This window comes from Ranitomeya imitator, chromosome 4 (genome assembly GCF_032444005.1).
Source record: "Ranitomeya imitator isolate aRanImi1 chromosome 4, aRanImi1.pri, whole genome shotgun sequence".
Classification (NCBI taxonomy): domain Eukaryota; kingdom Metazoa; phylum Chordata; class Amphibia; order Anura; family Dendrobatidae; genus Ranitomeya; species Ranitomeya imitator.
The window spans coordinates 631,611,177-631,683,265 of NC_091285.1; the positions used below are offsets into that span (position 1 = coordinate 631,611,177).

Consider the following 72,089-nt stretch of genomic DNA (forward strand, 5'->3'; position numbering starts at 1 on the left):
GTAAAACATCCAATCTTTATTGTGACATCAAGCCAACGGCAGGACAGATAGGGATAACGTGTGCTTCCAACAGACGACGGCCGTTTCGCGCTACCGCACTTCCACGGGTCTTGATGGTGAGAGAGGAAGGGAGGGCCCCTATAACAGGAACCATAATGAGGCTACCGCCCATCCTCTAACGTCATCAGCATGATAGAAATCCTACTTATCAAATAAAAAAGCTTTAAAACATTTCATAGAAAATGCATAAGAATATAACGAGCAAATACAACATCGCATAACATAGGCAGAGAGACCTCACAAAAACACGGACATATCTGTCCTTTCATTTAAACCTGTAGGTCCCGTAGCATCAGCACGCAGAATCCACCTGCCTTCCCTTCTAAGAAGGAGTCTATTATGGTCACACCCTTGCTCTGGCAGGGCAACCTTCTCTAAACCAGCAAACCGCAACAATGTCGCATTAACTTCATGGTATGCCCGCATGTGGTTAACAAGTCGAGGAACTCCCTTGCCAGACCCAATGGAATTAAAGTGTTCCGTAAACCTAGCAAAAAGGGGACGGATAGTTTTCCCAATGTAATAAAAGCCGCAAGGACAAAACAGCACATATACCACATGCGTGGTTCTACATGATATAAAATCCCAGACCTTATGCTGAATGGGGCCAATCTTAATCACCTTGTCTGTTATGTGGTAAGTGCAAAATTTGAAATTACCTTGTGGAATGCCTGCTTTTAGCCAATTTTCCGGCTCAATATTGACATTATTGCGTACCAACAAATCTTTGATGTTCGTTCCCTGGCGGCAGGCAAACAAAGGACCCCTACTGCTAAGTTCTAATAAGTCGGGATCCTTTTCCAGAATGTGCCAGCTTTTCCTGATAGCTGATCTGATGTAACTGTCCATAGGACCATATTTAAAACTAAATGTAAACCTTTTCTGCAAAGTCTCCTTATATTTGCTGTTGTTCCCCCTTGATTACCAACATTAAACAAACTCTTCTGCTCTAACTAGGGCATTATCCAATACAGGGCGAGGATATCCCCGATCTCTAAACCTATGGTAAAGCTCCTGAGATTGTCTATGAAATTCATCTTGACTACTATTGATCTTTTAACTCTTAAAAATTGACTAAAGGGGGGAGAATTTTTCGTGTGTTGTGGATGGGCGCTTTCATAATGCAACAAAGAATTTGTGGCCGACGGTCGAAACACTTCAGTCTGAATAGTCCCGTCCTGCAACCACAATCTAACATCTAAAAACTCTAGACTTAACCCTCCAAACACTGATGTGAAGTTCATATTCATCATATTAGACCACCCCAAATGCTCAACAAAGTTGGAATGTTTCCCGATCCCCTTCTCATACCATGAACACGTCATCCACAAACCTGATGTACAGTTTTATATGCTTCAAGAAAGGGAGGGTTACTGTCTGCATAAATGTATCTTTCTTTGAAAACTACCAAAAATAGGTTAGCTAAGGGCACAAGCGACAGGCGTGCCCATGGCGGTCCCTTCCGTTTGTAGGAACCATGAACAGCCAAATCTGAAAGCATTGTGTGTCAAAATGAACTGTAAACCATCACATATAAATCTTATGGTTCTACTGTCCGTATGTGTGTGAGCAAGAACTTTTATAACCAATTCAACGCCCAAACGCTGCGGGATGCGGCTATACAGGCTCTCTATGTCAATTGAAGTCAATGAAAAACTTTCCTGCCACATAAAATCTTTAAGGACTTGCAAAAATTTTTTTGTATCGCGTACATACGAAGGGATATCAGGAAGCAATGGATGTAATAACCAATCCAAGTAACGCGACTACGGTTCTGTAAGCGATCCAACCCCCGACACTATGGGGCGGCCAGGTGGCTCAACCAATGACTTGTGGACTTTAGGAACGTGATACCAATACGTTTTTTTCGGGAAATCTGGAAACAGTTTTTCCGCTTGTTTTTTAGATAAAACACCCGCTTCCACATAAGACCTCAATAACGAACGTAGTACATTTTTGTATTTAGTTGTAGGGTCTGACTTCAATTTCAGATAAGTTTCAGTTCTAGATAACGGCCTGTAAGCCTCCTTTGTCCGCTGAGCGGACCACAACATCAGACCAGCCCCTAATGTCCATTAAGGCACGTTTCTCAAACAATGTTAAGTTAGATGGTAATTTACGGTAAATCAAAGCTTCTACATCATTGATGACTTGTTTTTCAAAGACATCAATAAGGTTGCCCGGAGCAACTGGGGGCACATACGTTGATGCGTGATGATGTCCGGTTGTTGCTCAGCCTCACTGACCCCAAGGGGACTGAAAAAAGCCTTTAGCTCCTTCCGCTGTACCTTTTACAGGGGGAGTGAAATCAACGTATATGTGTCCCCAGTTCCTCCGCCGATGCTCATCAGCGCCCCGCTCCGACGTTTGCTCCTGTAGTGTGGCTCTCCGCCCATAACATCAGGCTGCGTGTTGAGTCCACTAAGTTTGCACCTCGCTACTTGGGTTCCTTCAAGGTCCTTGAACAGGTTAACCCTGTGGTCTACCGTTTGGCCCTTCCTCCACGCCTAGATATCACCGACACCTTTCAAGTGTCCCTCTTGAAGCCCGTATACATGTCCCGAATTTCAGAGTCATCTGTCGGGACATTGGGTTTGTCTACGGACGATTACGAGGTGAACGCTATTTTGAGGTGCAAGGTGGTACGTGGCAAGAAATTTTATTTGGTGGATTGGAAGGGTTATGGCCCAGAGGACAGGTCTTGGGAGCCTGCTGAGCACATTCGAGCTCCGCAGCTCATTGCGGCCTTCGTGTGTAGTGAGGTCCAAGGAGGGGGGGTAATGTTAGGGGTCGAGTTCCCGCCTCTGCATAGGGGGAATCTCGAGCCATCTCCGCTGCGGTCTACCATTCTTCTCCATCAGCAGTGGAGCCTGCTCAGCGGAGACATCGGTCCCAGCATCTGGCTCAGCCTGATACGGTGTGGATGATTACTGTTGCCTTTCCAGGTTCAGCCATTGTAACCAGTACTGGTCAGCGGCGAGCAGACGTCTCTAGGACTAAGTCCTGCTTTTCCCCTTTTGAGCATGCCCAGGGTAAGACCTCTCATTGGAGGTCGGGGGTCACATGCTCAGGTACTGCAGCAGTTCCCATTGGTCCTCTAGGAAGGTCCTGACGTTGCTCAGGTGCTGCAGTAGCTCCCATTGGTCCTCTAGGAAGGTCTTGAAGTTGCTGCAGCTATAAAAGGTTCGCAATGCCATGCGCTAGTATCAACTAACTTACGTGTTCTGCGCCAGTGTGGTCATTTGCATGTGGTTTCAGAGTTCGGCTGAAATAAGCCCCTAGAATACTGGCACCTCTGGTGAGGAGTTTTGTGTGAATGGATTCAGGGCCCAGCTGAAATAAGCCCCTAGAATACCGGCGAGGAGTTTTGCGTGTGCTATTCTGACTGCATGACCACTGTCCGCTCTATTTGGTAGCTGTGTTCCTCTGTGAGGTTAACAGGGCACAGCGTTCTCTTGTCTTTAGTGACTCTGTGCAGTAACAGAGTTCACTTATACCGCCATATAGTACTGTCAGTTACTAGCAGCGGGTTTTACTCCTGCACGGTGGACCCCGGGTTGCGAACGCACCGATTACTCTTTAAATATATATTCGGTGCGTTCCGCCAAACCCTAACAGAGGGGTGAGGAAAGGACGGATTCTGGAAATATTTTTGAGCTGTAGGCGACAGGACGTGGCGAGAGCTTGGATGTGCGGTTTGACGGACAGGGCAGAGTCAAGGGTTACTCCGAGGCAGCCGATTTTGGGGACAGGGGAAAGTGTGATTTCATTTATTTTGATATATTAGGTAGGGAAGATATGCAAGATGGAAGAAAGATAATTAGTTCTGATTTGTCCACATTGAACTTGAGGAAGCGAGAGAAGGAGGAGGATATGGCTGATAGAGATAGACACTCTAGGATTCTGGATAGCAGAGAGGTGACATCTGGGCCAGAGAAGTAGATCTGAGTGTCATCAGCATATAGATGGTACTGGAAGCCATAGGACCTTATGAGTTGTCCCCGGCCGAGTGTATACATAGAGAAGAATAAGGGCCCTAGGACAGAGCTTTGAGGGACACCAACAGAGAGGTGGTGAGATGAAGAGGTAGTATGGGAGTAGGAAACGCTAAATGTACTCATCTGGTTCTCCTCCCATATCTCTGTAGTAAGAGCGGTTCTGCGCTTATATCTCTGTAGTAAGCTTCGATCTGCTCCCATATCTCTGGAGTATTCTCCGTTCTGATCCATATCTCTAGTAATCTCGGTTCTGCTCCCATATCTTTGAAGTAAGCTTGGTTCTGCTCCCATATCTCAGTAGTAAGCTTGATTCTGCTCCCTTATCTCTGTAGTAAGCTCGGTTCTGCTCCCATATCACTGGAGTAAATCTGTTCTGCTCCCAAATCTCTGGAGTGAGCTCCGTTCTGCTCCCAAATCTCTGGAGTGAGCTCCGTTCTGCTCCCAAATCTCTGTAGTAAGCTCGATTCTGCTCCCATATCTCTGGAGTAAATCTGTTCTGCTCCCAAATCTCTGGAGTAAGCTCCGTTCTGCTCCCAAATCTTTGGAGTAAACTCTGTTCTGCTCCCAAATCTTTGGAGTAAGCTCTGTTCTGCTCCCATTTCTCTGGAGAAAGCTCTTTTCTGCTCCCATATTTCTGTGGTAAGCACTGTTCTGCTCCCATATTTCTGGAGTAAGCTCTGTTCTGCTCCCATATCTCTGGAGTAAGCTCCGTTCTGCTCCCCAAATCTCTGGAGTAAGTTCCGTTCTGCTCCCATATTTCTGAAATAAGCTCTGTTCTGTTCCCATTTCTCTGGAGTAAGCACTGGTCTGCTCCCATATTTCTGTGGTAAGCTCTGTTCTGCTCCCAAATCTTTGGAGTAAGCTCTGTTCTGCTCCCATATTTTTGTGGTAAGCACTGTTCTGCTCCCATATTTCTGGAGTAAGCTCTGTTCTGCTCCCATATCTCAGTAGTAAGCTTGATTCTGCTCCCTTATCTCTGTAGTAAGCTCGGTTCTGCTCCCATATCTCTGGAGTAAAACTGTTCTGCTCCCAAATCTCTGGAGTAAGCTCCGTTCTGCTCCCAAATCTTTGGAGTAAGCTCCGTTCTGCTCCCATTTCTCTGGAGAAAGCTCCGTTCTGCTCCCATATTTCTGTGGTAAGCACTGTTCTGCTCCCATATTGCTGGAGTGAGCTCTGTTCTGCTCCCATATCTCTGGAATGAGCTCCGTTCCGATCCCATATCTCTGGAGTGAGCTCCGTCCTGATCCCATATCTCTGGAGTGAGCTCTGTTCTGATCCCATATCTCTGGAATGATGTTGTGAATTCTGTGGCAGAGCTCCCTCCTGTTGTCACAAGTGGTACTTCGGCTGATTCTCTCTATGAGCTTCCGTTGGTGGAGGAGAGTGGTACTGCGGCTTCTGAGTTTCCTTCCTCAGGTGATGTGGTGAAGTCGTTAGGTGCTGCTCTATTTAACTCCACCTAGTGCTTTGATCCTCGCCTCCAGTCAATGTTCTAGTATTGGACTTGCTTCTTCCTGGATCGTTCCTGTGGCCTGCTGCTCTGCATAGCTAAGTTGCTCTTGTGTTATTTTTGTTTGCTGTTTTTTCTGTCCAGCTAGTTTATTTGGTTTTTCTTGCTTGCTGGAAGCTCTGGGACGCAGAGGGTGTACCTCCGTGCCGTTAGTCGGTACGGAGGGTCTTTTTGCCCCCTTTGCGTGGTTGTTTGTAGGGTTTTGTGTTGACCGCAAAGTTACCTTTCCTATCCTCGCTCTGTTCAGAAAGTCGGGCCTCGCTTTGCTAAATCTATTTCATCTCTACGTTTGTCTTTTCATCTTAACTCACAGTCATTATATGTGGGGGGCTGCCTTTTCCTTTGGGGTATTTCTCTGAGGCAAGGTAGGCTTATTTTCTATCTTCAGGCTAGCTAGTTTCTCAGGCTGTGCCGAGTTGCATAGGGAGCGTTAGGCGCAATCCACGGCTGCCTCTAGTGTGGTTGGAGAGGATTAGGGATTGCGGTCAGCAGAGTTCCCACGTCTCAGAGCTCGTTCTATGTTTTTGGGTTTTTGTCAGATCACTGTATGTGCTTTGACTTCTATTTCCATTGTGGTACTGAATTACCAGCCATAACAGAATGAGCTCCGTTCTGCTCCCAAATCTTTGGAGTAAGTTCTGTTCTGCTCCCATTTCTCTGGAGAAAGCTCTGTTCTGCTCCCATATTTCTGGAGTAAGCTCTGTTCTGCTCCCATATCTCTGGAGTGAGCTCCGCTCTGCTCCCAAATCTTTGGAGTAAGCTCCATTCTGCTCCCATTTCTCTGGAGTGAGCTCTGTTCTGCTCCCAAATCTTTGGAGTAAGCTCCGTTCTGCTCCCAGTTCTCTGGAGTAAGCTCCGTTCTGCTCCCATTTCTCTGGAGTAAGCTATGTTCTGCTCCCATTTCTCTGGAGTAAGTTCCGTTCTGCTCCCATATTTCTGTGGTAAGCACTGTTCTGCTCCCAAATCTCTGGAGTAAGCTCTGTTCTGCTCCCCAAATCTCTGGAGTGAGCTCCGTTCTGCTCCCAAATCTCTGTAGTAAGCTCGGTTCTGCTCCCATATCTCTGGAGTAAATCTGTTCTGCTCCCAAATCTCTGGAGTAAGCTCCGTTCTGCTCCCAAATCTTTGGAGTAAACTCTGTTCTGCTCCCAATTCTTTGGAGTAAGCTCTGTTCTGCTCCCATTTCTCTGGAGAAAGCTCTTTTCTGCTCCCATATTTCTGTGGTAAGCACTGTTCTGCTCCCATATTTCTGGAGTAAGCTCTGTTCTGCTCCCATATCTCTGGAGTAAGCTCCGTTCTGCTCCCCAAATCTCTGGAGTAAGTTCCGTTCTGCTCCCATATTTCTGAAATAAGCTCTGTTCTGTTCCCATTTCTCTGGAGTAAGCACTGGTCTGCTCCCATATTTCTGTGGTAAGCTCTGTTCTGCTCCCAAATCTTTGGAGTAAGCTCTGTTCTGCTCCCATATTTTTGTGGTAAGCACTGTTCTGCTCCCATATTTCTGGAGTAAGCTCTGTTCTGCTCCCATATCTCAGTAGTAAGCTTGATTCTGCTCCCTTATCTCTGTAGTAAGCTCGGTTCTGCTCCCATATCTCTGGAGTAAAGCTGTTCTGCTCCCAAATCTCTGGAGTAAGCTCCGTTCTGCTCCCAAATCTTTGGAGTAAGCTCCGTTCTGCTCCCATTTCTCTGGAGAAAGCTCCGTTCTGCTCCCATATTTCTGTGGTAAGCACTGTTCTGCTCCCATATTGCTGGAGTGAGCTCTGTTCTGCTCCCATATCTCTGGAATGAGCTCCGTTCCGATCCCATATCTCTGGAGTGAGCTCCGTCCTGATCCCATATCTCTGGAGTGAGCTCTGTTCTGATCCCATATCTCTGGAATGATGTTGTGAATTCTGTGGCAGAGCTCCCTCTTGTTGTCACAAGTGGTACTTCGGCTGATTCTCTCTATGAGCTTCCGTTGGTGGAGGAGAGTGGTACTGCGGCTTCTGAGTTTCCTTCCTCAGGTGATGTGGTGAAGTCGTTAGGTGCTGCTCTATTTAACTCCACCTAGTGCTTTGATCCTTGCCTCCAGTCAATGTTCTAGTATTGGACTTGCTTCTTCCTGGATCGTTCCTGTGGCCTGCTGCTCTGCATAGCTAAGTTGCTCTTGTGTTATTTTTGTTTGCTGTTTTTTCTGTCCAGCTAGTTTATTTGGTTTTTCTTGCTTGCTGGAAGCTCTGGGACGCAGAGGGTGTACCTCCGTGCCGTTAGTCGGTACGGAGGGTCTTTTTGCCCCCTTTGCCTGGTTGTTTGTAGGGTTTTGTGTTGACCGCAAAGTTACCTTTCCTATCCTCGCTCTGTTCAGAAAGTCGGGCCTCGCTTTGCTAAATCTATTTCATCTCTACATTTGTCTTTTCATCTTAACTCACAGTCATTATATGTGGGGGGCTGCCTTTTCCTTTGGGGTATTTCTCTGAGGCAAGGTAGGCTTATTTTCTATCTTCAGGCTAGCTAGTTTCTCAGGCTGTGCCGAGTTGCATAGGGAGCGTTAGGCGCAATCCACGGCTGCCTCTAGTGTGGTTGGAGAGGATTAGGGATTGCGGTCAGCAGAGTTCCCACGTCTCAGAGCTCGTTCTATGTTTTTGGGTTTTTGTCAGATCACTGTATGTGCTTTGACTTCTATTTCCATTGTGGTACTGAATTACCAGCCATAACAGAATGAGCTCCGTTCTGCTCCCAAATCTTTGGAGTAAGTTCTGTTCTGCTCCCATTTCTCTGGAGAAAGCTCTGTTCTGCTCCCATATTTCTGGAGTAAGCTCTGTTCTGCTCCCATATCTCTGGAGTGAGCTCCGCTCTGCTCCCAAATCTTTGGAGTAAGCTCCATTCTGCTCCCATTTCTCTGGAGTGAGCTCTGTTCTGCTCCCAAATCTTTGGAGTAAGCTCCGTTCTGCTCCCAGTTCTCTGGAGTAAGCTCCGTTCTGCTCCCATTTCTCTGGAGTAAGCTATGTTCTGCTCCCATTTCTCTGGAGTAAGTTCCGTTCTGCTCCCATATTTCTGTGGTAAGCACTGTTCTGCTCCCAAATCTCTGGAGTAAGCTCTGTTCTGCTCCCCAAATCTCTGGAGTAAGTTCCGTTCTGCTCCCATATTTCTGAAATAAGCTCTGTTCTGGTCCCGTTTCTCTGGAGTAAGCGCTGGTCTGCTCCCATATTTCTGTGGTAAGCTCTGTTCTGCTCCCATATCTTTGGCGTAAGCTCAGTTCTGCTCCTATGTGTGCAGCACCATAGCTTATAATGGGTACGTGTGGTATCTGTGAAAAAATATGGATATAACACATCCCTGAAATGCGGACACATGAGGGAGGCTCTAACCGGACCCGTCTGACTCTCAGCACTTCCTATCCTCATCCGTTTTTGGATGTAAAATGGGAGACATCAGTGTTTCCTTTTATCCGTGAAGGGTCCATGGATAAACAGAGGCAGACAGTTACCGGCTTCAGGTTTGAAAAATGGATGAGGGGAAAAACGAATGTAAGATAAAAGCGTCCGCTTACACAGAGGTAAGAATGGACACAGCTGCATGAATGTGGCATCAGGCCCATAGACCTGTACGGGGGCAGCTCAGGCTCGGCCATGCTCCATACTGATCTCACTGTACATGTGCCGAACAGACAGCAGTACAAATCCTGGTGAGCATGCAAACATGGCTACCGAAAGCAGCGGTGCCGAAATAAACTGATTACACAGCAATGAGAATGATTCCCAGGGAACCGGTCACATTGTACCTGGAGTCCGATCTGTGGACATCACGGTACAGATAACCTGAGTGGATGATATATAGATTTATGGGGAAAGATGCAAGATGACTTGTATGCTAATGCTATTCATTGAAATCCCTGGTGTTTGTAGAACAGTCCACTGGGTGGGTCTACTAGTGATTGACAGCTATCTCTGCATGCACAGCCATACAGGAGAGGCGTCCTGCCTGCAGATCCATTTCCAACATGTCAGATCCCCTTTGTAGCACTGCTCAGCTACACTATGTTATGCAGGTCAAGTCTGTTTTCTATCCATCTTTATTGTGTTTTGTTTTTTTAAATAAATGTACAAATTATATTCCTAGATGAACCTACGGTAGAATTTAAGTGTATGTGATACTTCTGGAAGTAGAGTGTGAGAATAAAAAATGACAAGTCCATGACATCTTTCATTTTGCATTACTATATGACTTAAGGAGAGCCATCATCTCTCCTGCCGTGTCTCTCCTAGTAAATGTGTGTACACCCCAGGGTCAAGATCAAAGGCCCAAGCGCCATGGGACAGACCCCTCCCCCACCACTTAAAGGGTACCTGTCACTTCCAGAAACTCCATTTACCCGCATATATAGGCTAATTTGCAGGTAAATAGCATTTAATTCCTATACAACTGATTTACTGGAGCAGTGGCTGCAGGGAGAAATGAAGATTGAAGTTATATTCTCCCTGCAGCTGCCGGCTTCCGGTCATCAGGGTGGTGCAGGGCTCCTAATGACTAACATCAATTTCTAGAAAGCTGTAGAAATAGAATTTAAATGGAAAAGGTGGAGCGGATACGGTGGGAGAACTGCTGAGCTCTGTGACTAAGCGGCGAGGAGGAGCCGTTTGTGTACTGCAGAGGGGCACACTACAGGACTAGGAGGTGACATGACATATGCCATCTAGGTCACCACACACTGCCTACAATAAAAGGGATCATGTCATAAGATTCCCGAATCATGGGCAGCATGAAGCAGAGCTTGTCTGTGCGATTGCATGCAGGTGTATTTTACTCGAAAACACTACCGTTTTGTAGAGAAAGCATCGAAGATCCGGCCGAGGACAAAAGTCCTGACGAGTCCGGTGCTGCCCCCGGTATTCCATAAACAATAATAAAGATTATTTCTGATCACTTGCCCGTCACCTCCATCCTCACCACCTTCCCCAGGTATTAGTATGGCACCCGCACGATCAGAAACCTACTCCAGCAATAAACCTGAGGAGGTTCTGATAGAATTTACACCACTTTTCTGGACAACATTACGGTGAACTTGGGTTGCGGTTGGCCACAATCTCACACTAAACCACACTTTCAAAAAAAAAAAAAAATTAAGATTAAAATTAAAAAAATAGTCCATTCTTTACTTCTTTCCAAATCAGCTTTACTTTGGATTTTTAATTAAAAAAATACTGCAATAAAAACTTGGTCAATTTCTTACAAATACTGGGTTATAAACATTTCTATGGTTGCCTTCCATATCCAACTATGTAAAAAAATATGCAAAGTGAGGCAATAATTTACTAATAGGGTAGCTCTTTTTTTTTTTTTTTAATGTGCACTTCAGAGCGGTATTTTGAAGCCCCCACTAATTGGTCAAAACCTAGCACAGACCCCTGATGGATAATTTTTTTAATGATAGTTACCTTCTGAAGGTGTTTTCCACCCATTTTGCAAAAGTGGCCAGAAGGAAGGGATGTTGTAATCAGGGCTGTGGAGTCGGAGTTAGTTTTGGTTGGAGTCGTTAGAAATGTACCGACTCCAGCTTTAAAAAAAAATGTATTAATATTTCATAATTGAACTTTCATATGAATGTTATAAATGTTACTCAAATTTATATGTTCTATCAAGCTATGAACAACAGAGATAAGCAGTTCTGCTGGAGATAGAGACATTTCTTAAGGTACCGTCACACTAAGCGACGCTGCAGCGATACCGACAACGATGTCGATCGCTGCAGCGTCACTGTTTGGTCGCTGGAGAGCTGTCACACAGACAGCTCTCCAGCGACCAACGATCCTGAAGTCCCCGGGTAACCATCGGGTTACTAAGCGCAGGGCCGCGCTTAGTAACCCGATGTTTACCCTGGTTACAGTTGTAAATGTAAAAAAACAAACAGTACATACTTACATTCCCGGTGTCTGGTCATGTCCCTCGCCTTCAGCTTCCAGCACTGACTGAGCGCCGGCCGTAAAGTACAGCGGTGACGTCACCGCTGTGCTGTGCTTTACAGCTGGCCGGCGCTCACCAGTCAGTGCGGGAAGCTAAAGGCGAAGGACCTGACCAGACACCGGGAATGTGAGTATGTAGTGTTTGTTTTTTTACATTTACAACGGTAACCAGGGTAAACATCGGGTTACTAAGCGCGGCCCTGCGCTTAGTAACCTGATGTTTACCCTGGTTACCAGTGAAGACATCGCTGGATCGGCGTCACACACGCCGATTCAGCGATGTCAGCGGAAGATCCAGCGACAAAATAAAGTGCTGGACTTTCCCCAGCGACCAACGATCTCCCAGCAGGGGCCTGATCGTTGGTCGCTGTCACGCATAACGATTTCGTTAACGATATCGTTGCTACGTCACAAAAAGCAATGATATCGTTAACGATATCGTTCAGTGTGACAGTACCTTTACTTCTTGTGTGTCACTGGTCTCCACTGCCCTTATCTAATCTTATACTTGGTTAACCTCATGCTGCCCCAACCCCCCTACTTACAATGTATGAAACTGAAAATGTGTTGCAAATTCTTAGTAGAAAAGCTCCTCCTCTAGACTAGATGTTTGGTGTGCGTCTTCCAAGCATCTCACAGCTGCTACTCAGAAGAGGAAGACTGTAAGAAGTATTATCCTTTCAACAAACTTTGCATCAGTTAACTGTGAGTAGATGAGGAATAACAGTATTACTGACCACTATATCAGTTGTACGACCTGGCAATAATTTTGTACAATTGTTTTTAGGAAAAACAATTGTCATTTGGATTGTGAATGCAGAATTAAAAACCTGAGAATGTCAAAGAAGCGTCACATTAAATCAGCTGAATTTGAACATTTCACCATCACTCAAGATCGAAAACATTATGTCTGTCAGTGTATGACAAATGATCCAGACGAAAACAAATTCTGTGAAGCCAAGATCAGTGCATATTCAGGCAAAGATAAAAATGCTCCTACCAGAGCTTCTAATCTAAAGAGACATTTACAGCGCTTTCATCCAGAAGTACTGAAAGAAGTGGATGAGAAAGACTGCATCCAAACCAATGAACCAGTGCCCAGCTCTTCCAGCCAAACAAAGGAGCAGAGAACTTTGCAGCCATCAGTTGCAAGATATTTTGTCAGTGACAAAGTTAATGTGACAATGACCGTAGATACATTTAAAAAACAGATCATAGAGCTTGTTGTAAAGGATAGTGTGCCTATTTCATTATTTTCACGACCAGCTTTTGTGTGTCTGAATGGGGAAATGGCCCGCAAGCTTGGTGTTTCTGGAGAGAGAGAGAGTATTAGAAAATTAGTAATCGAAGAAGCTTTTAAACAAAAGGAAGAACTTAAAAAACTCTCAAGGGATGCTTTCTGTTTCTTAAAATGGATGCCTGCACACGTCACAGAGTGAACTATTTTGCCATCAATGTCCGATTTGTTTGAGACAAAAATGAAATAGTTACCAAGACATTGGCAGTAAAAGACACCAAAGCTCATCACACCAGTGAGTTTCTCCAGGTCTTGGTGGAAAAGGTTCTGCAAGACTATGAACTTAAAAAAGAGCAAGTTCTTTCTGTCGTAACTGACAATGCTTCAAATATGATAAGTACTATTAAGCTAATGAATGAGAGTAATGATGGTGACAAGCAGCTAGAAGAACATTCTGGGTCCACAGACGCAGAAATGTTTGAAATAGAGGAACACAGTATTGTAACTGAGGGGCAAACTGAAGTTGCTTCAGATGAACAGCAACATGATAGTTTAGATGATCTTGTTGAAACTGTCAATACGTTCTTTCATTCATCACATGCGCTGTGTTGTGCATACGCTACAGCTGGCTATAAGAGACAGTCTGCAAGAAGAACATGCTGCTGCACTGATTGGCAAGATGAGAAAATTGGCTACTGTTGCCAAAACCCCTAAAGTTGACTCAATTTTGAAGAGACGTGCTGGAAAAGGGGCAATTATTGATCAAGCCACACGATGGGGCAGTACTTAATGATTCAGCGCTTGGTTGAACTGAAAACCTTTCTTGTAGACATGGCTAACCCTCAACTGACGCTAAATGAAAGTCAGTGGAATCAGGTGACTGAGCTGGAAAAATTGCTAGAGCACCCATTTACAGTGACTAAAAAATTACAAGCAGAGGACTTAACTCCAGGTATTTTCTTAAAGGAGTGGAAGAACCTGATGTTTCACCTGTCCCAAAGAGGAGGGTTAATTGCAAGTGGCATTGCTACATCAATGAAACGGAGAGAGGAGCGACTATTACAAAATAACATTCTTTTGGCAGCTGTTTATGTAGCCCCAATGCATCGGATTCTTCTAGATGATCAACAGCTAACTAAAGGAAAAGAAGCTCTGTATGAAATAGCAGTGAGGATGAAAGGGTTGCAGAACAGTGAGGAGGAACAAGAAGAATTTGGTCGTCCTGCCACATCTTCACTCTCATCAACTGATGAAGAATTTAATTTTGAAAAATATTTGGATCACAAGGACCGTGCAAAGCGTTCCCGCATAGAAGAGTCATCCCCATCAAAGAACACAGCCAGTACATTTCAGCAGAATTTTTCATGTGCACTAAAAGAAATTGAGAAATTTGACCATTCATCAAAAATAACAGTGCAACAAGCGATTCCTCTGTATCCTGAGATTGTCAGAGATGTTGCCCGAGTGGTTACCGCTTTGCCACCAACCCAAGTTAGTGTAGAGAGGTTGTTCTCTGCTCTCAAAATAATTAGATCAGATTTGAGGGCATCCATGAAGGAGGATCTGACAGAGGCAATACTTTTTCTGAGGTCAAATTTATAGATTTCTTATTAACTGCATAACAGCGTTTATTGCATATTTACTTACAAGAGTTTAGAAAAGTTTATAAAAGTTATTTGCTATATTCTAATAAATATAGTGGTCTGATTACTTATATGATGGTGAGAAACTGAATAAGCAACTGAATTTATTGTTACAAATTGGCCATTTATGAAGGAGTCGGAGTCGCAACTGGGGCTTACCGACTCCACAGCCCTGGTTGTAATCTAAAAAAAGGTTACCTCTCTGACCCCCAGCCACCGTAGCAGCCACTCCGGTGTCCCCCAGGACCAGAAATGATGAGATCTTGTCCATACAGTAAACACTTCTGCTCCCAACAAAGACCACCAAAGCAGCGGGGAGCGGGAAAGGTAAGGAACGCATCTTATTTTAGCCCCCTCCTACAATAGGACGTCAATAAACGTCCTGGGCAGGGGTCCGCAAGTGTGGAGGATGCTGAAAAGCCGAGCCCCCTTACGCACAATCTCCCATCAGCCTCCAGTATTGTGATTGCAGGCTATGACAGCCGGGGTCTCGTGGTACCCCGTGACCACAGGTTGAGCTCCATAGGAGACCATGATTTTCCCTACATACTGCAACACTGTAGTTGCAGGTTCAAATCCTCTAAGGGGACAAAAACAATTAGAAAATAAAATTCCAATCTCACTCTCCCCCCCGATAAAAATAAAATAAAACATATTTGGTATCACCACATCTCCAAAAGTCTAGTCAAAGTATAGAAAAACTTTTTTTGTGAGCTTTCCTCTGTAAAATTAAAAAAAAACAAAAAAAAAAAACACGCAATCAAAATCTTGTATGTACCCCCTATTGGTATAAAAAAAAATGTCAACTCACCTCACATAAAACAAGCCCTCACACAGATCCATCAATGGAAAAATAAAAATGTTACAGGTCTCGAAAAACAACGACACATAGCACAAACTATTTTCTCTCCAAAGCCCTAATTTTTTTCCCAGGACTTAAAGAGAACCTGTCACCAAGTTAAAAGTGTCCAGTTTCATATTTTATTCTCTTCAGAAGTGCTCAGTTTAGTTTTTTTTTTAATCTGCAATATAGTTCCAGAGATTTTGGCCTTTTTACTTCGTACATGGAGAGGGGGGAAAGCATTTAAGTTAACAGGGAGGGCAGATCAGATGTTGTAGCTAGGAAGGAATGAACAGCAAAAGCAGGCAGTTTACTGGGGAAGGAAGGGAAAGATTACTTTCTCCACCCATACATGGCTTATGTTAAGAGCAGAGAGGAGGGAGAATCACACACTTCTCACCAGTGGCTGTCAGTACAAAGGAGAAGAGATTCACTATTCATCTGTCGGCAGAGAAATCTCTCCAGGAAAGAAACTGTGCTGATACATTAAAGCTATGTAAAGACAGCAGTCTCCTGGACACATAGACCTCAGCAAGCATTACTGAGAGGGAAAGTCTGAAACCAGGAAATAAACTGCGGATCAGAAGGTCTGAATGAGCTTTTACATAAAAAGTGTTCCTTACAGGCAGCTATACAGCAGAATCTGCTACATGTAATATAGTAGCGTGTCAAAACACACTGTATATATTTCATCTGACAGCACAGTGTCTAGTATTGTCACGCACAGGATCCTGCCAGCAGATGGCACTAGACCTCTCAAAGTGCTGATTCTATTTGTGCAATTGTCTTTTTAATAAAAGGGGACAGTGTTCAGTCCTAAGAATCGAGGGCATGAAGCCCACAGCCATATGCATGAAGCTAGACAGACGTCACAGTGCACTGCCGCCATCACACCGGTGCCTCCTGCTGATCCTCCGTGGGGTCTTTGTTCATTAAGCTAATGACGTTGTGGTCCGCTTCCTCTGGCAGTGCCTCATTCCTCATGTACAAGTAGGCATCAGCATCTGCCTTGTCCAGGAGCTCTTCCAAGGAGGCCACCACAGGGTCATGTTCCTGTACCACCTCTGGGTACTGCGACGCTGACTGATAGATCCGCAGCGACCTCCTCACTGGAGTAAGACGCTTCCACTCCTGGCCACTTCCAGGAACCATCTTCTTGCTATTTAAGGAGAAGTAAAAGAATGAAAATCTAGACACACATCAGAAAGCTGGACAATGCGTTAGGTTAGGTCACACTAGAGAATTTTACGGACGTATGAGAGGCGCAAAAACTATGCATTGCACATGGACCAATGATTCTTTGTGCTCCTATCTGCTGTATATTTCGCAGCCGAATTTTATGGGGGTAGAAAATGGCAGCATGCTGCGTTTGTCAGCGTAATGCGCAAAAATCCACCAATGAAAGTCTATGGGTGCGAGAAAAATACGGATTACACACGGACCAGCAGTGTAACGAGAAATACGTAGCGGTGTTCTATAGAAAAGCCGGCAATTCAGTGCGGTGTACAGTAAAATCACACTGACAGGTTACAATAGATAAAATGTATGTATGTATGTATGTATGTATGGTACAGACCAAACGTTTGGACACACCTTCTCATTTAAAGATTTTTCTGTATTTTCATGACTATGAAAATTGTAAAATTCACACTGAAGGCATCAAAACTATGAATTAACACATGTGGAATTATATACTTAAAGGGAACCTGTCACCCCCCCCAGGTATTTGTAACTAAAAGAGCCATCTTGTGCAGCACTAATGCTGCATTTGGACAAGGTGGCTCTTTTAGTTATGCTCCTGGCATACGCTGAAATAAACACTTATAAAATGCGCCCCCCTCATACTGTGAAATCACCAGGGAGGTGGGTCTTTCCCCCCCCCCCCATCCTAATTAGACGCAGCACAGCCGTCATTCATACCCCTTGGCACCGGGCGCCGCCTCCTCAGCGTTGTTTGAATCTGTCCCGAAGCCTGCACTGTTATGGTATCCCTTGGGCATGCGCAGTAAGCGCTGCCCATCTTCTAACATCATTTGATGTCAGGCTGACTGCGCCTGTCCGGCCGCGCTGCCCGAGATCCCGCCCTGCAGTGTCTTCTGATTTATTCACACTGCGGGGCTGGGATTCATGGGCATGCGCAGTGCATAGCTTCACCTCACTCCGCCTTCTTCAGACTGTGCCAAGTCATCGCTGTGGCATGCGCTTAGGGATCAGCTGACGCCACACAGTCTGAAGGTGGAGGGAGATGAGTGAGAGGCGAAGATATGCACTGCGCATGCCCATGAATCCCAGGCCCGCAGTGTGAATAAATCAGAAGACCCGCCTCCCTGGCAATTTCACGGTGTGAGGGGGCACATTTTATAAGTGCTCATTTCATTGTGTGCAAGGAGCATAATTAAAAGAGCCACCTTGTCAGAATGCAGCATTAATGCTGCACAAGTTGGCTCTTTTAGTTACAAACGCCTTGACAAGTTCCCTTTAACAAAAAAGTGTTGAACAACTGAAATTATGTCTTATGTTCTAGGTTCTTCAAAGTAGCCACCTTTTGCTTTCATGACTGCTTTGCACACTCTTGGCATTCTCTTGATGAGCTTCAAGAGGTAGTCACCGGGAATGGTTTTCACTTCACAGGTGTGTCCTGTCAGGTTTAATAAGTGGGATTTCTTGCCTTATAAATGGGGTTGGGACCATCAGTTGTGTTGTACAGAAGTCTGGTGGATACACAGTTGATAGTCCTACTGAATAGACTGTTAGAATTTGTGTTATGGCAGGAAAAAAGCAGCTAAGTAAAGAAAAAACGAGTGGCCATCATTACTTTAAGAAATGAAGGTCAGTGAGTCCGAAAAATTGGGCAAACTTTGAAAGTGTCCCCAAGTGCAGTGGCAAAAACCATCAAGCGCTACAAAGAAACTGGCTTACATGAGGACTGCCCCAGGAAAGGAAGACCAAGAGTCACCTCTGCTTCTGAGGATGTTTATCCGAGTCACCAGCCTCAGAAATCGCAGGTTAACAGCAGCTCAGATTAGAGACCAGATCAATGCCACACAGAGTTCTAGCAGCAGACACATCTCTACAACAACTGTTAAGAGGAGACTTTGTGCAGCAGCCCTTCATGGTAAAATAGCTGCTAGGAAACCACTGCTAAGGACAGGCAACAAGCAGAAGAGACTTGTTTGGGCTAAAGAACACAAGGAATGGATATTAGACCAGTGGAAATCTGTGCTTTGGTCTGATGAGTCCAAATTTGAGATTTTTTTGTTCCAACCACCGTGTCTTTGTGCGACACAGAAAGGTGAACGGATGGACTCTACATGCCTGGTTACCACCGTGAAGCATGGAGGAGGAGGTGTGATGGTGTGGGGGAGCTTTGCTGGTGACACTGTTGGGGATTTATTCAAAATTGAAGGCATACTGAACCAGCATGGCTACCACAGCATCTTGCAGCGGCATGCTATTCCATCCGGTTTGCGTTTAGTTGGACCAGCATTTATTTTTCAACAGGACAATGACCCCAAACACAGCTCCAGGCTGTGTAAGGCCATTTGACCAAGAAGGAGAGTGATGGGGTGCTACGTCAGATGACCTGGCCTCCACAGTTACCAGACCTGAACCCAATCGAGATGGTTTGGGGTGAGCTGGACCGCAGAGTGAAGGCAACAGGGCCAACAAGTGCTAAGCATCTCTGGGAACTCCTTCAAGATTGATGGAAGACCATTCCCGGTGACTACCTCTTGAAGCTCATCAAGAGAATGCCAAGAGTGTGCAAAGCAGTCATCAAAGCAAAAGGTGGCTACTTTGAGGAACCTAGAATATAAGACATAACAAAAAAGTGTGAAAAAACTGAAATTAAGTATGTAATTCCACATGTGTTAATTCATAGTTTTGATGCCTTCAGTGTGAATGTACAATTTTCAGTCATGAAAATACAGAAAAATCAAATATGGCCAATCATATAATAATATGCCCTGGAAGTTGAACCCCTTTTGGTTAAAATTAATGGACTCTAATGATAGAACGGTTGACCAGCTGAATTGTTTTAATTCAACTCACCCGGAACCCCAAAATCTTGGCTTGTTCTGGGATACTCTAAAAGCCTATTTGAGGGGGTGTTTGTCCTCCACAATTTCCTACATTAAAAGGGTGACGGCGAGGGAAGATGATGAGATAGAGCAGCGGCTGAAAGACTCGGAGGCTGCCTATATATCTAGTCAAACTAGTGGTAACAGGGCTGAGTGGCTTGCTTCTCAGAGGTTATATGTTCAACATGCGGACACCAAGTCAAAACGCAAATTATTCTTTACCCGTCAATCCTACTTCGAGCTAGGGAACCAGGCTAGCACACTCCTTGCCTTCTTAGTACGCCAACATAATACCTCCAATACTATACTACAAATCCGCACACTCGATGGCACATTGGTGTCCTCCACGGATAAGATACTTCAGTGTTTTCATGATTACTATGAGACGCTGTATAAATCTGGTAGTGGTCTTGATGTCTTTGAGTGTCTGGATTATCTATCAGATATAGTGTTTCCTTTGTTGAGTCCAACCCAGCGGGCCTATATGGACGCTGAATTTACCATGGAGGAAGTAGAACATGCTATGGCGGATATGGCCACTGGGAGGGCCCCTGGGCCGGATGGGTTTCCTATTGAGTTTTACAAGAAATACTGTGATCAACTGGCACCACTCTTATTGAAGGTACTTCGGGAAATATGGGAGGGAGGACCTGTGCCCGAAACATTTTATGATGCAAATATTGTTATGCTCAGGAAAGAGGGGAAGGATCCTCTGGAATGTGGGTCATATCGTCCTATATCGTTGGTAAATGTGGATTATAAAATCTTTACTAAAATTCTGGCTACTAGACTGAACGCAATCATATTAGACCTTATACACCCTGACCAGACTGGCTTCATGCCTGGAAAAAGCACCTCCATCAATATTAGACGGGTTCAATCAGTGATTCAGTATAGCTCCCTAGAAACAGATAATAACTGGGCACTAGCATCGTTAGATACAGCCAAGGCTTTCGACTCTCTCGAATGGCCCTTTCTATCTGCATGTCTGAGGAAATACGGTTTTGGGGACAAATTTTTAAGAGGGATAGATATACTATATAGGAAGCCCAGGGCACGTATAGTTGTGAATAATACCATTTCTGAGCCCTTTTCCCTTTATAGGGGAACTCGCCAGGGATGTCCTTTATCCCCGGCCCTCTTCGCCTTGGCAATAGAGGCCTTGGCAATACGCATAAGAACCTCTGATGGTATTAAGGGAATAAATATTGCGGATCGAGTGGATACCATCGGTCTCTATGCTGACGATATGGTGATATTTATGGACAAAGTAGAGGAAACGTTACCACAGGTGATTGCGACTATAGATAAGTTCAGTAAATTTTCAGGGCTATATATAAACTGGGATAAATCTGCCTTGTTCCCTCTCTCACATACCCAGGCACCCTGCCTCGAAACTCTCTCGCCGCTCCCCATTGTATCCAGTTTCAAATATTTAGGTATTCACATGTCCAAATACAGCCAATTAGATCTACAACTTAATATCTACCCACTATTAGATTTGGTTAGAATTAAATTTTCAACCTGGAACAAACTCCCGCTCTCGGTTGCCGGCCGAATTAATCTAATTAAAATGATACTGCTCCCTAAGCTTAACTATTGCCTTCAACATAGTGCCGTGCCCATACCCAAACACTTCTTCGCAAGGTTAAACTCCCTGGTTACATCCTTTATATGGGGGAAAACTAGGCCCAAACTTAAATTGTCGACATTACAGAGGCCGAAGCAGGGGGGTGGGGCGGCTTTGCCAGATTTCTACTTATATTATCTCGCCGGCCAGGCCAAGGCGATAAATAAATGGATGCCTAATAATTCCCTGCCTAACTCGGAGAGTCATTTGCTCCATGGTGCCCGGGCTGATTGTCCACTGGGGTTTCTAGAACTAGAGAAAGTTAATGCCCCCTGTTTGTTACAGTTGCACCGGCTGGCACGATCAATATGGAGACAAATTAAAAAAGTTACTGGATTTGTAGATGTAGTGGCTGAAATGCCTCTATGGAATAATAGTTACTTTCCGGGACTGTTGAACCATCCATCCACTAATTTTTGGATCTCGCATGATGTTCTCTCGGTGAGAGATGTATATAACCAGGGGGTCTTTGCATCCTTTGTACAATTACAGAATACCCACAGTGTTCCGAGGTCTCAGTTCTTCCGTTATTTACAGCTAAGATCAGCCTTTCAATCACATATGCGGAGTATGGGTGGGGATCGAGCTATTTCATCCTTACCTTTGATAGGTATTCTCAACTCACAGGGCCCTCAAGGACTTATTTCCTCCTTATATACTTATTTGTTGTCCATGGGAGATGGGTCTACTATAAATTCCGTCAAAGGGAAGTGGGAGGGACTTCTTCCTGATGTATCGGGAGAAGAATGGGAGGATATTTTGGAGTCCCCAACTAAAGTCTCTCCCTCAATTAATAATAAAATGACTCAATTATATATTCTGCATCAGTCTTATTTGACCCCGGTACGGCTTTTTAAAATGGGCCGCTTCCACTCGTCGGATTGCTTGAGGTGCCATTCGGGTGATGCGGATTTCATCCACATGATTTGGAAATGCCCTGTTATTCGTCAGTATTGGAGTGAGGTGACGTCTTTTTTAACATCCTTATTACTGATCCCTGTCCCACTTGAACCACTGATCTGCTTATTTGGGGTGTGGGATGCGGAAGCTTGGGATCATTGCACCGGAATATTTCTACGAGAGTCACTTTTTATGGCACGAAAGGTGTTAGCATTACGATGGATGGGTGGTTCTTGCCCGTCTCTCAGAGCCTGGGTTGATCTGGTGAATTCGATTATCCCGTATGAGCGTACACTATATCAAAATAGAGGATGCCCAGGCAAGTTTGAAAAGATTTGGGGTAGATGGAACTCCTCTTATAATACTTTATAATCCTCATTAGCTTGGCTACTATGTGGAGGTTGGGCTCGTGGTTTGGGGGGCATCACTTACGGGGTGAAATCTGTATTAATTTTCCTTTGGCGGCGCATTATTGCTATTGTTAAGTTAATGTAGTTAAATGTTGTATATTAGGTGATTTGTAAGACGTCAGTGATTTAACATACACAGTTTGTCACTTTTGTAATACTTTTAGATATAATAATGCATGACCCCTATCTGTATTTCATACTGTTACTAATAATGACAAATGCAAACGTGTGTATTGTGCAGTTTATTCTGGAATTAATAAACGAATTTAAAAAAAAATACAGAAAAATCTTTAAATGAGAAGGTGTGTCCAAACTTTTGGTCTGTATAGTATGTATGTATGTATGTATGTATGTATGTATGTATGTATGTATGTATGTATGTATACATATACATACAGTAAACCATTTCATATCCCTTATTTTTTTTTTTACATATTCCTCACTAATAAGGTTAGTAGTGTGTGTGTGCAAAATTTAGGGGCTCTAGGTGTTAAAATAAAGGGTTAAATCACGGAAAAAAATGGCGTGGGCTCCCGCACATTTTTCTCCACCAGAGTGGTAAAGCTGTGGTCATAAGTTTGATGAATGGGTATTACCTGGAAAGAGATGTAATCTGGAGCTTTACCGCAGAGCCTTGGTCACATACGCTTGTTCCCATACAGGGGGTCTTCGCCTCTTCTGTATGGTTTGTAAATGGCGTTAATTGGAGGTCCTCATAATTTCTATTTTCCATCTCCTCTTCAGCTGGTAAAGGTCCAAATGTGACCACTATGGAAGACAAGTCATGGGCATTATATGACGCCCTCCACCCTGGCGTAGGACAACAAAAATATAGGAACATCAATCACCTTTCGTCTTCTTGTTCGTGTTCTTCATGATGTCAAACACAACTTCTCTCAGCTCATCGACTGGCTGTGAATAAGACAGAGGGGCAATAGATTACTGCACCTGTGCTTAAAGGGGTATTCTAATCGTGGGTACAAAGTATCTCTAGAGGACTGTGAGACCCCATTCGTGTCATCCGTCCCCACACAACTCCTCCTGGCTGTGTAGAGAAATGTCACTCAATGAAAGGGATTGATGTAGTCCGAAGCATCACAGCACAACACAAGTACTGTGCCCCTTCATTCTTAGGATCATCAAGGGTCCCAGAGGTCTGACCACATCCGATCATAAAGGGATGTCATATCTTAGCCTTTTACCATCACTTTATGAGATAAGAAAACTTCTTTAGCACAAGAAAGCCTGCTGATCACAATGAGGAACAGAGGAGCACACTTCAGTACGAGAAGCGAGGCCTATACAAGACCTTCATGTCTTTGATGGCATACCTACTGTCGATTTACCGTTCTCTTAACTAAGCTGGAATACGAGGTTTCTGAAAAAGTAGCTACACTTAAAAAGTAGTGATGAGGGAACATGCTGGGAAAACATGTTCCAGTCCCCGCGGCTGCCTGTCTCGTGGCTGTTCGACAGCCTGAACACATGCAGGGATTGTCTGTTAGGAGTTTAAAAAGTTATGGCTCTTTGAAGAAGAAGAGTAAAAAACAAAAATGCAAAGATGAAAAAAATAGCCCGGTCCTAATGGGTTCAGATCTTTAAATCTAGCGCTTTAATGCCGTGCAGTGTCCTATAGTGGCCGATACTCACCGTGGCCCCAAACTGCACCCCTTGTTTGTACACGTCAATCACGTCATAGACGCCTTCCCTCTCCAGCAGCCGGGCCTCACACACCCAGTACTTAGCAAACTTTTTGGCTTCAGGGACCTTGTCCAAGGCTGCGCGAATATCATCTCCTGGAATTCCCTTCAATGTAAGGAAGCATCAGTGACTATAGATCATATACAGCTTTATGGCCGCCCTGCACGAGAATATGAAACGGTAGGAAAGGCCAATTATGAGCACAGAAAGCGGCCAGACCCCATTATCTTCTATGAGATGATGCAGAAGGCCTTTTCTTAGCCCGAGCCCTGGCGGACCACCTCTACCTGCTCGATGAGTTGCAGACACTCGCTAAGAGTCTGGCTGATTTTCTGTGACAGCGCCAGCAGCTCCTCCTCTTCCTCGATGCCCTCCCATAGAGAACGGTTACAAGGGTCTTGCTTTTTCGCGGTGGGGGGTCTCTTCGGTGGCAGCACCATGGGCGGCCTCTTGTACGACTTCCCCTTAGACCTTTGCCACTCTTGTAACTTCTGCCTAATACAGAGAAGACAATAATGTTACAAGGAATCTGTACGATGTGGTGTGAAATCAGCTTCTCAATGTCTCGCATCTGCTTCCAATGGGGAGAGGGGAAAAGCTTTATTTGCCTTGAGAACAAACACATGGAGAGTTCCATTGCTGAACATTTAATACACAGGTTTGGCTGATGTTCATCTGAGGCTGGTTTCACATTTGCGTTTTTTGCCGCTGTGTTTTAGCGTAAAAAAACGCATGCGTTTTTTTCTATTTTTAACATTAAAAACGCATGCGTTTTTTTGCATGCGTTTTGACGACGATGTGTTTGGTCACCTGAAAAAAAGTTCTCGGTCCCCCGGCTTTAAAACAAAACAATCAGTGGTTTATTCACTCTCCCCAGGTCCCGCACTGACCCTCCATCACTGCTCCTGGTGTTCATTACTGGTGACAGGGCTGCTGCCAATTAGTGAGCTCAGCAGGTCGTTGAGATCGATTAGTGGCAGCAGCACTTTCAATGTGACATTTGCGCTGCAGACAACGGTAGACACTGAAAGCAGAGGCAAAGACTTGGAGCTGGACCCGAGGAGGGTGAGTAAATTACAGTTTGTTTTCTTTAAAACAAATTGCAGGAGGGGAAAGGGGTTTTCTGAAACCGGATAACCTACTTTGGTTACCTGCCAGTGAACTGCGTGTGGGAAGCTCAGCTCATCAGACGCTGCTGAGGGAGGAAAGAGAAAGAGGAGGGAGATGGGGGCAGGACACAGGAGGTGGCGCACAGACGCAAGAGATTGGGATGATGGACGGCTGGGAGGCGACTGCAACAGGGGGAGACGCCATACCTCTGGGACTCTATACAGGTATGGGGCGCAATTTATAAAAGTCAATATTTCAGTGTTACTAGGGACCAGAAACAGAAGAGCCACCTTCACAGAATGCAGCCTTAGTGCTGCTGAAGGGGACTCTTTTACTTAAAACACCCGGGGGGCAGGTTACAAGTTCCCTTTAAGGCAACGCTTTGCAGCAGAAAAATGCAACAAAACTTACATGAATTCTCATATGGATTTTGTTGCAGATTTCACCCTTTGCACCTCGATAATGGATTTGACACGGACAACATGATTTAGAGACCGGCTACATTTTTGCAAGTAATGTTTTACTCTGAAACACTCCAACGTTTCACAGAAAACGGGTCTTGTGTGCGGCCGGCAGGTATCTGCGCATGTCTGCTCAAGACCTAGTGCACGGCCACACATGCACTGACAGCAGCCCCCTACAATGTGGAAATGAGAGGTCCTGGATATCCCCTATAAGACATAATTATTATGTTTTATCCAGAAGTGACATAACTATTGCACAGGATTATGATGATGCCTAATATGTGTCTGTTCATTACTATTAAAGGGGTTGTACATTTTCAGGTGAATAGGATCACGGGCAGGTAGTGCTTTAAAATAACAAAGCAAGCATTACTTACTGAAGCCCCCCACCCCCGGACCACTTAAGAACCATCTCTCTACTGGTACTTGTTGTCAAAGCTACAGCATGTCCCGGCTGTAGCCAATGTCTAGCCCCTAGGGGGTATATGGCACGAGATCAATGATTGGCTGCAGCGGTCACATGGAGCATATGGGACGTCACCTCTTCTTTCAAACAAGAAGCTTCAGGGACGCAACAACTAAGACTCTTATCCACTAAAACACTGAGCAGCAGGGGCGAGTCTAGTCTACATGTGACCACCGCTGTGCTGTGAGAGCCGCTGCCTGATAGCAGTTCCCATGTTGGGTCACAGGAGAGGCTCCAAATTAACAGACCACCATATTTCCTAGTGGATCCCCATGTCAGGTCTACATGTGTTCTGACAATATAAGGACTGTCACATACTTGCGGTCTTCTGCAGTCATTCTGGGGGTCTGCGGTCTGCTGATGGCGTCAGGGGCTGTCAGGTTGGATGGCTTAGTGATGGTTTCCTTAGATATACCGGTCACACCTTGCTGCTTGATCTCTTTCACTCCTTCGTGTTTACTGTGCAGACCCGTGGATCCATCTACCATTTTGTTGCATCCGGTGGTCACGGTGCTTCTCCGATGTCCTACCTGCTTATTCAGAGGCTGAGTCCCTTGACCCTTGGATCCATCTACCGTCTTGTTGCATCCGGTGGTCACGGTGCTTCTTCGAGGTCCTACCTGCTTATTCAGAAGCTGAGTCCCTTGACCCCTGTATCCATCTACCGTCTTGTTGCATCCGGTAGTCACCATGCTTCTCCGATGTCCTGCCTGCTTATTCAGAGGCTGAGTCCCTTGACCGTTGGATCCATCTACCGTCTTGTTGCATCCGGTGGTAATCGTGCTTCTCCGAGGTCCTACCTGCTTATTCAGAGGCTGAGTCTCCTGAGTATTGGACAGTTTCTTTAAAGAGTAATCCACAATGGCTGGTCTTGTCTTAGGAGCAGACACCGGAGCCGTAGTCCTTTTCTTAGGAGCCATGGTCACTAGTTGGGTTGTGGTTGGCTTGGTAGAGTGAGTGGTTGCCTGCCGATTACCCTCCGGCCGCTCCTTGCTCACATTTGGTGGTTGTTTTGTGCCGTCTTTCCATGAAGACTTAATCAGGAAACTTCTTTCATTTGCACGTTGACTTTTAGCTCCAGACAGGCTTAATCTAGAAACTATGCGGATGTGGCCACCGCTGGCCACTGGCTTACCGGTCCTACAGCCATGAGGGAGGCTTTTTGCCCTGGCGGTGGCCTGCGTTATGGTTTTCGTTACAGCCTGTTGCTTGGCGGGAGCTATTCTCTGCTCGCCCCTCTTGGACGGGTGACCTGTGCCTAGCCCTGGTGCGTGCCCACCTCTCATGGCCGGAGAAGTCTTGTCCACCACACAGATTTCATGTTTCTCCCCATCTTGTGTTTTAGTCAATATCACGGTTAATGTGACCTCAGAGCCTTCTTCCTTCTTAGAGTGGGAGGTGGGGACGGATGACGGGTGTATCGTCTTGGCTGTCTGGTGCCGCTGGTTAGGTGTCTCCCTTGGCACATTGGTTTTCGGTGGTAGAGGTTTTCTGGATGAAGCTTTATTCACAGACCTGTTGGATGACTGCTCGGTGGGAATCTTTCCAGTACCCAATCTATAGGGATGGGATCCAGCGTTTAAGGGTTTGTTTTTATTCGATTCGAGAGCGAAATGTGACCTTTTCTTAGGAGCAGATTTCTCACCGATCTACAAATAACACAAATTATTGGCATCACACAGTAACAGTAGAACAATACTGTACATGGCAGAACGGACGGCTTTTACTTTATCCCCCCTGCAGAATTTCCATTTTCAGTCTTTATCTGCATAAAACAACTGATGACCAAGTGTAACATCCAGATACATTTACCGCCATTAATGCGGATTTTATTATCAATCTTTTATTGTACATCCTGATTAAACGCATTCACATAAGAGACAAAAGTTCTACTAAAGTAAGAACATTGTGGCCCTCTTAGGCTGCGTGTCCACGATCAGGATGGCCGGCGGTTTCGTCGGAGCAGCAAACCCGCTTTGCGGTAAGCTCCGCCCCCTTTCTGGGACGCGATGATGCCGGATGTGTTCATTGCACACATCCAGGATCATCACACCCCACCATAGGGCCCTGTGCTATATCTTGCGGCGACGCAGCGTCGCCGCAAGGGTATATGGACATGCTGCGATCTTAAAAGATGCGCCGCATGTCCGGAGTCACAGGGCCGCCGCGTGCGTGTTACACGCATAGTGGAGACGGGATTTCATTCAATCCCCTCCACTATGCTGTAACATCTGGACGCTGCGTGTCTGACGCTGCGGCTCTATGCAGCTTCAAACACGCAGCGTTTCCTGCACGTGGAAACATACCCTTAAAGAGAACCTGTCAAGTGAAAAAACTTAATATGGGGGTTAATCTGCAGGTTAGTAGCGTTCTGAACCTACCGGTGCCTGCACCAAGAGCCCCACTGCCAGGAGGAAATTACCTTTATTCCACCCGATAGCTTTTGGAGTTTAGTCATAGGGCCGCGCCGCTGCGGTTTCAGTCACCGATCTGTGCATATAAAGTGGCGGCTGCCCCCGCACTGACTGACACTCACTCAGCATCATGGCCGGCTATCAGGCAGTGTTGGGGGTCAGGTTACAGCCGCCACTCTATATACAGAGCAGTGACTAAACACGCACCGGCGCCAGCTCCATAACTGGAGGCCGAACTCTGCCAAGGGGAACAAAGTTAATTTCCTCCCGGCAGAGGGGTTCTCCGTACAGGCACCGGTCATGTTCAGAATGACATTAACCTGCAGATTAACCCCATATCTGCAAGTTAATACCATTTTTTTATGTGACAGGTTCTCTTTAAGATTCATAACTTTTTATTTTTCTGTCGACATGCCAGTATGAGGGCTTGTTTTTTGGGGGGGACGAGTTGTAGTTTTGAATGACGCCATATAATGGACTGGAGAACAATCCCAAGTCAAGATTTTACAACCTCATTATGATTATAGTGATAGTAATTTTATAAAAGGACGTTCTTTGGTTGGAATACCGCAAAAAAAAAATCTTTTAGTTGGTATATTCTGAGAACACTAAGATCCCGATTCAGAGCTAGCGCCAATAGCAGCAGTTACTTTCTGGATCTGTCTGTATAACACAGCCGGCACCCATGTTGTATGGAGAAGGCTCAGTAAACAATGGGTTAAGTTGTCAGTGGATCAAAATTAGTTGGACCTGCTGAAATAGATGGATAGATGTTACTGTGCATCATCACTCACGTACCTGTTTAGAAGACTCTAGTGGCCGTGTTGTCTGTAGATTGGTGCAATCTTTTAGATACGGTCTGCACAAAGACATGGAGAGAAACATGTAAGAATCCAGAGAGCAGCCATCACCCGGCTCCTGCTCTGCAATAACTGTCGGCTCTCACTACATTTTCCAATCACTGATGTACAATTTCAATTAAGACTTAAAGGGGCTGTTCTGGGAGAACAAGTTCTCACCTATTCCCAGGATGGATGATAAGTTGGCGATCGGCGGGGATGGGACCGTTGGGATCTGCACCGATCAGCGAAGTGGGCACTTAAATCACTGTTACCAAGAAGTGGACGTGCGCCTGCTCCACCTCCGCGCCATTCATTCCCTTATTGGGCAGATGAGCGCAGTGCTCGGCTTTTTCTGCCAACCTCAGAGAATGGATGGAGTGGCAAGTAAGGCATCAGACCTGCCTTTGTGTTTAGCCTTTTTTTTTTTTTTTTTTTTTATAAATCGGACCATTTGTAATTGAAATGCTCATGATTCCAACACAATTTTTCTTTAAACAATAAAGTACAAATGACTTGAAACCGAATCATTCATGTAAGAGTGAAGGATTTAAAAATTGCAGCGCAGAGCAGGGAGCCCACCCAGGCAACGATCTGCTCCAATCTGCAAGGTGGGCACGAGACTCCCGGATTCTCACTTACCCCGCTGGCATCAGGAAACCCTCCAGTGTTTGGCACAAATCTGCTGATCCATGAATAGGCCGCTGTATCCTGTTCACACTGGTGACAGCAGCTCTTTACTACATGTCCGTTTCTGTCATTTGTGTGCTATAAGGAGGTCCTCCCTCCTTATATACTCGTGTGCCTTGTTATCTGCTCATGTTTAATGTATTTGTCTATATTTGCCCCGTATTCACATGTAAAGCGCCATGGAATAAATGGCGCTATAAAAATGTATAATAATAATAATAATAATAATATCCATTTATTTTTATGAATGACACTAACACATCTATAGCTCCTTTCTGACTTTTTGTGGACTGATGATATACTGATAGACAAAAAAAAATCAGACATGTATGAGGTTGATGAAATTTGCAGACCAAACAGCCCGTACAAGTGACTGGGTCTATGAAAAAAAAATAAAGTGCTCAGATGCCATCAGTGGCTGGTAGCAGCACTATCAGGAGGTCTCCAACAGCGGCTTCTTCCTGCACCCCCAAATAGGAATCATGGTTCGGGCCTCTGACCTGCTGCTCCATCTCTCATCAAATCCGCCATCAGTGCAGGTCCCAACTGTCGGACACCCATCGATCAATAAGTTATCACAGGTGTTGAGCGAACGTGCTGGGATAAGGTGTTATCTCAGCATGCTCTTGTCTTTAGCGTGCTTGAATACTATGTTCAACTTGCCGCGGCTGCATGTCTCCTGGCTGTGCGACAGCCTGTTTGTTAGGCAACCCCTACAAGTGTTGTGGCTATTGAACAGCCGCGAGACATGTAGCTGCAGGGACTCGAACATATTATTCACGTACACTGAAGAACCGAGCATGCTGAGATAACACCTTATCCCCAGCACGTTCGCTCATCACTAGTTGTTACATATCCTATGGAGAGGAGATGACTTGTTTTAACCTGATGGGAAAAAGAACCGTAAGCACTACCCTGTGAAGGTGCCCGGGTAGGATCCCACACCATATATCAATATAAAATAAACCCGGCACTCAACTTATGGTGAATCTCTTGGGATTTATTAACAAGAGAGAAGATAAACGTTTCGGCCAATATTGGCCTTCCTCAGTAACGTACTGCCAATAGGAGCGGTGAAAGGTGAGGCAGTGAAATTCTGCCAGTGCTGTGAGTTCAGGAAGTAGATAGAAGCAGGCTCACAGGGTCCGACCAAAACAGGGTCTGGAATAGCGTGGGTGGCCTGAGAGGAGCTGTGGAACAGATTAGTCCATGCGACGCGGTGTCCACCGCTTGTCTGCCGCTCTGGCTCAAGCACGCTAAAGACCCTGTTTTGGTCGGACCCTGTGAGCCTGCTTCTATCTACTTCCTGAACTCACAGCACTGGCAGAATTTCACTGCCTCACCTTTCACCGCTCCTATTGGCAGTACGTTACTGAGGAAGGCCAATATTGGCCGAAACGTTTATCTTCTCTCTTGTTAATAAATCCCAAGAGATTCACCATAAGTTGAGTGCCGGGTTTATTTTATATTGTTTTAACCTGATGGCCCCTTTAATGGGCTGACTCATCCCGTGCCCACGATAAGCGGACACTTACTTGTTGTTTGGAGGTTTCAGCTTCCCTTTTGCTGCCAAGTATTCGAGCAGCTTCAGCCGCAGCTCCTCTGCAAAGAAACAAAAGGATGTCATATAGGTTCTGGAAAATAACAGGATCTAGGACGGCTTTGTGACCCTTTCATCAGATCTGCCTTTATCTGTTCACAATAGTATTAACCTAAGGAAAACCACCTAAATGTCACATTTGGGTCAGGAGAGCCGCCGGCCAGTCCGAGCACCGCGATGCCATCTGCCTCAGAGTTATACGGCCGTTTGATGAAAATGGAGCGTTACTGCGCATGCACGACAGCCACATGACTCCTCCATACGGGTCCAGAGCTGGAGGGCCTTTTTATTTAGAGCCAGTGTTTATGTTTTTTTTTTTTACAATGGGGTGTGTCTTTAGGCTGCTCTGCATAATTACACTGTGAGCCCCCCTTGGAAAAGACCACTAAATCAGCACTAAAAAAAAAAAAGCTCCATATCTCAAAAACTGCATAGCGGATATTAAACTGGGTCACTTTTGAACTGGCAACAAGTCATCCTTATGTTTTAAAGGGGCACAGAAAACCCCTTTAAAGGGAAACTCCGTAGATCAGGTCACTGGGAGGCCCAGGAGCTATCCTAAGCCTATAGGACCTCACCCTCAATGGGGCAAAGCTGCACATGCCTGACTTCATTCTGTATGGGAGAACACTGCGCTCCGCTCCTTCCTGCCGTCCCATAGACAATGAATGGAGCCGTGGTTGAGCCTGTGCGCCTCCTCTACACTCAGGACAGAGATCAGTGAAGTGCCGCTCTTGTGGCCTGCGGGGGATGAGGGGGTCACTGTGGTTGGACCCCAGGCATCAGCAAGTTACCCTACTATTGTTAGGGGATAACTATATTTGGCATAACCCTTGAAAGGGAACTTGTCAATCAAAGCATGATCAGATCTGGCCGGCAACTCCCAGCGCCGCTCCCGGTGACTGGCAGGTCTCCAGTAGTGTTGAGCGATACCTTCCGATATCAAGAAGTATCGGTATCGGATTGGATCGGCCGATATCCAAAAAATATCGGATATCGCCGATACCTGATACCAATGCAAGTCAATGGGATACAAATATCGGAATGTAAATAAGCCCTTTCTGTCCTTCTACATCCTGTTCCGGAGGGGGGGGGGGGGGGGGGGGAAGAGTGTGGGCGGTGCGTGGGCGGACACTGTGCGTGTCTGTGTGTGCGGGCGGGGTCTGTGCGGGCCTGCCGGGGATCTGTACGGGCGTCTCGGGGCTCTGTGCGGCCTTGCCGGGGCTCTGTGCAGGCATCGTCCGATGGGACTATGAGTCCCATCGGACGATGCCTGCAACAGTGACAGTGATTGACACATTAGCCAATGATGGGACAGTAGTAGTCCCATCATCCGGCTAATGTGTTGAATGTAAAAAAAAAAAACATACATGCAACATACATAATACATACATTACATTCATACAAATTACATACAATACATACATGCAGACATACAGTACATATAACATAGAGTACATACTCACCATTACTTGTCACTTTGTTCCCCGAAGCCAGTGTCACCTGTAAAAAATATTAAAATAACAAACAACCAATATACTCCCTGTCCGCAGAACTCCACGAGTGTCCCACGACGATCTCCTGTAGAGAACGGCAGCATCAGCTGAGGCGACCGCTCTCTAGGGGCTCCAGGGATACAATGATGGGAGGAAGGTATCCTTCCGCACTGTATTCCTCCGCCGCTGTAAATAAAAATAGTCCCTAGCCTCACTTTTGGCATTGCTGTGTGAGAAAGCAGTGACATCACCCGTATAATACCAGTCCTCCATAGTCCAATTAGTAACGAGTGTCCAACGACGATCTCCCCTATAGAACGGTGACATCGGGTGATGTCACTGCTCTATAGGACCCTCAGTGACACACTGACAGGAGACAATGGCTCCTGCAGTGCATCACTGAGAGGTTACCTTAGGACAAAGTCTCACTTTATGGCAATTGCTGCGTGGGAAAAGTTCTCACACAGCAATGCCAAAAGTGAGGCTAGGGACTATTTTTTTTTTACAGCGGTGGAGGAATACAGTGCGGAAGGATACCTTCCTCCCGTCATTATGTTCCTGGAGCCCCTAGAGAGCGGTCGCATCAGCTGATGCTGCCGTTCTCCACGGGAGATCGTCGTGGGACTCGTGGAGTTCTGCGGACAGGGAGTATATTGGTTGTTCGTTATTTTAATCTTTTTTACAGATGACAGTGGCTTCGGGGAACAAAGTGACAAGTGATGGCGAGTATGTACTCTATGTATGTATGTATGTAGTATTTTTTTTTTTTTTTACATTCAACACATTAGCCGGATGATAGGACTACTACTGCCCCATCATTGGCTAATGTGTCAATCACTGTCACTGTTGCAGGAATCGTCTGATGGGACTTGTAGTCCCATCGGACGATGCCTGCAGACCCCCGGCAGGCACGCACAGACCCCCGGCAGGCACGCACAGACCCCCGGCAGGCACGCACAGACCCCCGGCAGGCACGCACAGACGCAGTCTCCGCCCACACTCCATTATAGTGCATCATTGCACTATTGAAACTTCCAATTCCAGTATCCGATATCGCAAATATATCGGAACTCAGTATTGGAATTCCGATGCAGCGAATATCAGCAGATACCCGATATTTGCAGTATCGGAATGCTCAACACTACTCTCCAGCCATGTACACACATGGGAGCGACCCCAATCACCGGGAGCGAGGAGCCAGCGGGACCGGACATGTGTCAGTTCTCCTTATGGTCCCTGATCGGCTCCTCACACTGGGCTCTGACTCACGGTGACCGTGGTTTGGTTAGAATGCACTGAGTGACAGTATCCTCTCAAAGGGGCTTCATCCTGACCTTTACTTGCCCTCCCCTGGTCCGGCAGGGGGTCTCCGCTGCACCTGGTGTCTGATACTGTCTGCAGCACAGGACTGGAGGCAACAAACACCAAAAACACCAGGGAATCAGCGCTGGACCGGGGGAGGGTGAGCAAAGCTGGGTTTGGTTTTTGTATATCACTGATCCTATGGGCAAGAGGAGTAGAGGAAACCCAAGTAACTGTATACAGAGGCGTTACATAAAGCAGCGCACAGCACGGAGGGCAGCGCGGACCGCTCCATGCTCAGTGACCCGCACCCCCGTCACGCACGGCCGCCCTCACCTTGAGCCGCGAGCTTCTTCATCGCTTCCATTATATTTCTTATTTTCTTAGTTTCTGTCGCGCTGAATTCACTTTCCTCACAACCGCCGTAGTTCAAACTAAGCAGCCAATCAGCTTCCGCGTTCTAGACACCAACAACCAATCGCCTTTTTGCTGTTTTTTCCTTCCTCTATTAAACTTTATTGATATCAACAAAGTAAACAGCAGCGCAGCTAGCGGGGATTGGATAGCTGCAGCGCAAGGCGTGTACCTTATTGGAGAGTCTTATTTCACAATCCATCCTGATTGGATAATAATTGTAAGTGGGCGTGGTAAGAGCTGGTAGTGTTTTTAACAGTGTGAAAGCCATAGCTAGTACTGTTAGACCAGGGCTGGCGGCGGGCTCTTTGTGTCGGATCATTCGCTGGTACAGCGTTGTGCTTATACCGCAGGCGCACTAGTACAGCCTGCCGCTGTCTTTCAGGTAGGTGGACGCCGATGGTGTTGTCATGGCAGCCGGTGTCCGCCATGTTTGTACACCCATGAAGCGCAGCCTACCTCACGCCAATGGTGTTGTCATGGCAGCCGGTGTCCGCCATGTTTGTACACCCATGAAGCGCAGCCTGCCTCCTAGAGGTGGATCGTGTTACAACACACTGCTGTAGTGTGCAGATGAAATAGTATTTATCCCATGCAATGAACGCCAAAATGTAAGAAAAAAGGGAACCTGCTAACAAGAATGAACTTAAAGGGGTTGTCCCCTTCAGATAATGTTCGTCCCCCAGCTCCAGTTTGTTTTCAAGCAATGCTCTACTCACCTTTCCCAGGTCCGCCGGTGAGTCTCCCGCTGTCTGCTATTGGTTCACGTTGATAGTGTGGCAGCCAATCGGTGACCTCAGCCCGCGTAGACAGGACGTCCCCTTCAGAGGCGCTGGGCTCACTGATTGGCTGCCACAGCCAATACCAGACACCCGCGGAGTAGCAGCAGAGACTGACCGGTAGACCAGGGAAAGGTGAGTAAAGTACAATGTGTTATGTTTTAAGACACTGCAGCCAGATATCTGAAAACGAACAACCCCTTTAACCTCTAAGTGACAGAGCCAGTTTTGACCTTAAAGGGGTTGTCCACTACATGGAAAACCCCCGCTAACACTAAATGTTCCGTTTGTCCGAAGGCGGAGACAGTGACGCCATCGCTGATTGGGCGCCGGCATCATCACAGCCCTGGGGAGAGCGAGTGCCGACACCGGTGGAGTAGAGGTAACACGGGAGGTGAGTACAGACTTAGGCCATGTTCACACCATCCTTTTTTTTCATGCGGAATCGCCGCGATTTTCCCGCTGCGGGTCCGCAGCTGTTTTCCATGCAGGGTACATTACAATGTACCCTATGGAAAACAGGAACTGCTGTGCCCACATTGCGGAAAATCGTGGAAAAAGCCGCGCTGAATAGCCGCGGTAAAAAAGAAGTACCATGTCACTTCTTTTTGCGGAACTGCAGCGGTTCTGCACCCATTGACCTCCATTGTGAGGTCAAACCCGCAGTAAAACCCGCAGATGAAAAATATATCTGCGGGTTTTACTGCGGTTTGTAGTGCAGAACCGCTGCAGTGTGGCTGCCCCCCCCGTGCCCCAATCCCACCCCCCCATGCTCCGATGCCACCCCCCATGCTCCGATGCCGCCCCCCCGTGCTCCGCCGCCCCCCCCCCCCGTGCCCTCATCTCCCCCCCTTATACTTACCCGGCCTCCGGTGTCCGTCCGGCCGTCTTCTCCCTGGGCGCTGCCATCTTGCAAAATTGGCGGGCGCATGCGCAGTGCGCCCGCCGAATCTGCCGGCCGGCAGATTCGTTCCAAAGTGCATTTTGATCACTGAGATAGGTTATATCTCAGTGATCAAAATAAAAAAAAAATAGTAAATGACACCCCCCCCCCCTTTGTCACCCCCATAGGTAGGGACAATAAAAAAATTAAGAATTTTTTTTTCTTTCCCACTAAGGTTAGAATAGGGGTAGGGTTAGGGTATTTTCAGCCATTTTAACCCTAAAAAACTTCCTAGAAAACACACAGACTCTGCATAGAAAACTGCATAAAAAACGCATCAAAAAACGCACCAAAAAAGCACCAAAAAAAGGACCTGCGTTTTCTGCCAAGAGCTGCGGTTTTTAGTCCTGAAAAAAAAGGAGGGAAATCAGGAACGTGTGAACATAGCCTTAATTATTTTATCGGAGCCACCATTTAATTTAAGAAGGGGTTGTCCTAGTAGTGGACAACCCCTTTAACCCCATAACCCCCGGAACTTTTATCAGTTTTGCGTTTTCATTTTTCGCTCCCCTCCTTCCCAGAGCCATAACTTTTTTATTTTTCCATCAATATGGCCATGTAAGGGCTTATTTTTTGCAGGACGAGTTGTACTTTTGAAGGACACCATTGGTTTTAGCATGTTGTGTAGTAGAAAACGGGAAAAAAATTCCAAGTGCGGTGAAATTGCACAAAAAAGTGCAATCCCACACTTGTTTTCTGTTTGTCTTTTTTGCTAGGTTGACTAAATGCTAAAACTGACCTGCCATTATGATTCTCCAGGTCATTACGAGTTCATAGACACCTAACATGTCTATTTTGTTTTTTATCTAAGTAGTGAAAAAAAATTCAAAACTTTGCTAAAAATAAAAAATGTGCCATTTTACGATACCCGTAGTGTCTCAATTTTTCATGATCTGGGGCCGGGTGAAGGCTTATTTTTTGCGTGCTGAGCTGACGTTTTTAATGATGCCATTTTGGTGCAGATATGATTTTTTTGATCTCCCGTTATTGCATTTTAACGTAATGTCGCGGCGACCAAAAAAACGTAATTTTGGCGTTATGAATTTTTTCTCGCTGCGCCGTTTAGTCATCAGGTTAACACTTTTTTTATTGATAGATTGGGCGATTCTGAACGCGGTGATATCATATATGTGTAGGTTTGATTTTATTTTTATTGTTTTATTTTGAATGGGATGAAAGGGGGGTGATTTGAACTTTTATATTTTTTACATTTTTTTAATATTTTTAAAAACTTTTTTTACTTTTGGCATGCTTCAATAGTCTCCATAGGAGGCTAGAAGCTGGCACAACGCCTCTATATAGCAGATTTACTCACTTGTTATGAGCGCCGACCACTGGGTGGCGCTGACAGCAAGCTGGCACTGACAACCATAGAGGTCTCCAGGAGACCTCAGGTTGTCATGCCAACACATCGGTGACCCGTGATCACGTGAAGTGGGTTACCGGTGTGCGTATTTCTGACGCGATTGCCTGAAGCACTTCTTAAATAACGCTGTCAGAGATTGACAGCGGCATTTAGCTAGTTAATAGCCGTGGGTGGATCGCAACTCCACCCACGGCTATTGCGGGCACATGTGTTATGATCTGGTGGCCTATGAGCAGCATGTGACGTACTCTGGAGAAGGTGGTACCTGTACTGACCGCAGACCCTGAACTTAGCACCGCAACTAGAAGTAGCAGTGGGATGTACCTAACACTCCCTAGACACCTTGACACAGCCGGAGGACTAACTTCCCCTAAAGATAGAAACGGGAAAACTATCTTGCCTCAGAGAAAATCCCCAAAGGATAGACAGCCCCCCACAAATATTGACTGTGAGAGGAGAGGGAAATGACATGCGCAGACTGAAATCAGGATTAGCAAAGGAGGCCTTTCTAGCTAAAAAGAAAGAATAGGACAGAGAACTATGCGGTCAGTATTAAAACACTAGAAAATATCCACCACAGAAAATAGAAAACTCCACATCTGACTAAAGACATGGAGGGTATATCTGCATCTCCAGAGATACAGCTTGGCTGCAAAAAATCCTTACACAGACAAAGCTGGACAAGACAAAACATGAAAATGCAAAGAACTATAAGGCCCACAGCATGTGGACAGCAAAAACAAAGCCAGAACTTATCTTTGTAGAAAAGCACAGCAAACAGGAGAGACCAGAAGGGATGTGAATCCTCCAAAAACAATGGACAACTGGCACTGACTAAAGGATCAAGCAAGACTTAAATAGCCAAGTCCAAATTGCAATAAGTGGACACACCTGATAAATGCTGCGATCCAAAGACAGCAGCACTACCACTCATAACCACCGGAGGGAGCCCAAGAGCAGAATTCACAACAGTACCCCCCCCTTGAGGAGGGGTCACCGAACCCTCACCAGAGCCCCCAGGCCGATCAGGACGAGCCAAATGAAAGGCACGAACCAAATCGTCAGCATGAACATCGGAGGCAACAACCCAAGAATTATCCTCCTGGCCATAACCCTTCCATTTGACAAGATACTGAAGCTTCCGCCTCGAAAAACGAGAATCCAAAATCTTCTCAACCACATACTCCAACTCCCCATCAATCAACACCGGGGCCGGAGGATCAACAGAGGGAACAACAGGCACCACATACTTCCGCAACAAAGACACCGGATTGATAATCTCAGAAATCCTATAAGGACCAATAAACCGAGGCTTGAACTTAGGGGAAGAAACCTTCATAGGAACATGACGGGAAGACAACCAGACCAAATCCCCAACCCAAAGCCGGGAACCAACACATCGACGACGGTTAGCAAAACGCTGAGCCTCCTCCTAAGACAACACCAAATTGTCCACCACATGAGCCCAAATTTGCTGCAGCCTGTCAACCACAGAATCCACACCAGGACAATCAGAAGGCTCAACCTGCCCTGAAGAAAAACGAGGATGAAAACCAAAATTACAAAAAAAAGGCGAAACCAAGGTAGCAGAACTAGCCCGATTATTAAGGGCAAACTCGGCCAATGGCAAGAAAGCCACCCAATCATCCTGATCAGCAGACACAAAGCATCTCAAATAAGTTTCCAAAGTCTGATTAGTTCGCTCGGTTTGGCCATTTGTCTGAGGATGAAATGCGGAAGAAAAAGACAAATCAATGCCCAGCCTAGCACAAAAGGCCCGCCAAAACCTAGAAACAAACTGGAAACCTCTATCGGACACAATATTCTCCGGAATGCCATGCAAACGAACCACATGCTGAAAAAACAACGGAACCAAATCAGAAGAGGAAGGCAATTTAGGCAAAGGTACCAAATGAACCATCTTAGAAAACCGATCACAAACCACCCAGATAACCGACATCCTCTGGGAAACCGGAAGATCTGAAATAAAATCCATAAAAATATGCGTCCAAGGCCTCTCAGGGACCGGCAAAGGCAGAAGCAACCCACTAGCACGGGAACAACAAGGCTTGGCCCGCGCACAAGTCCCACAGGACTGCACAAAAGAACGCACATCCCACGACAAAGAAGGCCACCAAAAGGACCTACCAACCAAATCTCTGGTACCAAAAATCCCATGATGGCCAGCCAACACAGAACAATGAACCTCAGAAATCACTTTACTAGTCCATCTATCAGGAACAAACAGTTTCCCCACTGGACAGCGGTCAGGTTTATCAGCCTGAAATTCCTGAAGAACCCGTCGTAAATCAGGGGAGATTGCAGAAAGAATCACCCCTTCCTTCAGAATACCGACCGGCTCAAGGACCCCAGGGGAATCAGGCAAAAAACTCCTAGAGAGGGCATCAGCCTTAACATTCTTAGAACCCGGAAGATAAGAGACCACAAAATCAAAACGGGAGAATAACAGGGACCATCAAGCCTGTCTAGGGTTCAGTCGTTTGGCAGACTCGAGGTAAATCAGATTTTTATGATCGGTCAGGACCACAATACGGTGCTTGGCCTGTTATGATACGGTGGTCTAGGAGCAACATGGAACGAGCTCCAAAGGAAGTGGTAACTGTACTGACCGCAGTCCCTAAGCTCAACACAACACTAGAAGTAGCCGTGGAATGCTCCTAACTCTCCCTAGGCATCTCGTCACAGCCTAAGAGCTAACTACCCCTAAAGATAGAAGCAGGAAAGCTATCTTGCCTCAGAGAAAATCCCCAAAGGATAGATTAGCCCCCCACAAATAATGACTGTGAGTGGAGAGGGAAAAGACATACACAGAATGAAACCAGGATGAGCACAGGAGGCCAGTCTAACTAAATAGATAGGACAGGATGGAATACTGTGCGGTCAGTATAAAACACTACAAAAATCCACGCAGAGTTTACAAAAAATCTCCACACCTGACTAAAGGTGTGGAGGGCAAATCTGCCTCCCAGAGCTTCCAGCAAGACAGAATTAATTCACACTGATAAGCTGGACAAACATAGAAAGCACAGAATGGATAAGTCCACAATCTATGGACAGAAAAGGGCAAGCAAAAACTTAGCTTAGCTGAACTGGTCAGGATAACAGGGAACTCCAAAGAGATGTGAATCCAACCAGGAACCATTTACAAGTGGCACTGGCTGAAGATAGAGCCAGACTTAAATAGCCGAGCAGAAGAGACGATAAGTGGAGGCAGCTGATGACAGCTAACTCCAAGGAGCAGCCATACCACTAGAAACCACAAGAGGGAGCCCAAGAGCAGAACTCACAAAAGTGCCACTTACAACCACCGGAGGGAGCCCAAGAGCGGAATTCACAACATTGGCCCCCTCAAGCCAATGTCGCCACTCCTCAAATGCCCACTTCATAGCCAACAACTCCCGATTGCCGACATCATAATTGCGTTCCGCAGGCGAAAACTTCCGAGAAAAGATGGCACACGGTTTCATCAAGGAACCATCAGAATTCCTCTTTTCATCAAGGAACCATCAGAATTCCTCTGAGACAAAACGGCCCCTGCCCCAATCTCAGACGTGTCAACCTCACCTTGAAATGGAAGAGAAACATCCGGCTGACGCAACACAGGGGCAGAAGTAAATCGGCGTTTAAGCTCCTGAAAGGCAGAAACAGCCGCGGAGGACCAATTCGTCACATCAGCGCCTTTCTTCATTAAATCGGTCAGAGGTTTAACCACACTGGAGAAGTTGGCAATGAAACGACGATAAAAATTAGCAAAGCCCAAGAATTTCTGAAGGCTCTTCACAGATGTGGGCTGAATCCAATCATGAATGGCCTGAACCTTAACCGGATCCATTTCTATAGATGAGGGAGAAAAAATGAAGCCCAAAAAAGAAACCTTCTGCACTCCAAAGAGGCACTTAGACCCCTTCACAAATAAAGCATTATCACGAAGGATCTGAAATACCATCCTGACCTGTTTCACATGAGACTCCCAATCATCGGAAAAAATCAAAATATCATCCAAATATACAACCATGAATTTATCAAGATAACTCCGAAAGATATTATTACGCTACACGGAGTTGAGATGACGAGACGTAGTAAACCCAATAGTGGACCCTCTGGGTCACGGTCCCAGAGCCCCCCAGGGCGAGCAAACCTGATGGATGCGCCCCCTATACAGGGAGCGTTAGGAGCAGGCCCAAGGAGGATGGTACCGCAACTGCCGGAGCCAAAGGGACGACTGGGTGAAGCAGCGGAGCAGGAACGCAGAGGGAGACGAGGCGGAGAGCTGAAAAGGAAAAACACAATATAAGGACAAGGCAAAACCAAAACCCAGCAGGAACAGGGAACAGGGGATAACCGGAGGAACAGGGAGAAACCGGAGAAACGGAACACAGAGAGTAATCCTAAGGATGGGCCCAAACACAACGCTGGCGCTAGCAGGAACGCTACAGCGAAGATACACAGGCGCTTACCTGAGGAAGCGCCAAGCAGAAATACCCGGTGGGCGCCGCCATATTGGAGGCGGAGCCACCGGGTCACAACCTCCCAGCAGGCAGAGCGGCGGAAGAGACCCTACGGCGCATGCGCGGACCGCAGCTGCGCCGAGAAACAGAGAAGCCGAGCCGACCAGAAGAAGAAGGGACGTTAGGAGCGCGCCGGCCGGACAGGTAAGTATCGGCGATCGTGACAGTACCCCCTTTCTTACTCCCCCTTCTTTTAGAGCTGGAAAGAAACCTCTTTAAAATATGGGGCGCATTGATGTTCTCTCGAGGTTCCCATGATCTCTCCTCAGGACCAAATCCCTTCCAGTCAATTAGAAATAGCGTTCGGCCCCTAACCGTCTTTTGAGCTAAAATATACCTCACCTCGAACTGATCATCGGAAGAGGAAAAGGATGGGACAAAAGATGACGAAGAGTGAAAATGATTGAATACAGCAGGTTTAAGAAGCGAGACATGAAAGGCATTAGGCACACGCAAAGAAGCCGGTAATTTTAACTTATATGCCACCTCATTGATTCGGCTAGAAATTTCAAAAGGACCAATGTAGCGAGGACCTAATTTATGAGAAGGGATTTTTAGCCTAATGTACCGAGAGGAGAGCCAAACCTTATCCCCCGGTAGATATGGGGGAACATCAAGTCGTCTTTTATCTGCAAACCTTTTCATACGATCAGTAGCTTTTAGAAGTGACTCCTTAGTCTCTAGCCAAATCTTGGAGAACTCCAGGGACAGAGAATCAGCCGCCGGTACGCCTGAAGTGCTGGAAATGGGAAAAGGAATGCCAGGGTGTTGCCCGAAGACCACAAAGAAAGGAGATTTAGAAGAAGATTCATTAGGATGATTATTATAGGCAAATTCCGCCCAAGGAAGCAAGGAAACCCAATCGTTATGATGAGCATTGGAGAAATGTCGTAGATAGGACGTGAGAATTTGATTGACGCGCTCCACTTGGCCATTAGACTGAGGATGATAAGCGGAGGAGAAATCTAGAGTTATTTTCAATAAAGCCACACAGAGCTCTCCAGAATCGAGCTGTGAACTGGACTCCTCGATCCGAAACAATATGAAGAGGGAAGCCGTGAAGTCGAAAGATATGGCGGATGAAGATCTTCGCCAGTTCGGGAGCAGAAGGCAAACCAGATAAGGGTATGAAGTGAGCCATTTTGGAAAATCGATCGACAACCACCAGGATAACAGAGCAATTAAAGGAGCGAGGGAGATCCGTGATAAAGTCCATGGCGATATGGCTCCAAGGAGTAGAAGGTACTGGTAGCGGATGTAAGAGTCCAGAAGGTAATTGCCGGGGAACCTTGTTTTTAGCACAAGAAGGGCACGAAGCGACGAAATCTCGAACATCTAGACGAAGGAACGGCCACCAATAGTGGCGAGCAATAAGAGAAAGAGTCTTCTTAATTCCAGCATGTCCAGCAATTTTGGAAGAATGACCCCAGAGTAGTACTTTCTTTCTGTCCTCGCTTGCCACGAAGGTTTTCCCAGGAGGTAAAGAAATTACTTCTAAGGGTATGTTCACACGTTCAGGATTTCCATCCTTTTTTTTTCCTGACTGTTTTTTAAAAAACTGCAGCTCTTGGCAGAAAACGCAGGTCCTTTTTTTGGTCCTTTTTTGGTCCGTTTTTGATGCGTTTTTTGATGCGTTTTTTGATGCGTTTTTTTGATGCAGTTTTCTAGCCAGAGTCTGTGTGTTTTCTAGGAATTTTTTTAGGGTTAAAATGGCTGAAAATACCCTAACCCTACCCCTAACCCTAACCCTACCCCTAACCCTACCCCTAACCCTAACCCTACCCCTAACCCTAACCCTAACCCTACCCCTAACCCTACCCCTAACCCTAACCCTACCCCTAACCCTAACCCTACCCCTAACCCTAACCCTAACCCTACCCCTAACCCTAACCCTACCCCTAACCCTACCCCTAACCCTACCCCTAACCCTACCCCTAACCCTACCCCTACCCCTATTCTAACCTTAGTGAAAAAAAAAAAAAAAAATTCTTTATTTTTTTTATTGTCCCTACCTATGGGGGTGACAAAGGGGGGGGGGGTGTCATTTACTATTTTTTTATTTTGATCACTGAGATAGGTTATATCTCAGTGATCAAAATGCACTTTGGAACGAATCTGCCGGCCGGCAGATTCGGCGGGCGCACTGCGCATGCGCCCGCCATTTTGCAAGATGGCGGCGCCCAGGGAGAAGACGGCCGGACGGACACCGGGACGCCGGGTGAGTATAAGGGGGGGAGATTAGGGCACGGGGGGGGCATCAGAGCACTGGGGGGGGGGCATCGGAGCACTGGGGGGGGGCATCGGAGCACGGGGGGGCGGGATCGGAACACGGGGGGAGGCAGCCACACTCCGCCCACGCACTTCCGCCCGCTCCCCGCACTTCCTGCTGCAGCGGTTCTGCACATCAAACCGCAGTAAAACCCGCAGATATATTTTTGATCTGCGGGTTTTACTGCGGTTTGGACCTCACAATGGAGGTCTATGGGTGCAGAACCGCTGCGGCTCCGGAAAAAGAATTGACATGCTCCTTCTTTTTTCCGGGAGCTATTCAGCGCGTCTTTTTTTTTACAATTTCCGGACCATGTGCACAGTGTGTCCTGTTTTCCATAGGGTACAGTGTACTGTACCCTGCATGGAAAACAGCTGCGGAACCGCAGCGGCAAAACCGCCGCGGTTCCGCGGTAAAAAACGCACTGTGTGAACATGGCCTAAAGGAGTAACGGAAATGATCCGAGCAGGGTCAATAATATGTGCAGGAGTCTCCAGTTCATCCAACGGCTGAAAGGATCGTGAGAGAGCATCAGCTCGGACATTCTTGTCACCAGGACGAAAATGGAGTTCAAAGTCAAAACGTCCAAAAAACAGGGACCATCTAGCTCAGGGGTGGGCAATTAATTTTGCCATGGGGCCGCATGAGAAATTTGGATGGTTTTAGAGGGCCGGACTAATATAATTAAGTAATTTTTACCCAATACTGTAGTATACATATGCTATATTTTCATGAACAAACAGTATGTTAAACAATGCAGAGATTGTCCAGGCCCCATAATGTCCAGATTTCATTAGTGCCCCCATAATGTCCAGATTTCATTTGTGCCCCCATAATGTCCAGATTTCATTCATTAGTGCCCCCATAATGTCCAGATTTCATTAGTTCCCCCATAATGTCCAGATTTCATTAGTGCAGATAATAACCCAGTGCACAAGTATAGAGGAGCAGATAATAACCCAGAGCACAAGTACAGAGGAGCAGATAACCCAGAGCACAAGTACAGAGGAGCAGATAACCCAGAGCACAAGTACAGAGGAGCAGATAATAACCCAGTGCACAAGTACTGAGGAGCAGATAATAACCCAGTGCACAAGTACTGAGGAGCAGATAATAACCCAGTGCACAAGTACTGAGGAGCAGATAATAACCCAGAGCACAAGTACTGAGGAGCAGATAATAACCCAGAGCACAAGTACTGAGGAGCAGATAATAACCCAGAGCACAAGTACAGAGGAGCAGATAATAACCCAGTGCACAAGTACTGAGGAGCAGATAATAACCCAGGGCACAAGTACAGAGGAGCAGATAATAACCCAGAGCACAAGTACAGAGGAGCAGATAACCCAGAGCACAAGTACAGAGGAGCAGATAACCCAGAGCACAAGTACAGAGGAGCAGATAATAACCCAGAGCACAAGTACAGAGGTGCAGATAATAACCCAGTGCACAAGTACTGAGGAGCAGATAATAACCCAGTGCACAAGTACTGAGGAGCAGATAATAACCCAGGGCACACGTATAGAGGAGCAGATAATAACCCAGAGCACAAGTACAGAGGAGCAGATAACCCAGAGCACAAGTACAGAGGAGCAGATAACCCAGAGCACAAGTACAGAGGAGCAGATAATAACCCAGAGCACAAGTACAGAGGTGCAGATAATAACCCAGTGCACAAGTACTGAGGAGCAGATAATAACCCAGAGCACAAGTACTGAGGAGCAGATAATAACCCAGAGCACAAGTACAGAGGAGCAGATAATAACCCAGTGCACAAGTACTGAGGAGCAGATAATAACCCAGGGCACAAGTACAGAGGAGCAGATAATAACCCAGAGCACAAGTACTGAGGAGCAGATAATAACCCAGTGCACAAGTACTGAGGAGCAGATAATAACCCAGTGCACAAGTACAGAGGTGCAGATAATAACCCAGTGCACAAGTACTGAGGAGCAGATAATAACCCAGTGCACAAGTACTGAGGAGCAGATAATAACCCAGAGCACAAGTACTGAGCAGATAATAACCCAGTGCACAAGTACAGAGGAGCAGATAATAACCCAGAGCACAAGTACTGAGGAGCAGATAATAACCCAGAGCACAAGTACTGAGGAGCAGATAATAACCCAGAGCACAAGTACTGAGGAGCAGATAACCCAGAGCACAAGTACAGAGGAGCAGATAACCCAGAGCACAAGTACAGAGGAGCAGATAACTCAGAGCACAAGTACTGAGGAGCAGATAACCCACAGCACAAGTACTGAGGAGCAGATAATAACCCACAGCACAAGTACTGAGGAGCAGATAATAACCCAGAGCACAAGTACTGAGGAGCAGATAACCCAGAGCACAAGTACAGAGGAGCAGATAACCCAGAGCACAAGTACAGAGGAGCAGATAACTCAGAGCACAAGTACTGAGGAGCAGATAACCCAGAGCCCAAGTACAGCGGAGCAGATGACCCAGTGCGCAAGTACTGAGGAGCAGATAACCCAGAGCCCTTACCACCGACCACCGGCACCGTCCGACTCCACAAGTGACCTCAGTACAGCGCTGCAGTGCCACACAGAACACCGGCGTCCGGCGCAACGGAGCAGAGCAGCAGCATGTGTCACGCTGAGGGACATCACCTGCTGCTGGCGCTTCCCTGATGCGGAAGTGCCAGCGGCGGTCAGCGCCTCTCAGCGGACAGGAGTTTGAATGCAGGGCGCACAGGCGCAGGCGTGGCTGAAGGGAAGGGAGCCGAGCGGTGCCTGGGGCGGCGGGCGGCAAGGGAAGGGGAGCCGAGCGGTGCCTCGGGCGGCGGGCCGTTTACAACCGTCAGGCGGGCCGGATGCGGCCCGCGGGCCGCATCTTGCCCAGGTCTGATCTAGCTTGTCGAGGATTAAGTCTTTGGGCCGACTGCACATAGGCCAGATTCTTATGGTCCGTAAATATAGTAAAGGGGTGAACAGCCCCCTCGAGGAGATAACGCCACTCTTCTAAGGCCAACTTAATGGCGAACAGTTCCTTATCTCCGATGGAGTAGTTTCGTTCCGAAGACGAAAATGACTTGGAGAAGAAACCACACGTGACGATACGTCCAGAGGCTGACTTTTGTAAGAGGACTGCTCCGACTCCCAAGGAAGATGTATCCACTTCAAGAACGAAGGGTCTGTTGACATCAGGGCGATGAAGCACCGGAGCTTCGGCAAACCTCTGTTTCAAAGTGAGAAATGCATTTTGCGACTCTGTAGACCAGTTTTTGGAATCAATCCCTTTGCGAGTAAGAGCCGAGATGGGCTTGGTTAAAGAAGAAAAATGTGGGCTGAATTGCCTATAGTAATTGGCAAAGCCGAGGAAACGTTGAATGGCTTTCACTCCTACTGGTCGTGGCCAATCCAGAACCGCAGACACTTTGGCTGGATCCATTCTTAGACCGGCATCAGAAACGATATATCCCAGGAAAGGTACACTTGATTGTTCGAAAACACATTTTTCGATCTTGGCAAAAAGATGATTCTCACGGAGACGTTGTAAAACCAGACGGACGTCACGTCGATGAGTGGAGAGGTTCGGAGAGAAGATGAGAATGTCGTCTAGATAAACCACGACACTAACATACAGGCAATCTCTGAAGATGTCATTTACGAATTCTTGGAATACAGCTGGAGCATTACAGAGTCCAAAGGGCATAACCAAGTACTCATAATGGCCGTCTCGAGTGTTAAACGCGGTCTTCCATTCATCTCCTGCGCGGATTCGTACCAGATTGTATGCACCACGGAGATCCAGCTTAGTGAACACTCGTGCTCCTCTTAGACGGTCAAAGAGCTCAGAGATTAATGGCAATGGATATTTGTTCTTCACCGTTATGTTGTTCAAACCTCTGTAATCAATACATGGACGAAGAGAGCCGTCTTTTTTCTTGACGAAAAAGAAACCGGCTCCTGCAGGCGAAGAGGATTTTCGAATGAAACCTTTGGCAAGATTCTCCTGAACGTACTCCGACATGGCTTGAGTCTCTGCAGGGGAGAGAGGGTAGATTCTTCCTCGTGGAGGCATGGTACCAGGAACCAGGTCTATGGGACAGTCGTAAGGCCGATGTGGGGGAAGACACTCCGCTTCCTTCTTATTGAAAACATCAGAAAAAGAAGAGCAGACAGAAGGCAGACCAGAAAGAACAAGGGAAGAGGAAGAGTCACCCACAGGACGTACTGACGACAGACACCGAGTCCGACAGGAATCCCCCCAACAAAGAATATTGCCATTATGCCAATCAAATGCGGGCTCGTGGGTCCGCAACCAGGGTAAACCTAAAAGAACAGGATGAGAAATATTGGCTAAAACGTAAAACGCAATTTTCTCCTTATGTAAAACCCCAACTTGCAGCTCTACTATCTGAGTGACTTGGGTTACAGTCTCCTGCAGGGGTTTGCCGTCCACCGAAGCAAGAAAAAGAGGACTTTCTAAGGTCCTAACGGGAACAGAAAATCTAACAACCTCCTCTTGTCTAATAAAATTCCCGGCAGCACCCGAGTCAATGTAGGCAAGCAAAGAATAGCGTTTACCAGAGACATGAAGTAAAACGGAAAGCGTAAGGGGTTGAGAGGTATCACATGCACCTAGGGAGGCCTCTCTTACCTGACCTAGGCGGAGGAGTTTTCCGGACGATCAGGGCAAGCACGGAGGAGATGGGAAGCACTACCACAGTAGAAACACAAGCCTTGGGTGCGCCTCTCTTGGCGCCGTTGCTCAGACATCTTGAGCCGGTCCACTTGCATCGGCTCTGGCGCTGGTACAATAGTAGATGCTCTGGGTCTGGGACTAGGTGGTCTTCGAGATGGCAGGGAAGGACGAGGATTCCTTCTCTCACGCGCACGCTCTTGAAATCGGAGGTCAATACGGGTAGCCAGAGATATCAAATCCTCCAAATTGGTAGGAGTATCTCGACCCGCCAACTCATCCTTAATGCGTCCGGACAATCCCCGCCAAAATGCCCCTACCAAGGCCTCGTTATTCCACCCAAGATCAGACGATAACGTGCGGAACTGAATTGCGTACTGACCCACAGATAGAGTCCCCTGTTGTAAACTGAATAGAGACTCGGTAGTAGAGGCCAGACGACCAGGTTCGTCGAAAACTCGACGGAAGGTTTCAAAGAAATCGGCTAAGTGTGACATCAGATGGTCGTCTCGCTCCCAGAGAGGATTCACCCACGCCAACGCATCCCCCTCAAGATGGGAAATTATGAAAGCTATCTTAGCCCGATCAGTGGGGTATTGTAAGGGCAAGAGCTCAAAATGGAGACGGCACTGATTTAAGAAACCCCGACATAATTTGGGGTCTCCATTATAACGTGGGGGTTTGGCCAGACGAGGTGGTGCGTGAGAAGCGGGGACCGGAGTGGGAGTAGATGCAGAGGTCTGCAGAGAGAGGAGGCGAGAATCTATCGCGGCCATATACGATAGAATTTGCGTTTGTGTGTCACGCTGCTGCGCCAGTTCTTGCTGCAAATTAAGCAACAAAGACGCATTCCCGGGATCGGAAGACTGAAGTGAGGACAAACGGGAGTCCATAGACTTCATGAAGGCCATCATACGGGACTGATTTTCACGAAGAAAGAGTAATTCTTTCTGAGCAGCCGAGGCTCCAGCGGGATCCATGGCCTGTGTATACTATTACGCTACACGGAGGTGAGATGACGAGACGTAGTAAACCCAATAGTGGACCCTCTGGGTCACGGTCCCAGAGCCCCCCAGGGCGAGCAAACCTGATGGATGCGCCCCCTATACAGGGAGCGTTAGGAGCAGGCCCAAGGAGGATGGTACCGCAACTGCCGGAGCCAAAGGGACGACTGGGTGAAGCAGCGGAGCAGGAACGCAGAGGGAGACGAGGCGGAGAGCTGAAAAGGAAAAACACAATATAAGGACAAGGCAAAACCAAAACCCAGCAGGAACAGGGAACAGGGGATAACCGGAGGAACAGGGAGAAACCGGAGAAACGGAACACAGAGAGTAATCCTAAGGATGGGCCCAAACACAACGCTGGTGCTAGCAGGAACGCTACAGCGAAGATACACAGGCGCTTACCTGAGGAAGCGCCGAGCAGAAATACCCGGTGGGCGCCGCCATATTGGAGGCGGAGCCACCGGGTCACAACCTCCCAGCAGGCAGAGCGGCGGAAGAGACCCTACGGCGCATGCGCGGACCGCAGCTGCGCCGAGAAACAGAGAAGCCGAGCCGACCAGAAGAAGAAGGGACGTTAGGAGCGCGCCGGCCGGACAGGTAAGTATCGGCGATCGTGACAGATATCATGCATGAAGGACTGGAACACAGATGGGGCATTAGAGAGTCCGAATGGCATCACAAGGTATTCAAAATGGCCTTCGGGCGTATTAAATGCAGTTTTCCATTCGTCACCCTGCTTAATACGAACAAGATTATATGCCCCTCGAAGGTCAATCTTAGTAAACCAACTAGCCCCCTTAATCCTAGCAAACAAATCAGTAAGCAAAGGGTATTGAAATTTGACCGTGATCTCATTCAAGAGGCGATAATCAATACAGTGTCTCAAGGAGCCATCCTTCTTGGCAACAAAAAAAAAACCTGCTCCCAATGGTGAAGAAGATGGCCAAATATGCCCCTTCTCCAAAGACTCCTTAACCCCTTCAAGACCCAGCCTATTTTGACCTTAAAGACCTTGCCGTTTTTTGCAATTCTGACCAGTGTCCCTTTATGAGGTAATAACTCAGGAACGCTTCAACGGATCCTAGCGGTTCTGAGATTGTTTTTTCGTGACATATTGGGCTTCATGTTAGTGGTAAATTTAGGTCAATAAATTCTGCATTTATTTGTGATAAACACGGAAATTTGGCGAAAATTTTGAAAATTTCGCAATTTTCACATTTTGAATTTTTATTCTGTTAAACCAGAGAGATATGTGACACAAAATAGTTAATAAATAACATTTCCCACATGTTTACTTTACATCAGCACAATTTTGGAAACAAAATTTTTTTTTGTTAGGAAGTTATAAGGGTTAAAATTTGACCAGCGATTTGTCATTTTTACAACGAAATTTACAAAACCATTTTTTTTAGGGACCACCTCACATTTGAAGTCAGTTTGAGGGGTCTATATGGCTGAAAATACCCAAAAGTGACACCATTCTAAAAACTGCACCCCTCAAGGTACTCAAAACCACATTCAAGAAGTTTATTAACCCTTCAGGTGCTTCACAGCAGCAGAAGCAACATGGAAGGAAAAAATGAACATTTAACTTTTTAGTCACAAAAATTATCTTTTAGCAACAATTTTTTTATTTTCCCAATGGTAAAAGGAGAAACTGAACCACGAAAGTTGTTGTCCAATTTGTCCTGAGTACGCTGATACCTCATATGTGGGGGTAAACCACTGTTTGGGCGCACGGCAGGGCTTGGAAGGGAAGGAGCGCCATTTGACTTTTTGAATCAAAAATTGGCTCCACTCTTTAGCGGACACCATGTCACGTTTGGAGAGCCCCCGTGTGCCTAAAAATTGGAGCTCCCCCACAAGTGACCCCATTTTGGAAACTAGACGCCCCAAGGAACTTATCTAGATGCATAGTGAGCACTTTGAACCCCCAGGTGCTTCACAAATTGATCCGTAAAAATGAAAAAGTACTTTTTTTTCACAAAAAAATTCTTTTAGCCTCAATTTTTTCATTTTCACATGGGCAACAGGATAAAATGGATCCTAAAATGTGTTGGGCAATTTCTCCTGAGTACACCAATACCTCACATGTGGGGGTAAACCACTGTTTGGGCACATGGTAAGGCTCGGAAGGGAAGGAGCGCCATTTGACTTTTTGAATGAAAAATTATTTCCATCGTTAGCGGACACCATGTCGCGTTTGGATAGCTCCTGTGTGCCTAAACATTGGCGCTCCCCCACAAGTGACCCCATTTTGGAAACTAGACCCCCCAAGGAACTTATTTAGATGCCTAGTGAGCACTTTAAACCCTCAGGTGCTTCACAAATTGATCTGTAAAAATGAAAAAGTACTTTTTTTTCACAAAAAAATTATTTTCGCCTCAATTTTTTCATTTTCACATGGGCAGTAGGATAAAATGGATCATAAAATTTGTTGGGCAATTTCTCCCGAGTACGCCGATACCTCATATGTGGGGGTAAACCACTGTTTGGGCACACGGCAGGGCTCGGAAGGGAAGGCGCGCCATTTGACTTTTTGAATGGAAAATTAGCTCCAATTGTTAGCGGACACCATGTCGCGTTTGGAGAGCCCCCTGTGTGCCTAAACATTGGAGCTCCCCCACAAGTGACCCCATTTTGGAAACTAGACCCCCCAAGGAACTTATCTAGATGCATATTGAGCACTTTAAACCCCCAGGTGCTTCACAGAAGTTTATAACGCAGAGCCATGAAAATAAAAAATAATTTTTCTTTCCTCAAAAATGATTTTTTAGCCTGGAATTTCCTATTTTGCCAAGGATAATGGGAGAAATTGGACCCCAAATATTGTTGTCCAGTTTGTCCTGAGTACGCTGATACCCCATATGTGGGGGTAAACCACTGTTTGGGCGCACGGCAGGGCTCGGAAGGGATGGCACGCCATTTGGCTTTTTAAATGGAAAATTAGCTCCAATCATTAGCGGACACCATGTCACGTTTGGAGAGCCCCTGTGTGCTTAAACATTGGAGATCCCCCAGAAATGACACCATTTTGGAAACTAGACCCCCAAAGGAACTAATCTAGATGTGTGGTGAGGACTTTGAACCCCCAAGTGCTTCACAGAAGTTTATAACGCAGAGCCATGAAAATAAAAAAAAAAATTATTTTCTCAAAAATGATCTTTTAGCCTGCAATTTTTTATTTTCCCAAGGGTAACAGGAGAAATTTGACCCCAAAAGTTGTTGTCCAGTTTCTCCTGAGTACGCTGATACCCCATATGTGGGGGTAAATCACTGTTTGGGCACATGCCGGGGCTCGGAAGTGAAGTAGTGACGTTTTGAAATGCAGACTTTGATGGAATGCTCTGTGGGCGTCACGTTGCGTTTGCAGAGCCCCTGATGTGGCTTAACAGTAGAAACCCCCCACAAGTGACCCCATTTTGGAAACTAGACCCCCAAAGGAACTTATCTAGATGTGTGGTGAGCACTTTGAACCCCCAAGTGCTTCATAGAAGTTTATAATGCAGAGCCGTGAAAATAATAAATACGTTTTCTTTCCTCAAAAATAATTATTTAGCCCAGAATTTTTTATTTTCCCAAGGGTTACAGGAGAAATTGGACCCCAAAAGTTGTTGTCCAGTTTCTCCTGAGTACGCTGATACCCCATATGTGGGGGTAAACCACTGTTTGGGCACACGTCGGGGCTCAGAAGGGAAGTAGTGACTTTTGAAATGCAGACTTTGATGGAATGGTCTGCGGGTGTCACGTTGCGTTTGCAGAGCCCCTGGTGTGCCTAAACAGTAGAGACCCCCCACAAGTGACCCCATTTTAGAAACTAGACCCCCCAAGGAACTTATCTAGATATGTGGTGAGCACTTTGAACCCCCAAGTGCTTCACAGACGTTTACAACGCAGAGCCGTGAAAATAAAAAATCATTTTTCTTTCCTCAAAAATTATGTTTTAGCAAGCATTTTTTTAGATTCACAAGGGTAACAGGAGAAATTGGACCCCAGTAATTGTTGCGCAGTTTGTCCTGAGTATGCTGGTACCCCATATGTGGGGGTAAACCACTGTTTGGGCACACGTCAGGGCTCGGAAGTGAGGGAGCACCATTTGACTTTTTGAATACGAGATTGGCTGGAATCAATGGTGGCGCCATGTTGCGTTTGGAGACCCCTGATGTGCCTAAACAGTGGTAACCCCTCAATTCTAACTCCAACACTAACCCCAACACACCCCTAACCCTAATCCCAACTGTAGCCATAATCCTAATCACAACCCTAACCCCAACACACCCCTAACCACAACACTAACCCCAACACACCCCTAACCCTAACCACAACCCTAATTCCAACCCTAACCCTAAGGCTATGTGCCCACGTTGCGGATTCGTGTGAGATATTTCCGCACCATTTTTGAAAAATCTGCGGGTAAAAGGCACTGTGTTTTACCTGCGGATTTTCCGCGGATTTCCAGTGTTTTTTGTGCGGATTTCACCTGCGGATTCCTATTGAGGAACAGGTGTAAAACGCTGCGGAATCCGCACAAAGAATTGACATGCTGCGGAAAATACAACGCAGCGTTCCCGCGCGGTATTTTCCGCACCATGGGCACAGCGGATTTGGTTTTTCATATGTTTACATGGTACTGTAAACCTGATGGAACACTGCTGCGAATCCGCAGCCAAATCCGCACCGTGTGCACATAGCCTAATTCTAAAGGTATGTGCACACGCTGCGGATCCGCAGCAGTTTCCCATGAGTTTACAGTTCAATGTAAACCTATGGGAAACAAAAATCGCTGTACACATGCTGCGGAAAAACTGCACGGAAACGCAGCGGTTTACATTCCGCAGCATGTCACTTCTTTGTGCGGATTCCGCAGCGGTTTTACAACTGCTCCAATAGAAAATCGCAATTGTAAAACCGCAGTGAAATGCGCAGAAAAAAACGCGGTAAATCTGCCATAAATCCGCAGCGGTTTAGCACTGCGGATTTATCAAAGGACCAGAATACGTGTGCACATTCCTAACCCTAACCCTAGCCCTAACCCTAGCCCTAACCCTAGCCCTACCCCTACCCCTAACCCTAACCCTACCCCTAACCCTACCCCTAACCCTACCCCTAACCTTAACCCTACCCCTACCCCTAGCCCTAACCCTAACCCTACCCCTAACCCTACCCCTAACCCTATTCTAACATTAGTGGAAAAAAAAAAATTTCTTTATTTTTTTATTGTCCCTACCTATGGGGGTGACAAAGGGGGGGGGGGGGGGGTCATTTATTATTTTTTTTATTTTGATCACTGAGATATAATCTATCTCAGTGATCAAAATGCACTTTGGAACGAATCTGCCGGCCGGCAGATTCGGCGGGCGCACTGCGCATGCGCCCGCCATTTTGGAAGATGGCGGCGCCCGGGAGAAGACGGCCGGGACCAAGCTGGATCAGTAAGTATGATAGGGTGGGGGGGGACCACGGGGGGGGGGGGGATCGGAGCACGGGGGGGGGGAATCGGAGCGCGGGAGGGGTGGAACGGAGCGCGGGGGGCGTGGAACGGAGCACGGGGGGGCTGGAATGGAGCACGGGGGGGTGGAACGGAGCACGGGGGGGGGTGGATCGGAGTGCAGGGGGGGTGATTGGAGCACGGGGGGGTGATTGGAGCACGGGGGGAGCGGACACGAGCACGGGGGGGAGCGGAGCACTGGACGGAGGGGAGCCGGAGCAGTGTACCGGCCAGATCGGGGGGGTGGGGGGGCGATCGGAGGGGTGGGGTGGGGGCACACTAGTATTTCCAGCCATGGCCGATGATATTTCAGCATCGGCCATGGCTGGATTGTAATATTTCACCCGTTATAATGGGTGAAATATTACAAATCGCTCTGATTGGCAGTTTCACTTTCAACAGCCAATCAGAGCGATCGTAGCCACGAGGGGGTGAAGCCACCCCCCCTGGGCTAAACTACCATTCCCCCTGTCCCTGCAGATCGGGTGAAATGGGAGTTAACCCTTTCACCCGATCTGCAGGGACGCGATCTTTCCATGACGCCGCATAGGCGTCATGGGTCGGAATGGCACCGACTTTCAGGACGCCTACGTGGCGTCAAAGGTCGGGAAGGGGTTAATATAGCTCCGCATGGCGGCATGTTCTGGCACAGACAGGTTGAAAAGTCGACCCTTAGGGAATTTACAACCTGGAATCAAGTCAATAGCACAATCACAGTCCCTATGCGGTGGAAGGGAACTGGATTTGGGCTCATCGAATACATCCTGGAAATCTGACAAAAACTCAGGAATTTCAGAAGAGGGGGAAGAGGAAATTGACATCAAAGGAACGTGACTATGAACTCCCTGACAACCCCAACTAGTCACAGACATAGATTTCCAATCTAACACCGGATTATGGAGCTGTAGCCATGGAAAACCCAGCACAATATCATCATGCAAATTATGCAACACCAGAAATCGACAATCTTCCTGATGTGCTGGCGCCATGCACATGGTCAGCTGTGTCCAAAACTGAGGTTTATTTTTAGCCAACGGTGTAGCATCAATGCCCCTTAAAGGAATAGGGTTCTGCAAAGGCTGCAAGGGGAAACCACAACGTCTGGCAAATTCTAAGTCCATTAAGTTCAGAGCGGCGCCTGAATCCACAAATGCCATGACAGAAAATGACGATAATGAGCAGATCAAGGTCACAGATAACAGAAACAGTACTGATGGTAACAGAACTAGCGATTCTCTTAGTACGCTTAGGGCAATCAGAAATAACATGAGTAAAATCGCCGCAGTAAAAACACAACCTATTCTGACGCCTGAATCTTTCACCTTGAGCCGCGAGCTTCTTCATCGCTTCCATTATATTTCTAATGTTTCTGTCGCGCTGAATTCACTTTCCTCACAACCGCCGTAGTTCAAACTAAGCAGCCAATCAGCTTCCGCGTTACAGGAACACCCAATCACGTTTTTGCTGTTTTTTTCCCCCCCTCAATTAAACTTTATTGACATCAGCAAAGTGAACAGCAACGCAGCTAGCAGGGATTGGATAGCTGCAGCGCACGGCGTGTACCTTATTGGAGAGTCTTATTTCACAATCCCTCCTGATTGGATAATAATTGTAAGTGGGCGTGGTAAGAGCTGGCAATGTTTTTAACAGTGAGTGATGGGCAGTCCGGCTCTTTCGGCTGACAAAACAGGCGCCCGACACCACGCCCACTTACCGCAGAAACTCCGCCCACTTGCTAGGAACCAATAAAATTGATGAGTGGGTGTGGTTTTGCTCAGGTGGGGGGGATTACGTCTGCTGAAGTCCAGGATTTTACGCCCAGTGAGGGCCATTCAGGGATTTAGTAGCCATGTTTGTACACCCATGAAGCGCAGCCTACCTCACGCCAATGGTGTTGTCATGGCAGCCGGTGTCCGCCATGTTTGTACACCCATGAAGCGCAGCCTGCCTCCTAGAGGTGGATCGTGTTACAACACACTGCTGTAGTGTGCAGATGAAATAGTATTTATCCCATGCAATGAACGCCAAAATGTAAGAAAAAAGGGAACCTGCTAACAAGAATGAACTTAAAGGAGTTGTCCCCTTCAGATAATGTTCGTCCCCCAGCTCCAGTTTGTTTTCAAGCAATGCTCTACTCACCTTTCCCAGGTCCGCCGGTGAGTCTCCCGCTGTCTGCTATTGGTTCACGTTGATAGTGTGGCAGCCAATCGGTGACCTCAGCCCGCGTAGACAGGACGTCCCCTTCAGAGGCGCTGGGCTCACTGATTGGCTGCCACAGCCAATACCAGACACCCGCGGAGTAGCAGCAGAGACTGACCGGTAGACCAGGGAAAGGTGAGTAAAGTACAATGTGTTATGTTTTAAGACACTGCAGCCAAATATCTGAAAACGAACAACCCCTTTAACCTCTAAGTGACAGAGCCAGTTTTGACCTTAAAACCCCCCGCTAGCACTAAATGTTCCTTTTCAGGTTCCATTTGTACGAAAGGCGGAGACAGTGACGCCATCGCTGATTGGGCGCCCGGCATCACATGTCACAACGCCGCATCACAGCCCTGGGGAGAGCGAGTGCCGACACCGGTGGAATAGAGGCAACACGGGAGGTGAGTACAGACTTAATTATTTTATCGGGGCCACCATTTAATTTAAGAAGGGGTTGTCCTAGTAGTGGACAACCCCTTTAACCCCATAACCCACGGAACCTTTATCAGTTTTGCGTTTTCATTTTTCGCTCCCCTCTTTGCCAGAGCCATAACTTTTTTATTTTTCCGTCAATTTGGCCATGTGAGGGCTTATGTTTTGCGGGATGAGTTGTACTTTTGAAGGACACCATTGGTTTTACCATGTTGTGTAGTAGAAAACGGGAAAAAATTTCCAAGTGCGGGGAAATTGCAAAAAAAAAGTGCAATCCCACACTTGTTTTTTGTTTGTCTTTTTTGCTAGGTTCACTAAATGCTAAAACTGACCTGCCATTATGATTCTCCAGGTCATTACGAGTTCATAGACACCAAACATGTCTATTTGGTTTTTTATCTAAGTACTGAAAAAATTCCAAACTTTGCTAAAAATAAAAAATGTGCCATTTTCCGATACCCGTAGTGTCTCAATTTTTCATGATCTGGGGCCGGGTGAAGGCTTATTTTTTGCGTGCTGAGCTGACGTTTTTAATGATGCCATTTTGGTGCAGATATGATTTTTTTGATCTCCCGTTATTGCATTTTAACGTAATGTCGCGGCGACCAAAAAAACGTAATTTTGGCGTTATGAATTTTTTCTCGCTGCGTCGTTTAGTCATCAGGTTAACACTTTTTTTATTGATAGATTGGGCGATTCTGAACGCGGTGATATCATATATGTGTAGGTTTGATTTTATTTTTATTGTTTTATTTTGAATGGGATGAAAGGGGGGTGATTTGAACTTTTATATTTTTTTACATTTTTTTAATATTTTTAAAAACTTTTTTTTACTTTTGGCATGCTTCAATAGTCTCCATAGGAGGCTAGAAGCTGGCACAACGCCTCTATATAGCAGATTTACTCACTTGTTATGAGCGCCGACCACTGGGTGGCGCTGACAGCAAGCTGGCACTGACAACCATAGAGGTCTCCAGGAAACCTCAGGTTGTCATGCCAACACATCGGTGACCCGTGATCACGTGAAGTGGGTTACCGGTGTGCGTATTTCCGACGCGATTGACTGAAGCACTTCTTAAATACCACTGTCAGAGTTTGATAGCGGCATTTAGCTAGTTAATAGCCGTGGGTGGATCTTGACTCCACCCACGGCTATTGCGGGCACATGTGTTATGATCTGGTGGCCTAGGAGCAGCATGTGACGTACTCTGGAGAAGGTGGTACCTGTACTGACCGCAGACCCTGAACTTAGCACCGCAACTAGAAGTAGCCGTGGGATGTACCTAACACTCCCTAGACACCTCGACGCAGCCGGAGGACTAACTTCCCCTAAAGATAGAAACGGGAAAACTATCTTGCCTCAGAGAAAATCCCCAAAGGATAGACAGCCCCCACAAATATTGACTGTGAGAGGAGAGGGAAATGACATGCGCAGACTGAAATCAGGATTAGCAAAGGAGGCCTTTCTAGCTAAAAAGAAAGAATAGGACAGAGTACTATGCGGTCAGTATTAAAACACTAGAAAATATCCACCACAGAAAATACAAATCTCCACATCTGACTAAAGACATGGAGGGTATATCTGCATCTCCAGAGATACAGCTTGGCTGCAAAAAATCCTTACACAGACAAAGCTGGACAAGACAAAACATGAAAATGCAAAGAACTATAAGGCCCACAGCATGTGGACAGCAAGAACAAAGCCAGAACTTATCTTTGTTGAAAAGAACAGCAAAATAGGAGAGACCAGTCAGGGATGTGAATCCTCCAAAAACAATGGACAACTGGCACTGACTAAAGGATCAAGCAAGACTTAAATAGCCCAGTCCAAATTGCAATAAGTGGACTGTTGTGAATTCTGTTATCGAACTCCCTCCTGTGGTCATGAATGGTACTTCGGCGAGTTCTGTCCATGGACTCCCTCTGGTGGCTGTGAGTGGAGCTGCTGCTTCTGAGGTTCCTTCCACAGGTGATTTATTTTATTCTTTGGCTGGCTGCTCTATTTAACTCCACTCAGATCATTACTCTATGCCAGCTGTCAATGTTCTTGTACTGGTTCAGTTCGGTCTTGGATCTTTCTGGTGACCTGTCTACTCCAGCAGAAGCTAAGTCCCTGCTAGTTTATTATTTGTTCATTGTTTTCTTGTCCAGCTTGCTATCATGATTTTGCCTTGCTAGCTGGAAGCTCTGGGATGCAGAGTGGCACCTCCGCACCGTGAGTCGGTGCGGAGGTCTTTTTGCACACTCTGCGTGGTCTTTTTGTAGTTTTTTGTGCTGACCGCAAAGATACCTTTCCTATCCTCAGTCTGTTTAGTTAGTCTGGCCTCCCTTTGCTGAAACCTGTTTCATTTCTGTGTTTATGACTTTCATCTCAACTCACAGTCAAAATATGTGGGGGGCTTCCTTTACCTTTGGGGAATTTCTCTGAGGCAAGGTAGGCTTTATTTTCTATCTCTAGGGCTAGTTAGCTCTTAGGCTGTGAAGAGGCGTCTAAGCCTGTTAGGTACGCTCCACGGCTATTTCTAGTGTGTGTGATAGGATTAGGGATTGCAGTCAGCAGAGCTCCCACTTCCCAGAGCTTGTTCTGTGTTAGCTTACCCATCAGGTCATTCCGGGTGCTCCTAACCACCAGGTCCATAACAGTACAGCTGGCCCAAAGTATTAATGCATCTCAATAGAGGGATAAGAGAAGTTCTGAGACCATTTTTTTTTCTCTGCAGCGTGTTTTGTCTTTCTTTTCCCCTTAACCTCTGGGTGGTTCAGGACATAGGTGTAGATATGGACATTCAAGGTCTGTCCTCTTGTGTGGATCATCTCACTGCAAGGGTACAAAACATTCAAGATTTTGTGGTTCAGAATCCGATGTTAGAGCCTAGAATTCCTATTCCTGATTTGTTTTCTGGGGATAGATCTAGGTTCCTGAATTTCAAAAATAAATGTAAACTGTTTCTTGCTTTGAAACCCCGCTTCTCTGGTGACCCCGTTCAACAAGTAAAAATCATTATTTCTTTGTTGCGTGGTGACCCTCAAGACTGGGCATTTTCCCTTGCGCCAGGAAATCCTGCATTGCGTGATGTAGATGCGTTTTTTCTGGCGCTTGGATTGCTTTATGATGAACCAAATTCAGTGGATCAGGCAGAGAAAATCTTGTTGGCTTTGCCTCAGGGTCAGGATGAAGCGGAGATATATTGTCAGAAGTTTAGAAAGTGGTCTGTGCTTACTCAGTGGAATGAGTGTGCCCTGGCGGCAATTTTCAGAAAGGGTCTTTCTGAAACCCTTAAGGATGTCATGGTGGGATTTCCCACGCCTGCTGGTCTGAATGAGTCTATGTCCTTGGCCTTTCAGATCGATCGGCGCTTGCGGGAGCGCAAAGCTGTGCACCATTTGGCGGTATTCTCTGAACATAGGCCTGAACCTATGCAATGTGATAGGACTTTGACCAGAGCTGAACGGCAAGAACACAGACGACGGAATGGGCTGTGTTTTTACTGTGGTGATTCTACTCATGCTATTTCCGATTGTCCTAAGCGCACTAAGCGGTTCGCTAGGTCTGCCACCATTGGTACGGTACAGTCTAAATTTCTTTTGTCCGTTACTCTGATTTGCTCTTTGTCGTCCTATTCTGTTATGGAATTTGTGGATTCAGGCGCTGCCCTGAATTTGATGGACTTGGAGTTTGCCAGGCGCTGTGGTTTTTTCTTGGAGCCCTTGCAGTATCCTATTCCATTGAGAGGAATTGATGCTACGCCTTTGGCCAAGAATAAGCCTCAGTACTGGACTCAATTGACCATGTGCATGGCTCCTGCACATCAGGAGGATATTTGCTTTTTGGTGTTGCATAATCTGCATGATGTGGTCGTTTTGGGGTTGCCATGGCTACAGGTCCATAATCCAGTTTTGGATTGGAAATCTATGTCTGTGTCCAGCTGGGGTTGTCAAGGGGTACATGGTGATGTTCCATTGCTGTCAATTTCGCCTTCCACTCCTTCTGAAGTCCCTGAATTTTTGTCGGATTACTGGGATGTATTTGATGAGCCCAAATCCAGTGCCCTACCTCCCCATAGAGATTGGGATTGTGCTATTAATTTGATTCCTGGTAGTAAGTTTGCTAAGGGCCGACTGTTCAATTTATCTGTGCCAGAGCACGCCGCTATACGGAGTTATATAAAGGAATCCTTGGAGACAGGTCATATTCGCCCGTCGTCATCACCATTGGGAGCAGGGTTCTTTTTTGTGGCCTAGAAGGATGGTTCTTTGAGACCTTGTATTGATTACCGCCTTCTTAATAAGATCACAGTCAAATTTCAGTACCCTTTGCCGCTGCTGTCTGATTTGTTTGCTCGGATTAAGGGGGCTAGTTGGTTCACCAAGATAGATCTTCGAGGGGCGTATAATCTTGTGCGTATTAAACAGGGCGATGAATGGAAAACAGCATTTAATTCGCCCGAGGGCCATTTTGAGTACCTGGTTATGCCATTCGGGCTTTCTAATGCTCCATCTGTATTTCAGTCCTTTATGCATGACATCTTCCGAGAGTACCTGGATAGATTCATGATTGTATATTTGGATGATATTTTGGTCTTTTCGGATGATTGGGAGTCTCATGTAAAGCAGGTCAGAATGGTGTTCCAGGTCCTTTGTGTGCGAATTCCTTGTTTGTGAAGGGGTCAAAGTGTCTCTTTGGAGTTCAGAAGGTTTCATTTTTGGGTTTCATTTTTTCCCCTTCTACTATCGAGATGGACCCTGTTAAAGTCCAGGCCATTTATGATTGGACTCAGCCGACATCTGTGAAGAGCCTGCAGAAGTTCCTGGGCTTTGCTAATTTTTACCGTCGCTTCATCGCTAATTTTTCTAGTGTTGCTAAACCGTTGACTGATTTGACCAAGAAAGGTGCTGATGTGGTCAATTGGTCCTCTGCGGCTGTAGAGGCTTTTCAGGAGTTGAAGCGTCGTTTTTCTTCTGCCCCTGTGTTGTGCCAGCCAGATGTTTCGCTCCCGTTTCAGGTCGAGGTTGATGCTTCTGAGATTGGAGCAGGGGCTGTTTTGTCGCAAAGAAGTTCTGATGGCTCGGTGATGAAACCATGTGCCTTCTTTTCTAGAAAGTTCTCGCCTAGTGAGCGTAATTATGATGTTGGCAATCGAGAGTTGTTGGCCATGAAGTGGGCATTCGAGGAGTGGCGACATTGGCTTGAAGGAGCCAAGCATCGCGTGGTGGTTTTGACGGATCACAAGAATTTGACTTATCTCGAGTCTGCCAAACGGTTGAATCCTAGACAGGCTCGATGGTCGCTGTTTTTCTCCCGTTTTGATTTTGTGGCTTCGTACCTTCCGGGCTCTAAGAATGTGAAGGCTGATGCCCTGTCAAGGAGTTTTGTGCCTGACTCTCCCGGTGTTCCTGAGCCGGCGGGTATTCTCAAAGAGGGGGTAATTTTGTCTGCCATCTCCCCTGATTTGCGGCGGGTGCTGCAGAAGTTTCAGGCTGATAGACCTGACCGTTGTCCAGCGGAGAAACTGTTTGTCCCTGATAGATGGACTAGTAGAGTTATCTCTGAGGTTCATTGTTCGGTGTTGGCTGGTCATCCCGGAATCTTTGGTACCAGAGATTTGGTGGCTAGATCCTTTTGGTGGCCTTCTTTGTCACGGGATGTGCGTTCTTTTGTGCAGTCCTGTGGGACTTGTGCTCGGGCTAAGCCCTGTTGTTCTCGTGCCAGTGGGTTGCTTTTGCCCTTGCCAGTCCCGAAGAGGCCCTGGACGCATATTTCCATGGATTTTATTTCAGATCTCCCTGTCTCTCAGAGGATGTCGGTCATTTGGGTGGTTTGTGATCACTTCTCTAAGATGGTCCATTTGGTACCCTTGTCTAAATTGCCTTCTTCCTCTGATTTGGTGCCATTGTTTTTCCAGCATGTGGTTCGTTTGCATGGCATTCCGGAGAACATCGTCTCGGACAGAGGTTCCCAGTTTGTTTCGAGGTTTTGGCGGTCCTTTTGTGCTAAGATGGGCATTGATTTGTCTTTTTCTTCGGCTTTCCATCCTCAGACTAATGGCCAAACCTAACGAACTAATCAGACTTTGGAAACATCTGAGATTATTATTATTATACATTTTTATAGCGCCATTTATTCCATGGCGCTTTACATGTGAATACGAGGCAAATATAGACAAATACATTAAACATGAGCAGATAACAGGCACACGGGTACATAAGGAGGGAGGACCCTGCCCGCGAGGGCTCACAGTCTGCAGGGGATGGGTGATGAAACACTAGGAGAGGGTAGGGCAGGTTGCGCGGCGGTTCAGTAACTTCAGGATCACTGCAGGCTGTAGGCTTGTCAGAAGAGGTGGGTCTTCAGGTTCTTTTTGAAGGTTTCTATGGTAGGCGAGAGTCTGATGTGTTGGGGTAGAGAGTTCCAGAGTATGGGGGAAGCACGGGAGAAATCTTGGATGCGGTTGTGGGAAGAAGAGATGAGAGGGGAGTAGAGAAGGAGGTCTTGAGAGGATCGGAGGTTGCGTGTAGGTAGGTACCGGGAGACCATGTCACAGATGTATGGAGGAGAAAGGTTGTGGATGGCTTTGTATGTCATTGTGATGGTTTTGAACTGGAGTCTCTGGGCAATAGGAAGCCAGTGAAGGGCTTGACATAGGGGAGAGGCTGGGGAATAGCGGGGAGACAGGTAGATTAGTCGGGCAGCAGAGTGTAGGATGGATTGGAGCGGTGCCAGAGTGCTAGAGGGGAGTCCAGAGAGTAGGAGGTTGCAGTAGTCGAGGCGGGAGATGATAAGGGCATGCACTAGCGTTTTTGCGGTGTCGCGGTCAAGGAAAACACAGATGCTTTGTTTCTGCTGATCAGTATGATTGGGTGTCCTTCTAGACTTTGGCCGAGTTCGCCCTTAATAATCGGGCCAGCTCGGCTACTTTGGTTTCGCCGTTTTTCTGTAATTCTGGTTTTCATCCTCGTTTCTCTTCAGGGCAGGTTGAGCCTTCGGACTGTCCTGGTGTGGATACTGTGGTGGACAGGTTGCAGCAGATTTGGACTCATGTGGTGGACAATTTGACATTGTCCCAGGAGAAGGCTCAACGTGTCGCTAACCGCCGGCGCTGTATTGGTCCCCGACTTCGTGTTGGGGATTTGGTTTGGTTGTCGTCTCGTTATGTTCCTATGAAGGTTTCCTCTCCTAAGTTTAAGCCTCGTTTCATTGGTCCGTATAAGATTTCTGAAGTTCTCAATCCTGTGTCTTTTCGTTTGGCCCTTCCAGCTTCTTTTGCCATCCATAATGTGTTCCATAGGTCGTTGTTGCGGAGATACGTGGCGCCTATGGTTCCCTCCGTTGATCCTCCTGCCCCGGTGTTGGTCGAGGGGGAGTTGGAGTATGTGGTGGAGAAGATTTTGGATTCTCGTATTTCGAGACGGAAACTCCAGTACCTGGTCAAGTGGAAGGGTTATGGTCAGGAAGATAATTCCTGGGTTTTTGCCTCTGATGTTCATGCTGCCGATCTAGTTCGTGCCTTTCATTTGGCTCGTCCTAATCGACCTGGGGGCTCTGGTGAGGGTTCGGTGACCCCTCCTCAAGGGGGGGGGTACTGTTGTGAATTCTGTTATCGAACTCCCTCCTGTGGTCATGAATGGTACTTCGGCGAGTTCTGTCCATGGAGTCCCTCTGGTGGCTGTGAGTGGAGCTGCTGCTTCTGAGGTTCCTTCCACAGGTGATTTAGTTTATTCTTTTGCTGGCTGCTCTATTTAACTCCACTCAGATCGTTACTCTATGCCAGCTGTCAATGTTCTTGTACTGGTTCAGTTCGGTCTTGGATCTTTCTGGTGACCTGTCTACTCCAGCAGAAGCTAAGTCCCTGCTAGTTTATTATTTGTTCATTGTTTCCTTGTCCAGCTTGCTATCATGATTTTGCCTTGCTAGCTGGAAGCTCTGGGATGCAGAGTGGCACCTCCGCACCGTGAGTCGGTGCGGAGGTCTTTTTGCACACTCTGCGTGGTCTTTTTGTAGTTTTTTGTGCTGACCGCAAAGATACCTTTCCTATCCTCAGTCTGTTTAGTTAGTCTGGCCTCCCTTTGCTGAAACCTGTTTCATTTCTGTGTTTGTGACTTTCATCTTAACTCACAGTCAATATATGTGGGGGGCTTCCTTTACCTTTGGGGAATTTTTCTGAGGCAAGGTAGGCTTTATTTGCTATCTCTAGGGCTAGTTAGCTCTTAGGCTGTGAAGAGGCGTCTAGGCCTGTTAGGTACGCTCCACGGCTATTTCTAGTGTGTGTGATAGGATTAGGGCTTGCGGTCAGCAGAGCTCCCACTTCCCAGAGCTTGTTCTGTGTTAGCTTACCCATCAGGTCGTTCCGGGTGCTCCTAACCACCAGGTCCATAACAGTGGACACACCTGATAAATGCTGCGATCCAAAGACAGCAGCACTACCACTCATAACCACCGGAGGGAGCCCAAGAGCAGAATTCACAACAGTACCCCCCCCTTGAGGAGAGGTCACCGAACCCTCACCAGAGCCCCCAGGCCGATCAGGACGAGCCAAATGAAAGGCACGAACCAAATCGTCAGCATGAACATCGGAGGCAACAACCCAAGAATTATCCTCCTGGCCATAACCCTTCCATTTGACAAGATACTGAAGCTTCCGCCTCGAAAAACGAGAATCCAAAATCTTCTCAACCACATACTCCAACTCCCCATCAATCAACACCGGGGCCGGAGGATCAACAGAGGGAACAACGGGCACCACATACTTCCGCAACAAAGACACCGGATTGATAATCTCAGAAATCCTATAAGGACCAATAAACCGAGGCTTGAACTTAGGGGAAGAAACCTTCATAGGAACATGACGGGAAGACAACCAGACCAATTCCCCAACCTGAAGCCGGGAACCAACACACCGACGACGGTTAGGAAAACGCTGAGCCTCCTCCTGAGACAACACCAAATTGTCCACCACATGAGCCCAAATTTGCTGCAGCCTGTCAACCACAGAATCCACACCAGGACAATCAGAAGGCTCAACCTGCCCTGAAGAAAAACGAGGATGAAAACCAAAATTACAAAAAAAAGGCGAAACCAAGGTAGCAGAACTAGTCCGATTATTAAGGGCAAACTCGGCCAATGGCAAGAAAGCCACCCAATCATCCTGATCAGCAGACACAAAGCATCTCAAATAAGTTTCCAAAGTCTGATTAGTTCGCTCGGTTTAGCCATTTTTCCTGAGGATGAAATGCGGAAGAAAAAGACAAATCAATGCCCAGCCTAGCACAAAAGGCCCGCCAAAACCTAGAAACAAACTGGGAACCTCTATCGGACACAATATTCTCCGGAATGCCATGCAAACGAACCACATGCTGAAAAAAACAACGGAACCAAATCAGAATAGGAAGGCAATTTAGGCAAAGGTACCAAATGAACCATCTTAGAAAACCGATCACAAGCCACCCAGATAACCGACATCCTCTGGGAAACCGGAAGATCTGAAATAAAATCCATAGAAATATGCGTCCAAGGCCTCTCAGGGACCGGCAAAGGCAGAAGCAACCCACTAGCACGGGAACAACAAGGCTTGGCCCGCGCACAAGTCCCACAGGACTGCACAAAAGAACGCACATCCCGAGACAAAGAAGGCCACCAAACGGACCTACCAACCAAATCTCTGGTACCAAAAATCCCATGATGGCCAGCCAACACAGAACAATGAACCTCAGAAATCACTTTACTAGTCCATCTATCAGGAACAAACAGTTTCCCCACTGGACAGCGGTCAGGTTTATCAGCCTGAAATTCCTGAAGAACCCGTTGTAAATCAGGGGAGATTGCAGAAAGAATCACCCCTTCCTTCAGAATACCGACCGGCTCAAGGACCCCAGGGGAATCAGGCAAAAAACTCCTAGAGAGGGCATCAGCCTTAACATTCTTAGAACCCGGAAGATACGAGACCACAAAATCAAAACGGGAGAAAAACAGGGACCATCAAGCCTGTCTAGGGTTCAGTCGTTTGGCAGACTTGAGGTAAATCAGATTTTTATGATCGGTCAGGACCACAATACGGTGCTTGGCCTGTTATGATACGGTGGTCTAGGAGCAACATGGAACGAGCTCCGAAGGAAGTGGTAACTGTACTGACCGCAGTCCCTAAGCTCAACACAACACTAGAAGTAGCCGTGGAATGCTCCTAACTCTCCTTAGGCATCTCGTCACAGCCTAAGAGCTAACTACCCCTAAAGATAGAAGCAGGAAAGCTATCTTGCCTCAGAGAAAATCCCCAAAGGATAGATTAGCCCCCCACAAATAATGACTGTGAGTGGAGAGGGAAAAGACATACACAGAATGAAACCAGGATGAGCACAGGAGGCCAGTCTAACTAAATAGATAGGACAGGATGGAATACTGTGCGGTCAGTATAAAACACTACAAAAATCCACGCAGAGTTTACAAAAAATCTCCACACCTGACTAAAGGTGTGGAGGGCAAATCTGCCTCCCAGAGCTTCCAGCAAGACAGAATTAATTCACACTGTTAAGCTGGACAAACATAGAAAGCACAGAATGGATAAGTCCACAATCTATGGACAGAAAAGGGCAAGCAAAAACTTAGCTTAGCTGAACTGGTCAGGATAACGGGGAACTCCAAAGAGATGTGAATCCAACCAGGAACCATTTACAAGTGGCACTGGCTGAAGATAGAGCCAGACTTAAATAGCCGAGCAGAAGAGACGATAAGTGGAGGCAGCTGATGACAGCTAACTCCAAGGAGCAGCCATACCACTAGAAACCACAAGAGGGAGCCCAAGAGCAGAACTCACAAAAGTGCCACTTACAACCACCGGAGGGAGCCCAAGAGCGGAATTCACAACATTGGCCCCCTCAAGCCAATGTCGCCACTCCTCAAATGCCCACTTCATAGCCAACAACTCCCGATTGCCGACATCATAATTGCGTTCCGCAGGCGAAAACTTCTGAGAAAAGAAGGCACACGGTTTCATCAAGGAACCATCAGAATTCCTCTGAGACAAAACGGCCCCTGCCCCAATCTCAGACGCGTCAACCTCAACCTGAAATGGAAGAGAAACATCCGGCTGACGCAACACAGGGGCAGAAGTAAATCGGCGTTTAAGCTCCTGAAAGGCAGAAACAGCCGCGGAAGACCAATTCGTCACATCAGCGCCTTTCTTCGTTAAATCGGTCAGAGGTTTAACCACACTGGAGAAGTTGGCAATGAAACGACGATAAAAATTAGCAAAGCCCAAGAATTTCTGAAGGCTCTTCACAGATGTGGGCTGAATCCAATCATGAATGGCCTGAACCTTAACCGGATCCATTTCTATAGATGAGGGAGAAATAATGAAGCCCAAAAAAGAAACCTTCTGCACTCCAAAGAGGCACTTAGACCACTTCACAAATAAAGCATTATCACGAAGGATCTGAAATACCATCCTGACCTGTTTCACATGAGACTCCCAATCATCGGAAAAAATCAAAATATCATCCAAATATACAACCATGAATTTATCAAGATAACTCCAAAAGATATCATGCATGAAGGACTGGAACACAGATGGGGCATTAGAGAGTCCGAATGGCATCACAAGGTATTCAAAATGGCCTTCGGGCGTATTACATGCAGTTTTCCATTCGTCACCCTGCTTAATACGAACAAGATTATATGCCCCTCGAAGGTCAATCTTAGTAAACCAACTAGCCTCCTTAATCCTAGCAAACAAATCAGTAAGCAAAGGCAAAGGGTATTGAAATTTGACCGTGATCTTATTCAAGAGGCGATAATCAATACAGTGTCTCAAGGAGCCATCCTTCTTGGCAACAAAAAAAAAACCTGCTCCCAATGGTGAAGAAGATGGCCGAATATGCCCCTTCTCCAAAGACTCCTTAATATAGCTGCGCATGGCGGCATGTTCTGAAAAGTCGGCCCTTAGGGAATTTACAACCTGGAATCAAGTCAATAGCACAATCACAGTCCCTATGCGGTGGAAGGGAACTGGATTTGGGCTCATCGAATACATCCTGGAAATCTGACAAAAACTCAGGAATTTCAGAAGAGGGGGAAGAGGAAATTGACATCAAAGGAACGTGACTATAAACTCCCTGACAACCCCAACTAGTCACAGACATAGATTTCCAATCTAACACCGGATTATGTACCTGTAACCATGGAAAACCCAGCACAATATCATCATGCAAATTATGCAACACCAGAAATCGACAATCTTCCTGATGTGCTGGCGCCATGCACATGGTCAGCTGTGTCCAAAACTGAGGTTTATTTTTAGCCAACGGTGTAGCATCAATGCCCCTTAAAGGAATAGGGTTCTACAAAGGCTGCAAGGGGAAACCACAACGTCTGGCAAATTCTAAGTCCATTAAGTTCAGAGCGGCGCCTGAATCCACAAATGCCATGACAGAAAATGACGATAATGAGCAGATCAAGTTCACAGATAACAGAAACAGTACTGATGGTAACAGAACTAGCGATTCTCTTAGTACGCTTAGGGCAATCAGAAATAACATGAGCAGAATCGCCGCAGTAAAAACACAACCTATTCTGACGCCTGAATCTTTGTCGTTCAGCTCTAGACAAAATCCTATCACACTGCATAGACTCAGGGCTCCGCTCGGAGGACAACGCCATAGTGTGCACAACTCTGCGCTCGCGCAAGCGCCGATCAATCTGAATGGCCAGAGACATAGAATCACTCAGACCAGCACGCGTGGGGAACCCCACCATAACATCTTTAACGGATTCAGAAAGACCCTTTCTGAAAATTGCCGCCAAGGCATCCTCATTCCATTTAGTCAATACAGACCATTTTCTAAATTTCTAGCAATACGATTCTGCCGCTTCTTGACCCTGACACAGGGCCAACAAGGTCTTCTCTGCATGATCCACTGAATTAGGTTCATCATACAATAACCCTAGCGCCTGAAAAAAGGTGTCTACATTAAGCAAAGCAGGATTCCCAGTTTCCAGGGAAAATGCCCAATCCTGAGGATCACCACGCAGCAGGGAAATAACAATTCTAACCTGCTGAATGGGATCACTAGAAGAACGGGGTTTCAGAGCAAAAAACAGTTTACAGTTATTTTTAAAGCTCAAAAATTTGGACCTGTCCCCAAAAAACAAATCAGGAGTTGGAATTCTAGGCTCTAAAACCGGAGTCTGAACAATATAATCGGAAATACCCTGTACTCTAGCAGCAAGTTGGTCCACACGAGAAACCAATTCCTGAACCTCCATGCCAGCGCCTAACTCCTGAGCCACCCAGAGGAAAAGAGGGAAGGAAAGACACAACAGACTACAGAAAAAAAAATGGCTCAGCACTTTCCTTCCCTTCTTCTGAGATGCGTTTAACTCATTGTTGGCCAGTTGTACTGTTATGATCTGGTGGCCTAGGAGCAGCATGTGACGTACTCTGGAGAAGGTGGTACCTGTACTGACCGCAGACCCTGAACTTAGCACCGCAACTAGAAGTAGCCGTGGGATGTACCTAACACTCCCTAGACACCTCGACACAGCCTAAGGACTAACTCCCCCTAAAGATAGAAATGGGAAAACTATCTTGCCTCAGAGAAAATCCCCAATGGATAGACAGCCCCCCACAAATATTGACTGTGAGAGGAGAGGGAAATGACATACGCAGACTGAAATCAGAATTTAGCA

The 72,089-nt window shown here is 46.6% G+C and overlaps 1 protein-coding gene across 2 annotated transcripts; it reads right to left on the reverse strand.

Moving 5' to 3' along the window:
- Positions 1 to 15,339: 15,339 nt before the first annotated feature.
- On the reverse strand, positions 15,340 to 57,136 carry CKAP2L (cytoskeleton associated protein 2 like). 2 transcript variants are annotated; one of them, XM_069766754.1, is made up of 9 exons: positions 34,660 to 34,779; positions 31,461 to 31,527; positions 29,195 to 29,255; positions 26,301 to 27,631; positions 24,230 to 24,437; positions 23,892 to 24,047; positions 23,090 to 23,153; positions 22,838 to 23,009; positions 15,340 to 16,381 (listed from the first exon to the last, which is right to left on the reverse strand). In XM_069766754.1, the coding sequence occupies exons 1-9, from the start codon at positions 34,688 to 34,690 to the stop codon at positions 16,111 to 16,113; spliced, it is 2,361 nt and encodes a 786-aa protein (XP_069622855.1). In that variant the 5' UTR covers positions 34,691 to 34,779; the 3' UTR covers positions 15,340 to 16,110. The 2 variants fall into 2 exon arrangements, with proteins under 2 accessions (XP_069622855.1, XP_069622854.1); XM_069766753.1 differs by lacking the exon at positions 34,660 to 34,779 and adding an exon at positions 57,103 to 57,136 and having other exon boundaries at positions 15,978 to 16,381.
- Positions 57,137 to 72,089: the final 14,953 nt, after the last annotated feature.

Excerpts from the sequence above, each read along its gene's own strand:
- CKAP2L (XM_069766754.1), bottom strand. The coding sequence starts at position 34,690 with ATGGAAGCGATGAAGAAGCTCGCGGCTCAAG. Across the intron at positions 24,438-26,300 it reads ATGACTGCAGAAGACCGCAA|GCAGAAGTTACAAGAGTGGC; the intron begins GTATGTGACAGT and ends TCTCTGTATTAG. Across the intron at positions 23,010-23,089 it reads CACGAACAAGAAGACGAAAG|TGGTCACATTTGGACCTTTA; the intron begins GTGATTGATGTT and ends TGTCTTCCATAG.